The sequence below is a fragment of the Patella vulgata genome, chromosome 4 (assembly GCF_932274485.2).
Source record: "Patella vulgata chromosome 4, xgPatVulg1.2, whole genome shotgun sequence".
NCBI classification, from domain to species: domain Eukaryota; kingdom Metazoa; phylum Mollusca; class Gastropoda; family Patellidae; genus Patella; species Patella vulgata.
In genome coordinates, this window is record NC_065882.2 from 82,497,706 (window position 1) to 82,558,355 (window position 60,650).

The window sequence follows — 60,650 nt, forward strand, 5'->3', positions numbered from 1 at the left end:
CCTTGGCATGCTACAGATCGGCACAACACAGGCGGTTGTGGCGCGGACGATGAATGTTTCTCAGTCTGTCATAAGCAGGCTATGGTCCAGATACCGTGATACACAATCTGTACAGGACAGACCACGCTCAGGTCGACCAAGGGCGACAACTCAAGCCCAGGATCGATTTATCCGTACCTTGGCCTTGAGAAATCGTGTCATCACAGCAAATCAGATCAGCGCTCGTCTTCAAACAGACACTGGTGTGAGATTGAGTGGCCAGACGATTCGGAATCGACTGCATAGGGGTCACCTTCGCGCCCGACGTCCTCGCGTGATCCCTTGTTTGAGAGATCATCACATTCAGGCAAGACGTCCTTGGTGTAGGGATCGTCAACACTGGGATAATCGACGCTGGAGCAATGTGATGTTTTCAGATGAGTCAAGGTTCACTGTTGATTTTTTGGACAGACGTAGGAGGGTGTGGCGTCGTCGAAACGAGCGCTTCCAAGACGTTAACGTCATCAGACATGATCGATTTGGGGGTGGTTCTGTTATGGTGTGGGGAGGCATCACTGTTGCTGGAAGAACGGCTTTACATGTTGTTGCAGGGCGTGTTACAGGCCAGTACTACCGGGACGACATCTTGGCAGTCCATGTTGTGCCGTTCGCACGACGTCATGGCCGCCGTTTCATCTTCCAGGATGACAACGCAAGATGTCACAGGGCCAGGATCGTTACAGGTTACCTCCAACAACAGAACATCACCACATTACCTTGGCCAGCACTGAGTCCCGACCTCTCCCCCATCGAGCATGTCTGGGACATGCTTGGACAGAGGTTACGTCAACGTCAACAACGTCCTGCCAATGTCCAAGAACTTGCTGCTGCGTTGCAACAGGAATGGGACAATCTGGACCAAAATGACCTTAGACGTCTCATTAGGAGTATGCCACGTCGGATCAATGCTTGTTTGGCAAACAGAGGAGGATTTACCCGTTACTGACTTGGTTGTGATGCTGTGGTAACTTTGCTGTTTGACCCCGGGTATCATTTTACCCTTATAATGGTCAGTCTGTGCCTTACTTAGTCTAACGATCATTTGGAATAAATCGATGAATGTGAACTTCATTTCATTTTGTCATTTGTTTCTTCGTCAGTTTCATTAGGTGACTTTAATAACACTTAAAAATCAAATATCCCCTACTTTTTTTGAATAGTACATCATCTACAATATTTACTGGTATAAAATACAACATATAACATCCATCATCATCTTATAACATCGTGTCATTGATAAATAGAGAATCTCCTACGAGTCTTTTTTTATATAAAAAAATATCAACACAAGTCAATAAAGTCAAAAAACGAGGCTCTGTCGAGTCTTTTATTTTTACTTTATCGACGAGTGTTGATATGTTTTGATATAAAAAAAGACGAGTAGGAGATTTTATTTATCACCCAATCCTTCCTTACATGCACAAATAAATAAATATAATTCTTTGCTATAGATTTCTCTTTTACTGAACCTGATTACATTACGGCGTAGTGATACACCATTTTTTGACAGCAATTCAACCATTGCAAAGACCTTAATTTATATTGACCCAGTGTTTCCATCAAGGTCAATTAAATAAAAATAGTTCATTTTTAATAAGAAAGTGGTTACTTTTAATAAAAAAAAATTACCTGTTCTTTGAAAATAAAAAAGTAATTCCTTTTTGATTGACCAAGATTATGAAGTTTATCAGACAAGTGATATCTAGTGTAGAATGTATTATTAGGTGATGAAAAGTCGTTATATGGCTGTAAAAGAGCTGAATTGTGTGGAGCATGGATGCGTACATTTTAACACGCACAAGTGTTGATGAGTTAAGTTGTGACATCATCTCGACATCAAGACCAGAAAAACATTAAATCTCAACCTATGCTCACTGTTGGGGTATTTTTCTTCTTGGGGCCCTTAATCAATAACTAATAACATTTGGAGATTTGTTAACACGTGAATTAGGAAATCACGTCCTACTAACACACTATAAGGTTAGTCTCAACACATTGCCAGAGCCACCCGATAGATTTCACCTTGTAAGGACCCAACATTACATAATAAACGGCATCTATAGACCTTTAGGTTATACACAATAAGCAATCGTCTTATCTAAAATAATTATTCATAAACAAAAACATTATTATTTCCATCCAAAGTTCATAATTCTTTCTATTGATTTCATGTCGCCATCTTCTCATTAATCTTCTGTCGACGTCACGACCATTGTATCTGTGTTAATCGTCCAGGCTACTGTACATAGAACACGTTCATTCATTAGGTTTGGTCAATGTAAGTAAAGATACTCTACAGCTATATCCGTGTCGGCTGGCTAGTTTGTTTTAAATCCAGTGTTAAGATTAAATTAAGTTTATGTTATGGCAGTGTTTTATTAATGCTGGTTAACGATACTGTAATATTAGCATCAGGGTCAAGTGTCTGATTCAAAGAACAATGCCAATGATATTTAAATAAGGCTTCTATATGGAAACACGTAAAGGTTTAAAACTACTCCAAAAGCAACATTGCTTGAGGTTCCTTCAACATTTTCGCAAATGTAAATATGATTCCTTGATTAATTAAAGGAGCTAAATTTGAAAGGCCAAGGGTTCTTTTATGTGTTCGCATTATATACGTGGACTAACCTCGATTTAAAGGAGCTTAACCTCTATCAATAATATTTGAAATTAAACACACCCATTAAAATTCAATTTCGATTCATTTAAATTAATATTGATGATGTTACCTTATCAACTATTAGGACACAGTAATCATTTTAAAACCAGTACACGAGTCGTGTATTCTACGGATATAATTGTTGCGGGTGCAATTTGTAATAAAAAAAGGGAAACACGTTCCAAAAGACAGCACAGAAGTAATAACAAATGACTGATACACGGACGACAAAATAATAATTAAAAGAAGCCCGTGTAGAATGGACTAATCAGGCACAAACGACTGTCGTTGAATTACGACTGTTCGCCTAATTAATTATAAATTACAATAACAATGTTTAAAATAGGGTGTACACACTCATATTCTCGTTTATATTCAGAACACCTTTAATTTACAATCGTTCCTTGCATTTTCATTTTTGATATATATTAGCATGTTTGTTTTAACATGTATATATTCGAACCAAATTACACTTCCATAATATTGAAATACCAATTACATCTTTAGTAAATTTAATACATGTCTTTGATTGATAGTAAAATAAGATGTATGAAAAGAAGCCAGCTTTAATAGGCATTTGTGTTTTTTTTTTCAATTCAACATATCTTTTTAAATACTGAACGGATTTTGGTTTGATGTTACTTTTAGAGATTCAACTTTTACAAAATTGTTCATTGCAAGGGATTCCTCAATGACGTTGAAAGGATATAAACGTATAACTTTAATTTGGCATTGATTTCTTGATTGTTAAGTAAACAAATGTAATTTTGAAGTAGCTTCAAATCCCAAGACTGTCAGCATATTCCATAGTATCTTCACACCCAATTTTATACTTATATTACACAGTGAACAAAGTTTGGTGTTTTTAAAGGCATGTGGCTCTATTCTTTCTTTTTACCCTTACATAGACGAAATTGGGCATAAAAGGACATAGTAATGTAATAAAAATATTAGTTAGAATTTCTAAAACATTTATTATAATTTCTAATCAGTTATATTTGGTGAGATACGCAAGAAGTCCAAATTGAACGACAGTCATTTATGCCGAATTATTTCATTTTACACGTTTGTGAATCAGCCATTTTAAAACACTTCCGCATATGTTTTCTTTGTTTATTACAAATGACGCCCAGAGCCATAGAATACACGACTCGTGTACTGATTATAAAATATTCATTGTGTTTTAAATATTAGATATTAGGATCCCATATTTTTACGGTAACATAGCAATATCAATATTGATTTAAATGGATCAGTATTGAATTCTAATTCTTGTTTATGACTTGGAATATTATGATTAGCCCCTTTAACACATATCCACAGGATTGTTACTAACAGAATCTGTAAGAGAACCGCACCATACGAAACTAAATAGAAAACCCCCGGCAGTAGTTGGCCAGGAGTATAAATAGACCGATAAATAATGATACGATAATTGCAAGTTATCATCTAATTACAGCACAATGTAATGATGGATAATACAATACATCAAGTTCTACATGCCAACCTCGTAATGTATATTATAATAATAATATAAAATCTATTTTACAGATCCAATACAATGTAATACTGGTTACTACAGTACATCAAGTTCTACATGCCAACCTTGTAATACGTGCCTTAATGATAAATGTGATCCTGATACCGGTGTTTGTACTGATGGATGTGAAGCTACATATTATGGTGATAAATGTACATCACTGTGTAGTGACAAATGTACAAACAGTAGATGTTCTACCACTTCTCCATCTTCACAACTACAATGTACAGATGGTTGTGTTGATGGTAATACAGGTCCCTACTGTCAATCATCATGTCCTGCTAACTGTAGAACATGCCAGCAATACGGGTCATCATGTAATGAATGTAATCAAGGCTGGTATGGTACAAAATGTGAATCTCAGTGTAGCGATGGATGTGTAAACAATATGTGTAATAAACTGGCTGGGACATGTGTATGTATAGCTACATATTATGGTGATAAATGTACATCCCCGTGTAGTGATAAATGTACAAACAGTAGATGTTATAATCCTTCTTCACCTTCACAACGCCAATGTACAGATGGTTGTGTTGATGGTAATACAGGCCCCTACTGTCAATCATCATGTCCTGCTAACTGTAGATCCTGCCAACAAGACGGGTCATCATGTAATGAATGTAACGAAGGCTGGTATGGAACAAACTGTGAATCTCAGTGTCCTGGTAATTGTGTCGGCGGGTGTGGTAAGATCGATGGTAGATGTAATGACTGTAAACCTGATACAGCTGGTCCATACTGTAACATTACTTGTGGTACAGGGTGTCAACCAACAACAGACCTCACCGAATGTGATAGAAATGGTAAATGTAAAGACTGTATTATAGGAAGATATGGTAATGGATGTGATTTGAGCTGTAGTACAGGATGTGATGGTGGATGTGATAGAGATACTGGTAGATGTACTACTTGTATTGTAGGAAGATATGGTAATGGATGTGATTTGAAATGTAGTACAGGATGTGATGGTGGATGTGATAGAAATGATGGTAAATGTACGTCTTGTATTAAAGGTAAAACTGGAGACAGGTGTGATATCAACTGTAATAATAATTGTACTGTTTGTAATCAGGATAATGCCAACTCTTGTACTGAATGTAAAGATGGAAGATGGGGATCATCATGTAATAAACTATGTAATATTAACTGTAAACCAGTAGTTGGTACAACTGTTGGTAAATGTGATCAGATAACAGGAAATTGTATCAATGGATGTCTACCTGGTAAAATAGGATCTAACTGTATAACAGGTAATTATTAACAACACATTTTGTTTCACATAATATAACGACTTTATTTTTATGTCGTTATAGGTACAATCTCTAAATTAATTGGGGGTTGGATGACCGAATTGTTAGCACGTGCACGCTGTATCATAAGGTCTATCAATGAGTCAACTGGCGTGGTTTCGATTCCACAGTTGTATGGTGACAAGGAGTAGAATCGCCTGTCCAACCTCGTGGTTTTTCTCAGGGTCCTCCGTTTCCTTCCACTGCTAAAGAAAGAACCCAACGCGCAAGCAAATTATTGAACTAAATTGAACCATATGTTAGTCCCGAAATGACCTAGTTTGTGTCGAGTGGACGGTAAACCCCATCCCCATAGGTTTAAACTATACACGTGGAAATATTTGAACGTATTATCTCTTCTATAACACTTAGCTTTTGAACCATAATAGTCGTGACGTATAACACATAATATTATATAATACAAATATTTATAACAGGCCGATATAAATATCGGTATTCATTATTATCACACCAAATGGATTGAACTTCTAAAATAATTGTCTTGTATTTACAGATTGTGAAGCAGGGAAGTACGGTGAAAACTGTGAAAGTAAATGTGGTAACTGTGCTCAGAATACTGTATGTGATGGTGTTAGTGGTACTTGTGGACTTAATGGTTGTGCTGATGGTTTCCATGGCTCAAGATGTCAAGGTAAGCCACATTATTCACAAGATACATTTATAATATCGAGAAACTCACATCAATCTTGAAATATTTTAGTTTTAGTAAATGATGCTATGGTTAGGTATTAACTATTCCCTGGGAATTCCACTTCAAGTTAAAAATGGTCGATTGACTTTAAAATCTAATTCTGTTTCACTAATGAGATTAAAAAATCTTTTGATCGAATGACATCATATAGTCCAACCATGTAATACAGTGTGCTTAAATTACACTATTCACTGTGTTAGCTTGCACTTTATGATATATCCCCATCATACAAGATTTAAAGCTGGGCGAATATATTTCTGGATAAGCCAGATCCACATGAATACATGTATTTTAGTTGTTGAAAAGTCAGTGGTACTATTGTTTAGTGCTGGAATTAATACTTTAATGTTTTATAGAGGGAGTTGTTCTTTATTATATACTATTCAAAAAAAGTAGGGGATATTTGATTTTTAAGTGTTATTAAAGTCACCTAATGAAACTGACGAAGAAACAAATGACAAAATGAAATGAAGTTCACATTCATCGATTTATTCCAAATGATCGTTAGACTAAGTAAGGCACAGACTGGCCATTATAAGGGTAAAATGATACCCGGGGTCAAACAGCAAAGTTACCACAGCATCACAACCAAGTCAGTAACGGGTAAATCCTCCTCTGTTTGCCAAACAAGCATTGATTCCAAATGATCGTTAGACTAAGTAAGGCACAGACTGACCATTATAAGGGTAAAATGATACCCGGGGTCAAACAGCAAAGTTACCACAGCATCACAACCAAGTCAGTAACGGGTAAATCCTCCTCTGTTTGCCAAACAAGCATTGATCCGACGTGGCATACTCCTAATGAGACGTCTAAGGTCATTTTGGTCCAGATCGTCCCATTCCTGTTGCAACGCAGCAGCAAGTTCTTGGACATTGGCAGGACGTTGTTGACGTTGACGTAACCTCTGTCCAAGCATGTCCCAGACATGCTCGATGGGGGAGAGGTCGGGACTCAGTGCTGGCCAAGGTAATGTGGTGATGTTCTGTTGTTGGAGGTAACCTGTAACGATCCTGGCCCTGTGACATCTTGCGTTGTCATCCTGGAAGATGAAACGGCGGCCATGACGTCGTGCGAACGGCACAACATGGACTGCCAAGATGTTGTCCCGGTAGTACTGGCCTGTAACACGCCCTGCAACAACATGTAAAGCCGTTCTTCCAGCAACAGTGATGCCTCCCCACACCATAACAGAACCACCCCCAAATCGATCATGTCTGATGACGTTAACGTCTTGGAAGCGCTCGTTTCGACGACGCCACACCCTCCTACGTCTGTCCAAAAAATCAACAGTGAACCTTGACTCATCTGAAAACATCACATTGCTCCAGCGTCGATTATCCCAGTGTTGACGATCCCTACACCAACGACGCCTTGCCTGAATGTGATGATCTCTCAAACAAGGGATCACGCGAGGACGTCGGGCGCGAAGGTGACCCCTATGCAGTCGATTCCGAATCGTCTGGCCACTCACTCTCACACCAGTGTCTGTTTGAAGACGAGCGCTGATCTGATTTGCTGTGATGACACGATTTCTCAAGGCCAAGGTACGGATAAATCGATCCTGGGCTTGAGTTGTCGCCCTTGGTCGACCTGAGCGTGGTCTGTCCTGTACAGATTGTGTATCACGGTATCTGGACCATAGCCTGCTTATGACAGACTGAGAAACATTCATCGTCCGCGCCACAACCGCCTGTGTTGTGCCGATCTGTAGCATGCCAAGGGCACGTAACCTTTCATTTTGGGTAAGCCGACGCATATCAAAATTTGTTTTCTGGTCACTAAAACAATTAAACTGATGTTTCCACCCTGGAATTCAATGCCACAATGACTGTAACATTCAAAGTCAGAGTCGTGCAAATCTTGGGTTGGACCCCCATGATGATCCCAAGCATCACCTGCATTCCATGCGGTAGCTATTGGTGCGTTTGGGCGTCACATGTAACTGGGAATGTTTCTTCTGTTAGGTTCTATAGTGACTTTTTTCGTAGTCATTTGCATATTTTAGTATTATGCCCCCAAAATCAAATATCCCCTACTTTTTTTTAATAGTATATTACTGCGTATTATGCAGGAAAATCATATTGAATTTTACTATTCTATATAAACAGACATCTATAAACACGTGACTTCAATCCGGGTATTTACATTGTTGATTTTATAGTCCTACTTTGCTGCACCGACTGGTATCATAATATGTTCCTTCTTTTCTGTTCTTGATCATTCTTATCTAACGGGTCCCCGGGTCCATGCAGTTTGACTTCAAAACCAGACTGATGCTGTCAATCAAAACCATCATTAGCTAAGTCCTCGCAGCTCAAATTATGTCCAAACCATATTAATTGATAAATGCTAATATGACTTTATATGTCAACAGAAAAGATAGTGGAATGTACCAGTATAAGTCCTATTGTAATTGGAATTATTGGTGTTCTGTGTGGTATAGTAGGCACTGTAGCTGTTGGTGTATCATATCATTTCTACAAGAAAAGGTAATTTCTGTTAATTATCACATATATTATTGTGCTATCATATTTTTAATTAACTGTAAACGACAGTTAATAGTATATTGTATGTTCCTTAACAATGTTACTTAATCCTAATAACATATAAGTAATGTAACTTTATTTGCAATGTCATTATTATGTATTATTGTACAATATAAAAAATCATACCCATATTTTCAAATTACTCCTCCCTAATATCAATAAGATATAATTATTCAAACGTCATTATGATTTATTATTGTACCAGAAGAACAGTTATAACCATAGGTGTTTATTTCCGGTTTCATTTTATTGCACTCTAATGTGTCATTAACATATATTTCAGATGTCAATCAAGTCAGCCGAAAGCAGAAAATGATCCCAATTATGTTTACTGTAATACAGATTTAAATCCGACTACTTCTACAACAGATGATACATTAACCACTGGATATCAAAATGTTCCAACTAATACACGTAATGTAGACTATGTAAACCAGTCGTTTAATACAGAAGACAATACAAGAAATACGTATGATACATTAGATCCCACACCAGATAACACACAGCATACATACACTACTTTAGGTTCTAACAAAGTCAATAAAGCAAAACACTAACTCCTGATATAAGTACTTTATATGTCTACAGGACCATTCTGTTGATGCTATACTATATCAGTGTTCATGATATAATGATACAACCGGACAACGGATCCTAGTACATGATGACGATATTGGAGATAATTAAATTTAAAGAAGGTTGTTAAATGAGGCAACATGACAGACGATCAAATTAAAGGTCCATTATTCAAAGTAAATGAAAATGAGCACTTGGACTGTTTTTCTTAGATAGCAATATAGAAGATCAAAACAAACAAGTAGGTCAAATAATCTTTGGACTCGAGCTTAGCGGATACAAATCAAAAACGCTTATTTGTTTTCAAACTTCCGGTAATTGGCTTCAAAAGTTTGTCGTATAGCGGTATATTTATCTTAGCAATCTACAGAAATCCATCATTTATAAATATAACATGTATTTATAACTATATGCATAAAATGTTGCTTTGTCTCGAAATCAATATTAAGAAAATATTCTGCTATATGTTATGGCTGATATCAGATTATTATTTTTTTTTAAAAAATATATTTTGTATAATCAAATGTGACAACCATGGTGCAAATGGTAGCCCTGGGATATATGTATATATGAATGATTAAATAGAACTGTTTAATTTGTAACACGTGATATATTTGTATATTTACCTAATCAAAACGTATGATAATTACATCAATTACACCTAATTAAAACGAATAATAATTATATTAATTACACCTAATTTTATATACATTACAAATATTTACACCTAATTAAAACGTGTAATAATTATATTAATTACACCTAATTTCATATAAATATTATACCTAATTAAAACGTATGATAACTATATTAATTACATCTAATTTTATATAGATATTTAGATTGGAACATGCCATCATTATAAAAATATATATATATAACACGATGGCTAAATAAAATATTATAAAAAAAAAAAAGGCTGTTGTTGGTTTCTTAGTATCGACACGGATTGAAGAGTGTAGACCTGTGAAGTGGGTTTTTTTAGGTTAGGACGGGGTGTGGTGGGAGGGGGGGGGGGGTCGGTGTGGGGGGGGGATATGGTGTGTGGGATATAAACAGCCTTTGATAAACAATCACAACATGTTCAACTGTCAAGCTTAATAGCGGAGATCATTGTCCCTTAATGCAGGTATAGCTACACTTGGCGTGAACTCAATGTAACCTCTACACACCTGCCTATAAAGCGAAATATCTTCCCCCCCTACCCTCCAATAAACAATTCGTGGACCCCATACCCTCGTTACAAAAGTCAAACACGATCAAAGAATATAACACCTGCATACCTTTTTTATTATTCATAACCTCATTGTTCAGTCAACAATAACCATATTCAACCTATAAATAGAACACCTGTGGAATGCTCTGACGTCAGACCTTTGGAATGTGTGACGTCAGACCTTTGGAATGTCTGGAATTCCAAAATTGCTTCAAAGTACCCTTCCTACTACTTTAAAACGTATGATAACTATATTAATTACATCTAATTTTATATACATATTTAGATATTGTTATCAACATCAACTAATCATGATTTTTTATTTGTAAATTCTGTGTATTTGTTATTTCAAATGCGATAATGTATGTGAGTTTCAATTCCTGTCATTTCACCCTCATATATATATTAATAAAACATTTAATATCTTGGAGAAAACTCCACAATTTGTGAGTCTGATGAAGAGTTATACGTATAAGACACGTTTGCAAATTCTAAGTTGTTGCTAAATGATGATCTTGAACCATTTTTTGTAATACTATAGGGCCTATATACTGTAGAGGTTATTTAAGTTCTCTGGGAGATACTCAGGTTAATGTATTGAAGTAGTTAACTAGTACCAGTAACAAGGAGAACTAGGCTAACAAGGATATGTCCGGCAATGACATCATAGTCTGTTAATCAATGATTTAGACACGTGGACACCCGCCCTCCTCGGTGCCCATATAAGTTCACACTGTTGAAATTTAGGGTAGCTTCTGTGCAGCTGACCAATCAGATAACGGTGTACCGGGCCTCTTTGCCGGGGGTCAGTACATGACTTTGGCACCTATCCTCTTTATAATGAACGTGCGGGATTTAAGTTTCTTTAGGCATCATTTCGTAGTTTCAGAAGGACGCTCGCACAGCCTCCTCGAATGAGAGGCTGAGAAACATCAGCGTAAAACACAAGCTAGGGGTAGAAAACTTCTGTTTAGCATATTTTTAATATCATAGCTGTGTGTGTAGTTTCCTGTATATAACCGTTGTATTTTGGGTGTTACAGAGATATAAAAACATAGTTAACCAACAAAGTGTTTCGATGCCAATTGATCAGTGAAAATAGTTTTATACACAGCGTGAAAGTCCTGATTAGATAAGTGCCATCCTAGTATCACGGGCCGTTTTCTGGGAGTTCCTGATTTGATAGTCACATCTGGCCCCATATACTTTCCTGGTTTGTGGTGATGTAGTGGATGAAACGAATGTTAAATTCTGGTCCAGATATGCACTAAAAATCACCAATGACACATCGATTTTTCAAACACTAGGTCATTTCGGGACTAACATATGACTAACTTTTATTTCATTAATTCGCTTGCGCTTAGGGGTCTTTAGCAGTGGGAGGAAACCGGAGGACACGGAGAAAACCCACGAGGTTGGACAGGCGACCCTACTCCTTGTCACGTACAACCACGGAATCGAAACCACGCCAGTTGATTGAATGACAGACCTTATGATGCAACGCGCGCGCGTTAACCATTCGGCCACTCAACCCCCGCACCTGGAAAAAAACACGATTGTGGGTTTTACAGTTATTAAGACCAATGAGAAACTTTACAAGAAAAGATCTCCCTTTCACTCCATTTTATAAGTGACAATATAATATAGAATTAGGTGTACAATTTTATTATAATCTATAGAAACGAACCCTTTCACGTGTTAGATATTTCATATAACCTAACAATCGTTTAATAACAGTTACACACAATAAAAATACACAATAAAGAAATCAATCGATAGTTTCCATGGGTTGCTTATATAATGGAACAATGATAGTCTTACACCACGATTATAGATATTTACAAATCTGTAAATATGTTTTAAATAGTGGTGCTGTCCCCAGAGAGAGAGAGAGAGAGAGAGGGAGAGAGCGGGGGGGGATTAACGTCCATTTGACACAAACTAGGTCATTTCGGGACTAACGTCAAGACCGTATGGTTCAATTGTATTTCAATAATTCGCTTGCGCGTAGCGGTCGTTAGCAGTGAGGGCACGGGCGGATCCAGAGGGGGTGGGTGGGGGGTCCAAACCCCACCCTGCTCAGTTACATAAAAAAATTTAATGCCTTGCATCAATGAAATTAAATCACAATGTGTTCCTACATCATTACAAAAATGATTTGTCTCTTTAAAAAGCTCAATTTGTATGTATCCCTATGTAATTTAGAGACGATGATGACAGATTTCCTTAACAGGAACCTGGCAAACCCCCTCCTGCATAAATTCCTGGATCCCCCCCTGGGGGAGGGGGGGCGGAAGACCCGGAGAAAACCTACGAGGTTGGATAGGTGACCCTATCGGCCAGCCACCCCCCCCCCCCCCACACGTTTTGGGACACAATAACCCTCTTTCTAATTGAGCTAGAATGTTCAAACTTGGTGTAGGTGTTTATTAGGTGAATGCCTTGGGGGAGTTCGAAGATGATAATGTCTGCACTTCAAAACCTTGACTGAGTTCGATCAGAATAAGTATATAGATAATCAGTTTTGATAATCTTTTCCAAAAGATACATGTTCAATTCAACATGTATTATACAAGAGCCAAATCTGCCTGTTGTTATCTAAATTATGAATTAGACATTAATTAATTTATCCATACCATAATCAACCGTCGATGCCATCGTTATCCTGCGATATTTAGTGCATTTGAACACAAATTGTGATGGATAACTTAAAGTTAAATTGGATAATCGAGACTTTGTTATTATCGTACCAACGTTAGTAATGGCGATGGAGGCTGACCTAAAATTAAATCGTTGATATCTCTGTTCAGATTAAAGCAATTTGACTGAAATTTTCCAGCATATTTTTTTTCATGATCCATTTTGTAACTATTATAGCGAGAACTGTCAGTTCTTTATCTAATCTTACCTAATGCCTCTTTAATTAATATGTACCATCTATGTTATTTTGGGATGGCGTCGGGGAACATCAGCCTCATTGTTGACTTTTTAAAATAGGAGAAGAGCGGGCGATCGGAATATTTTATTCTGTCTCATTATTGGTTTATTTAAAATACAACCACTGGTAAATATCACTATATGAAAAACTGATCATATCGGGCACTGTATAAACTGTCGAAATATGGTCGTCACTGGTGACAGTTTTCTATTTTTGAATTGTGAGATTTCCTCTTATCGTTTCGTATAACAACTTTCCATCTTCAACGGAATAATCAGTGAAATGAAATTCGCCTGTGTGTCTATAATCGCTCGTTGCTTCAGTCAGTTATATAGAAGGACAACCCGTGTTTGTCATGTTTGTCGTCACTTCCCGTTTAATCAAGTGTTTTTTACACATCTCCCGCAGCAATGATCTCTGTTTTAAAATTATATTTGGAATGTATTTAAGCAGTTCTATGTAATAATGACTGACACCAATATTGTCCTTTAAGCATCTCAGTAACTGCACAGTATCTGTGACATTACTTGGTTAAACCTGTAACATGTCTTCTCTTAATTCATATTGTATACCCTGACAAGGAAAGCTGTATAGTCGTTCCGATGGGACGAAAAACGGAGGTTCCGTGTATACAATGGCATGCATGTAAAAGTTTCAATGGCTGTTGGAATTCGATATAAGAGTAGGCCATAGTGCGGCTGCCTGGGCAAAATGTCCTCCATAGCACACTAATTCGCAGAACAGCAGGACGTTAAAAATCATTTCATTTCATAGTGCATACGTTTTAATATTAATTTCTTCATTTTGCATACATTTCTTGTATTTTGTGTCCCGTCGTTCGTCTGCCTGTCAGTCACATATAATGTGGGTAAAACACCACTGGCAGCTCTACGATGAGAGCTTAAAACGTCATTGCAGTGGCTTAAAACGTCATTGCAGTGGCTTAAAGCGTCATTGCAGTGGCTTAAAACGTCATTGCAGTGGCTTAAAGAGAAGGTACTGTTATCGTCTTGTCCCAAATATTAACAATCTGATTAAAATACCGATCTATATTTCGTTTCGTTTTTTTTAATACTATATGAAGATCTGGGAGGTCGCCTCAGGGGTCATGCGAGCGACTTTTGACCATTGGATCGACTTCAGACATTGTTTAATCAATCAGCGGTGACGTTTCTAGGGGTTTACCTACAATTGCATTGGCTAATTCATCACATCAACTAGAACGCCTGTTATATAACAACTCTTCCAGATCCTAGTGTTTGTAGTAAAATGGATCGAGGATTTGTGCTAAAAAACACATATGTATAATAATTTTATGACCTTGATTGATTATTCTCCATTGTCATATTAACTATGGTATGTTTTTTTTTGAAACGCAAATTAAATTGTGTATAAAATATTGTGAGAATAACAGGAAAAGGGGTCTAAGTTCAAGGATAGATTCTATGTCTAAAAGCACGTGATCGGAAAGTTACCATTTCATATTTGGCATGAGTGACCAATCATATAATTAATTACATCATAATTAGCTAACAGATTAATTAATCTGAGAATATACTCATCAAAAAAACAGTAGTGGATATTGAAATGCAAATATCTATGCAGGGTGTTAAATGATAAATAGTCATGGACACTCAACACACTTTTGAGAGTATGTTCATACACGTAGCGCAATACACGTGGGAGGGGTTCATTGTCAAATTTGGAACTTCAAGGAAGGGTTGATGAAAACTGCCGCGTGCTGGTTTATCCTATCCATGTTTGCTTTCCTATCGGTTCTTGCATAATATTTAATGTTTAGCGTATCAACATGATGAACGTCTACGTGCTATTGGCATGGTTCAAATGGGTTCTACCCAGCGAGCAGTGGCCAACATACTTAATGTTTCACAGTCTGTGATCAGCAGACTGTGGAACTGGTACCAAAAACACACAATGTTGATGATAGACCTCGTTCAGGTCGTCTTAGAGCCACTACCCAATTCCAGGATCGAGGAAAAACGGCCAATCAGCTTTCTGTAAACTTGTACCCAGTTACTGGAATTCGAGTTACAGCCCAAACGATTAGAAATCGGCTACATGCAGCCACGAACGCGGGTTTTGCCTCCATTAACTCGCCAGAACATGGAAAACACCCGTCAATGGTGTAGGCAGTGTAGAAATTGGGGTAGTCGTCGATGGGCGCGTGTAATGTTCTCAGGTGAGTCCAAATTTACTCTGGATTTCACCGATAGGCGTGCTCGCGTTTGGAAGCGTGTAAATGAGCGTCATACGTTAACGTCAGACAGCATGACCGATTCGGGCGCCGGTCTGTTATGGTTTGGGGAGGAATCACCATGACTGGCAGATATCATTCAGCCCCTAACCCTAGTTCGAAGCAAAACAGTAACGACGTTAAACTCAATTTCATTTCATTTCATTTCATTTCAATCACAACGTGAAGGTGTTATTAATGTGGGATTTCAGAATGACATTTAAAGATACGTCCTAACTATTTAAGGAATTACATATACAATTCTAGACGATCAAGGGCCGTTCCAACATATGTTGTAAGAAACGATGCACGGGTGATACGTCGGATGTGGCGACCGGTTTAGCGTCTTCCGCTCTTCACGTCTGACAGGCGGCCCATGGTGCTACATGTTGTGAAGACAAGTAAAACGAAATTTTGAATTATAAAATCAGAAGAAAATATTACATCGCTGAAAATGGACGTATTCCACTGACACAAAGGCCTGAGAAAAATGCAGAGAGCAAGAATCAATAATTTTGCAACTAATCATATTGTTAAATCTCAAGGTTGGTATGTCATATACCCTGATTTAATTAATAACACAAAAAAACCGGCGGTGTGCATTTAAACTATTATGGAAGAACGACCAACTTTTTTATCTGAATCTTACATAATGTATCTTTAAAAAGTTGTAGGGGGGGGGGCGGTGGGGGTGGAATGCGCGTTGTATCATAAGGTCTGTCATTGAGTCAGTTTCGATTCCCCGGACGTGACAAGGAGTAGGTTCGTCTGTCCAACCTCGTGGGTCCTCCGGTTCCCCCCCCCCCCACTGCTAAAGACTCCTTATCTAAATAAAATTGCACATGAGTTAATATCGAAATGACTTAATTGTTTGTTTAGAGTGGACGTTAAACCCCATTTCTCGCTCTCTCTCTTGTATGGTATGTCGTGGTATTTAGATATCTGCAGGGATGTATGCCTTACTTTATGTCGGTCAACTTGTCATGTTTTGAATAATGAACTTATTGAGATGTATTCACATTTGTGTGTAGTTTGTACTCTGAAATCCAGGACTACATATATTGAATCAAATTGTTGACGTATGTAGTTCACACCCTGAAAGCCATGGTGTCAAATATTGAACTGAATTTGCAGCACAGAGACTCTGAAACCCAGAGCTACAATAATTGATATTGGTATAGTGAATAATATTGGTAATATTTGTTTGAAATAAAGTCGTGGACAAACCTGTAGATGTTTTTAGTTTTCCATCGTCTTCCAGAATTAAGTTTATTGTAATAACTCTACAATCAGGTGTTACTTTACTGTTTCAAACATCAAAGACTCGTCAAGTTTATTGTAATAAAAAAACACAAGACAATTTATATGGAATACAATCACTGGTTTATACACATATAGCACGACGTTTCGACAAGTATTCTCTTAACGATAAGAGAATACTTGTCGAAACGTCGTGCTATATGTGTATTCACCAATGATTGTATTCCAAATAAATTGTGTTCTGTTTTTTAATGATTTTCGAGGATTTTATTGTAATAGTTCTACAGTCAGGTGTTACTGTTAAAACATCAAAGACTCTACACTCAGGTGTTACTGTCTAAAACACCAAAGAATCATCAACATGAACCATATCGACATTCAGTGTTACATCAACAAAACCATGGCAACAATACTTTATTTTTGTGTTTTACAGGCTATACGGATAACAATACCTTGAGTAATAAGTTATTTGTGACCTGTAGGTAGGTCGTGTTATAGAAATATGTTTTATGATTGTCATGTTCATTGTAGCGTAAATCAAACTGAATGTTATTACATGTACTTGTAATAGAATGTTAAAGAAGACCCAATATCCTACAATATAGTTTAATATACTTCCTTCTTTAAGATTATATTTAGCTGAAATCACAGGCTTTCTCTATTACTAGTAAAGATCTAATCCCGCTTGGACATGTTTAATTTATTGAGCATTATTTTTATGCATAGTTACATAGATAATTGAAACAGTAGGTAAGTCGTAAAATTATATTATAGTATATCATAAAGGGGTATATAGAAATTAGCAAATGGAGGGAATATCGCAAATAAATCGCCACATAAGTTAATATTCAGCAAAACAATTATTCTGCCATCAATACCCATAAGGCCTATCGACGTTTACACCCACCGTGGGCTCTCTGCACGTAAGAGCCAGAGTAATATATCGTGTTTGACAGGGAGGTACGAGTTGTTAACTTGCTGTTATTGCTTACTATCTCATAAAATTAATATTAAAATACGAATCCCTATGGCGGATCCAGCTACTGCACTTCCCATATGACAATATTAATTATTCTGTGTCTATGAAATGAAATGGGGTTTAACGTCTTACTGTTCTGCTCTGATTTGGCTAATGAAGACGGATGTGTCGATGACGCCTGTACATTTGCCCTTTTCGTTTCGTTGGTGTGTGGTGATGTCGTGGATGAAACGAATGTTAAATTCTGGTCCAGATATGCACTAAAAATCACCAATGACACATCGATTTTTCAAACACTAGGTCATTTCGGGACTAACATATGACTAACTTTTATTTCATTAATTCGCTTGCGCTTAGGGGTCTTTAGCAGTGGGAGGAAACCGGAGGACACGGAGAAAACCCACGAGGTTGGACAGGCGACCCTACTCCTTGTCACGTACAACCAGGGAATCGAAACCACGCCAGTTGATTGAATGACAGACCTTATGATGCAACGCGCGCGCGTTAGCCATTCGGCCACCCAACCCCCGCACCTGGAAAAAAAACACGATTGTGGGTTTTACAGTTATTAAGACCAATGACGTGACACTTATCAGTCTTCTATTGTCATCTTTTTATAAACATGGGGTGGGGGGTGGATGGCCGAACGGTTAGCATGTGCGCGCTGTATCGTACGGTCTGTCATTGAGTCAACTAGCGGGGTTTCGATTCCCCCGTTGCACGTGACAAGGAGTAGGGTCACCTGTCCAACCTCGCGGGTTTTCTCCGGGTCCTCCGGTTTCCTCCTACTGCTAAAGACCCCTGCGCGCAATCGAATTATTGAAACAAAATTGAACCATGTGTTAGTCCCGAAATGACCTAGTTTGTGTCGAGTGGACGTTAAATCCCATTTCTTTCTCTCGCTTATAAACATGTTAATTAAAATGCAATTTGAATTCATTTTTGATATGTAATGATGTATTGAGATGACTGTCCATCACAGTGCAATTGTTTGTGAACCTTTATCAGCGATGTTTCATAAACTTAAACGACCTCTAAAAATAAACACACTTCTGAATTTTATTAACATGCTACGTTTCAATACACATACAGGTATCGTTATCAAGCAAATAATGATTAGTTAACAAAAATGGGGTGCAATATGTAGATGAACACTTTGGAAGCCATTTAGCAGATAAAACAATAACAACAAATGAATTATCGTGATGGAACATGTTAATAAAATTCAGAAGTAGTATATCCATGTAAGTGTGTTTATTTTTAGTGAAATCTATTTTTATATGTCTTATAAGGATTATTTAACGACCTCTTGTTGAATCTGTAATGTTCCACAAAGTGCAGTATGTCATCAACTTTTAATCACGCATGTAATGATCACGAATTGTTCCTATACATGGACAAATTGTACAGGAACTTGGCTGCCGTTTACGATGACCTGTGGATGATTTTGGTTCATGAAATTTGAGGACTTTTTCGTATCACAAAATTCGGCCTGGAAATAGCTAACTCACGTTTGCTTTACATTTGAATCCTTAAACAAATAAAAAAAAATCTGGTTTTATCTGCTCGTCTGAGTCAATTATAGGACTTTTTTCTTCTTGTGTTTATTTCCTGGTGAACTTTCTCGGCCAATGCAGGGATTGAACACCCGTGTAATACTATAGGACTTCTTCTTGTTGTGTTTATTTCCTGGTGATCTTAACAAGACTACATCATAAAGATAGTTTTACAACTTTATTGCTAAGCTGTAATGGCTTTGCAGGTTCCTCCTTCTCAATAAAAATGGCTGCTAGGAATTTCTGGGTGAGCTCTGATCCAACTCGCTTCTACACCCTAATTTATACCCCGTAATTTATACCACCTAATTTCTCCAGGTCTTCGATAACCTTGACGTTAATTTCCATCCTATATATGGAATAAACCTCTTTATTTCCCACAACTAAGATATGAGACATTACCTATTTTGGTCTACCAACCATGGGTCAATAAACAGCCCGAATTTGATGGATATTTTGACAATGATTATGATTTAACCAAAATATCACTGGTTTTTTTTTGTATATAACGATATATTCTCGTTCATTAAAGATACATTATGGGAGATTTTTATAGAGAGTTGGCCATTCTTGCTATAACAGTTCAAAAGTAGATGATGAAAGAAGAATATATTGAAAAATTTAGTCAAATTACTTTATGCTGAACATAGTTATCATCGTTGTAATATTTGCCTAGAAATGGTAGCGAATTGTGTCTTCACCTTCGCTGATCGTTTGATTGACAGGCGTTAACTCCACCTGCATATCTCGATTATCAAGTAAAGTTTTCAATGGCATACCGAAACGCTTTACAGCGGCCTCGCTAAGTACAGCCTATCATTTAGCCTCGATCTAACTGACGTATTTTCATCAGGTTACCCCTTATTTGATTTAATCAATTAGTGAAATCCTATTTAAATCCGAGCTGTAGCCGAGCCATCCGTGGTTGATTTTGGTATTGTTGTTTAAATAAAGATCTAATTTATAATTTCTATAACATCTGAAGCCTAAATTAAGACTTGCAATAATCAGATTTAGCTCTTGCATAATGCATGTTTAAGTACGTAAGACTTGACTCTATAGACAGAGTGAAGAAACAATTTTGCAAAGACCCCAAAAATTGTCTCAAGTACCAAAGTGTTACATCAACTGGCGCGGTTCCGATTCCCCGGTTGTACGTGACAAGGAGTAGGGTCGCCTGTCCAACCTCGTGGGTTTTCTCCGGTTACTCTCTCTCTCTCTCTCTCTCCCTCTCTCTTGAAAGCCCTTTTCCCCGCAAATGAGATATTCATTTGATATAATGCTTTATATTTGAATCCCGAATAGATTTTAAAAAAAAACAAAAAAATAAAAAAAGTACTGATTTTATCGCTTAAATCGGTCGTCTTTTGTAACTTGAAAAGTTTTATTTTTCAACTAAAATGATATATTCGTTTTATACAATGACGAAGAGATCCTGTTTAGTCAACAAGGATATATAAAGACAGACAGGTAATACCTGTAAGGTGTATTCAGTGGCGGCGCCAGCCGCCGGTAGTTGGAGGGGCAAAGCTGGGGCAAAGTTAAAGGTTAAGGGGGCAAAGGCACTAGGGGTAGGGGGCCTCCCCCAGAAATGTTTGAAAAACAGGCTGTCGTAAATGCAGCCTGGCAGTATTTCAGGCACTGATCGTTGAGAAAAAGTGTCAAACGAACGGACTTGCGAACCTCGACGAAATCCACTCACCAGCGCCAAAGTAGGGAGTCCTTACGGAGGACCTCCCCCAGAAAATTATGAAAAATAGACTGCCGGAAATGCTGTCTGACAGTATTCAGTAAGTCACCGATCGTCGAGATAAATAGATCTGACCAGAAAATTTTGAAAAATAGACTGCCTGAAATGCTGTCTGACAGTATTCAGTAAATCACCGATCGTCGAGATAAATAGATCTGACCAGAAAATTTTGAAAAATAGACTGCCTGAAATGCTGTCTGACAGTATTCAGTAAGTCACCGATCGTCGAGATAAATAGATCTGACCAGAAAATTTTGAAAAATAGACTGCCTGAAATGCTGTCTGACAGTATTCAGTAAGTCACCGATCGTCGAGATAAATAGATCTGACCAGAAAATTTTGAAAAATAGACTGCCGGAAATGCTGTCTGACGTATTCAGTCGGTCACCGATCGTCGAGATAAATAGAGCTGATCAAATACCGTCTGTCGCCTAATCACTAGTCTATCCGTCTAGATAAATAGAGCTTATCAGATACTGCCTGTCGCAAAATCACTGGTTTATCTGACCAGAGAGGAAAGTGACAAACGTACGGAGTGAGTGAAAGTAAATGAATATTTTCGCCACAGTATTTTGAGAAATAGACTGCCGGAAATGCAGTCTGGCAGTCTGGCAGTATTTTAGATACTGGTCGTCGAGATAAATAGAGCTGACCAGATACTGTTCGTCGCCAAATCACCAGCTTATCCAAACAGAGAGGGAGGTGTCAAACGAACGGAGTGAGTGTTTCAAGTGAATGCATATTCTCGCCGCGTTGAACCTATACCCAAAAACTTTGAGGAGGGTAAAAAGCACTTTTCAAGTGATTCACATTTTATTGATTATAGTAGGTTTACAGCAGGATGGGCTTGTAAGAAATCACTCAGCAGGCTTTACAACATGCAAGTCTATGAATGAGTGGGGATGTGGGATTTAATCACCGTAGGGTATTGATTACCGAAACGTATCACAAATACTTTTTTTTATTTTTCTAAAACTATGGGGGGGGGGGGGGCAAACAGAGGGCAGACCAGATTAATGGGGGGGGGGGGCAAATGCCCCCCTTGCCCCCCCCCCCCCCCCTTGGCGCCGCCACTGGGTGTATTATTTATAATATTATTGGGGGTTGGATGGTCGAATGGTTAGCACGTGCGCGCTGTATCATAAAGCCTGTCATTGAGTCAACTGGCGTGGTTTCGAATAACCGGTTGTACTTGACAAGGAGAAGGGTCGCCTGTCCAACCTCGTGGGTTTTCTCTGGGTTCTCCGGTTTCCTCCCACTGCTAAAGACCCCTACGCGCAAGCGAATTCTTAAAATAAAATTAAAAAAACATGTTAGTCCCGAAATGACCTAGTTTGTGTCGAGTGGACGTTAAACCTCATAACAGTGTTTATGAATACACTTTCCCTTGATGAGATAAATATTGTTCGATTATTGAGATCACTGGCGCGTGTAATAATGTACAAGGAAAACTGTGAAGGTGTGAAGTATGCAAGTCACATTCAACGTTATTACACGGCGCCGAACAAAGTTAGGGAGTGATATTTAAATGGTCTCAATCCGTGCGTCCGTCTGCCCGTGCGTCAATATTTGGTTTCCAGAGCATATCTTTTTGAAACTTTGTACAAACATTAACCTATTATACGCCCTTATTAGTTGTGCCTTTGCTAATTTGGATTTAAGAATTTTTGTGTTTCCATGGAAACGAATTTGAATTAATATTTGGTGTACAATTTTGTTTCCGAAGCATATCTCATAAACCATTCATGATACCTTTATGAAATTTTCTACAAACATCAACCTGTGATAATATAAGTTGTGCCCTTTGCTAATTAAACATTTCGCGGATTTAATTATTTTTGTGTTTCCATGGAAACAAAAGCCTCAGTTGAATGATTCTTGAATATTTACTACACCTTTGACTTAGTTTTTGGTATATTTCATTATCCGTTTAAGAAATCAACATCAACCTATTATAGTATTTTATTTTCTGATGTATAATCTCATTGTTTAACATACAGCAGCTGATTGAGGTAGGCAAAGGTTTGCCGAGCTACTGTGGTCAGAGTATGAATCTTCTGACTAGTCTCATTGATATTCCAAGAAGTTGTTTTTCCTTATGCCTTCTAAACCTTAAAGAGAGTATCGACCCTGACTTGCCGAGCTACTGTGATCAGAGTATGAATATTCTGTCTAGTCCCATTGATATTCCAAACAAATGCAAGCCATCTTGTTTCATTATTTGGCTTAGTAAAGTTTAATTAAAATTCTATACCAAATTGTTTTTACGACCGATTGAGTTTTGATATCGGATCTCAATATGAATGATGCTTGTAACAATGCATATTTAAGTTATTCTCAACTTTACGCAAGCAAACTGAACACCATAATTTTTAAAATATCTATTATATAAATTTGAGTTCAGCTACTCGGTGCCACGGTTTAAAGACCAAAAGACTTCTCTAGTCTATTGTTACAAGATAGTCCTTCGTATTCACTACACGCAGGAACACATTTTAATCCGTTTTCTACGACCAGGCGTTACTGTTACAACTAAGTTTACAGGTACATCTTATGAACTTTAGAATGTTATCATTTGCCACAGCGATGTTGGTCATAACTGGACTGAAAAACTGCCCCTAAATTGGACATCCCCAATGTAGAGAATCTAGATATGAATTGTCAAGTTTATCCCATAAAATAATTTGATAGTGGACACGTAACGAATGATAGTATGCTGCCCTCTCAGTCGGTGGTCATCCTTTAGGTTCAATCGTTTTGGCAATCGGTACCATCACTTGGTATTTCTTATAGCAAAGACTCACATAGGCGTACGGGCTCGATGAATGTTAGAGGGCAGAACCTACAATGCAGACGACGGTGCGGGTCGTCTAACAGGGACGAAGGCGCGGAGCTTATCGTACAGGACCCCCGCCCCTTTTCGAAGTAAAAAGGAGAAAATTTGGAAAGTTTGACGGCCGCAAACGCGTTCGTGATAGTGGGAACCTATCCTATTGCTATGCAACTATTGTAACACCTCACTGGTTTGCACGAATAAAATGAATAGACAGACCTTTTATGCTCCTTAACGCAGTCACATGTGTAAAAATAAAATAGATATTTGAGTAACGTCCTTGTTAAAGTATGTCAATATACATGTATAATATAAAGAAGACGATGTGTGAAATTGAATACGTATGTATAACATCAACGATAAATAAATTCATTTTTTATACATTTGGATTATGACGTGAGTTATAAATGTTTTGATGACCAAAAGCCTTTTTATGAAGGGTGTTTCACGTATCACCAGTGTCCTCTTACCAACATATCTAGAAATATCAGATAAATTTATATGTAAAATAGTCCCGTGATGCAAAGGCGTACGAGCTCAATAAATGTTTGAAAATTTATCTGCCGCAAATGCATTTTCCTGCTATTCCAGCCCGTGAATACAGCAACTTAAATGTATTCCAATGACTTACAATAATCCCAAACAACCATTCAATCGTCGGGAGTATGGGGGACTCGCGCTAACCGAGAAAATTTAACCTCCACAAATCCGTTTTTCTGCTATTCTAGCCCATGAAATAAGCAACCCCATAGTTTTGCAACCGAAACCTCACTCTATGCCGGTTGTACGTGACAAGGAGTAGGGTTGCCTGTCCAACCTCATGGGTTTTCTCCACGTATCCCGGTTTCTTCCCACTCCACTGCTAAAGATCCCTACGCGCAAGCGAATTGTTGAAATAAAATTGAACCCTATGTTAGTCCCGAAATGACCTAGTTTGTGTCGAGTGGACGTTAAACTCTCTCTCTCTCTCTCACCTCCCTAGATCAAACTGGTCGGAACGGGTTTCATTTCATGGGCGAAGAATGGAAAAGCATCCACATTGTGTCGTTCGGCAAGGATTGTACAATGTAAGAACAGAACGGTGAAACGGGTCATTGAACTCCATCTAGGAAGCCATTTTTCACGCGATCTTTGATCTTTCATCCGGCGGACTTTTCCAATTTCGGCATGTTGTAGGCTTGTGGAATAGTAGCGACCAGTTATAGTTGTCATTGCATCATGTATTGTCGCATCACTGTTAAAGACCCTAACGCACAAGCGAATTATTGAAATAAAATTGAACCATATGTTAGTTCCGGAATGGCCTAGTCTTTGGCGAGTGGACGTTAAGCCTTATTTCTCTCTCTCTCTCTCCCATTCAAATGATCCTTACCCAGATCAAAATTTCATAGGACTAGGTCCTGCTTCATCACAATGCATTGTTGCTTTCTGCTTTTTCGTCAGTTCTATTCGCTTGTCATTAATGTGTAGTCATTTCTACAGGTTGCATCAGCTGAAATGAGATGTATCATCACTTTACGTGTCCATTTTGTCCGGGGGATTAACGACAAATTGTTGTTACCTCTTTCTTCGCTCCATACAATTAAGTTTTTCAGACCTTTAGTACTTCTGTGAACTGTATATCCTCCTCTTTTGCGTTTGCGCCCCTTCTTAACCGATTTGTGGGCAATTTGTCGTGAGACAATGGGCCAAAATCTGACGATAATCGTATTGTTGATGGTCAAATAGAGTGGAAAAGCATTTGTGATACACAAATATATTGTCAGCGTACCGACAAATGTGAAGAAAAGTGTGAAGATTTGTACCAAAACTGCAACGTTACTTTTTGTGCCCAAGGCCAATTTTGGTGGATTGTTTCCCTGAAGTTGTATGCAAGTGTACCTTTCATAAAAAAACAAGAATCATTTGTTTCGGATTTTTTCCCGGTTCGCGTATTTTTGAATTTCTCTTACCAGCCTGATATGTAAGGGTTGACTTCCACGGAGTACCTGTTCGAATGAAATTATCAAAGACAGTGGAGTTGATGGATTTTGTGAATAATAGGAATAGAAGTTGTAATCACAAGCACGATTTTCTGATTATTACCAATTAACCTCAAAAAACGAAATCGCAAGATAAAATCGAAATTTTAAGAAATACTGCAATTCGAAGTTGCAGTATTTCTTAAAATTTCGACTTTATCTTAGTTTAAGTTTTCGTGAATAAGGGCCCAGTGTCTTAGTTTTCTATTCAGTCATTTCAGTCATTGCTATATATGCTAGAATATGTCACCATCCGTTAATAATAGTGAATATCTTTTGACTAAACTCACAATAACTCAATTAGACAAGCAATGAAATATAATATCCCATTAAAACTCCAAGCTTACAGCAGATAAAAAGCTTTATCATTGTGTAATATAATATTATTATATTACGTCGTCTTTTTGATTGATAACAAAGGTCCGAGATGCATTCAACTGAATAGTTGACAATGACAAAATATTTATAATGTAGCTAGATTTATCTTCAGATCAATGAATAAAAGCGATTAAATACACGTTACTAACTTAATAAGTAGAACGCGGTGGATTTGTTTTCCTATACATACCTCCTCACCCCCCCACCCAAAAAAAACCCCCAAAAATTGTTTGTTTCGGATTTTTTTCCCTAGGTTCGAGGGTCTCCTACCAGTTATTGAAAATTACTAAGAAATCCTATTTAGTCAATTAAAGAAATGATATCTAAATTTATCGAAAGTCAAAGTACATGTATCAGCGAAAAAGAACAAGATTATTGGAATAACTTTGAGCCAAGAACGTTATATTTTTTATGGGTTACCTAAAGTACATACAAGCACACAAATACAGAATGAAATAAAGAATAACAGATCAGGTCTAATTTATATAGAACACCCTACTGATTTAAAATTTAGATCAATTGTGGGAGTTTCTCACAGCCTTACACAATGCCTCAGTAATTTCTTTGATATCCTATTTAGTCAACATGTATAATTTATAATATTAGAGAAGACAGGTATAGTATTTGAGTCTATATTCTTGTTCACCTATTGAAATCAAAGCGGCACGTTTAATATCACTGGAGCGTGTATATTAAGTAGTGAAATATGCAAGTCACGTTAAAAGTTACTTTATATTTTGTATCATAAAGGCTTCTATTTGGTTAAGTAAAGTTTTTATTCTGTAACAGTGGGTTAAATACTGTTATTATCAAATTGTGTGTTTACTCATGTCAATACGTTCAACGTTCTTTTAATAATTCATTTGAAGCCATCTTGTGATTAGGGGAGAGAGAGAAAGCGAGAGCGAGAAATAGGGTTTAACGTTCACTCGACACAAACTAACTTATGGTTCAATTTTATTTCAATAATTCGCTTGAGCGTAGGGGTCTTTAGTATAGTAGTTGGATGAAACCGGAAGACCCGGAGAAAACCCACGAGGTTGGACAAGCGACCCTACTCATTCATTTGAATTCGGGACTAAGATATGCATCAATTTTATTTCAGTAATACGCTTGCGCGTATGGGTCTTTAGCAGTTGGAGGACCCGGAGGAAACCCACGAGGTTGGACAGGCGACCCTACTCCTTGTCACGTACAACCAGGGAATCGAAACCACACCAGTTGGCTTAACGATAGGTCCCCACCCCACCCTTCCCCTTTTGATTAGGAAGACGATGTATAATAATTTTTCATAAGAAAAAAAGCTCTGTATATGTAGTATCCTAGAAGCTGTAATACCCCAAAGGGAATATCTAGATCCGAATAATTAAAGATGCATTATGTAAGATTTAGATAAAGGGCTGATGGATCGCGCTATAACAACGGCCGATATGACTGAGGAGAAAATAAGGCCCTGATGTTTGTCTATGTTGTAACCACTACCTCATATGTTGAAATTTTTTAAATCAGCGTAGCAACCACAGTACCTTTATGATGAAAATCAGTTTAAAAAAAGGCTACAAAACATTTGCTTGATCTGTATATTAAAACTGTATTCACGTTGATGTTAGTGTATGTTTCGGGGATTTGGTCGATAGGTTATTTATCATAAGGTCTTTCATTGAATCAAGTGCCGTGTTTTCGATTCCCAGCTTGTAGGATCGCCTGTGCAGCCTTGTGGATTTTCCCAGGGTACTCCAGTTTCCTTCCACTGATAAAGACCCATACGCGGCAGCGAATTATTGAAATAAAATTGAACCATCTGTTAGTCCAAAAATGATATAGTTTGTGTCGAGTTGACGGTAAATCCCCCCCTCTCTCTCTCTCTCCCATGTTTTATTTCTAAATACACTAACATACTCAATTAATGAACGATAAATTATCTTATATGTAATAAAATGTAGAATTATTAGAAAATCTCGTCTGTTGGGGTGGATTGGTCATAAATGAATTATCGTACTATTCATCACAATTTCTAATCATACAGTCCAGTTGTAGCCCATTGCTTCCCTGTATCTCCACCAATTCATGTACGATCGACATAAAACTTGTCATGCTTGTTCCTTGGACAATTGCGCATCGACGTCACAATTTGAACGTATTTATAATTTTTTTTTAGGTTGAAGATGCAATATGATTTTCTCTTATTTGTCCAAAGTTATAATTTTAACGACTGTAATACACACTATATTAGGTAAGTATATGTATAGTATCACTATATTAGGTAAGTATGTGTATAGCATCACTATATTAGGTAAGTATATATATATATAGCATCACTATATTAGGTAAGTATATGTATAGCATCACTATATTAGGTAAGTATATGTATAGCATCACCGTATTATTAGGTAAGTATATGTATAGCATCACTAAATTAGGTAAGTATATGTATTGCAACACTATATTAGGTAAGTATGTAGCATCACGATATTAGGTAAGTATATGTATAGAATCATTGTATTAGGTAAGTATATGTATAGCATCACTATATTAGGTAAGTATATGTATTGAAAGATAGGCTTTATAATAGTTTGATATAAGTCTTATCAAAATCCAAGTTAATAACAACCATTTATTTATCATTGATTACAGTGTTTACATCATTAGATAGATACAGTAGAATCTGTACGAGCAGCCACTCCTACTCAACGCTACATCTCCTTGTAAGCGGTCACGATAAATTCTCCTAGTAGAAATTCTTTGGTTTAACCTCTTTCATAAACGATAACCCCTTTAACTCGCGCAGCGGTCACCATTTTAGTCATAATATAACGAGGCACCGCCTGTTCATCGGTCATTGTTGACATCACCCCATAGTTTCCCATTCGCGAATCCTGTGATTAACAATTAATTACCCCACCGTTGCATAAATGTTTACTGAGGATACATCGATGCGTAAAAGTTTCCTTGATATCAGCACTGACAAACACTGAGACTCATATTAAGCAGTCAAAATTCGCTTGGGTGGCTGCTGAATACAAATTCTAGAGATATTAATACATCCCTAAAAAATTACATAATTTATTCACACTTTTGTTGAACAGCATTAGATGTCTGTAAAGATATCAACAGCACCTGTCAATCATGTGATACCACCAAATATCCTATAGATGATGCAAATAGACAGACCTGTATGAGGTCATGTGGTGTTTGTTCAGGTATTATTTTTTGTTTTCTTTAAAGATACTTTATGTAAGATTTAGATAACGAGCTGGCAGTTCTCTGTATAATAATAATTTAAAAATAGGAAATTACTTCTGAGCGACATTATAGCCGTTTGAAGTTTTGGCAAGATTTGTGTATTGATTGTTTATTAGCGTAACAACGGTACTTGTTATTCGAGACTTAGCCTCGCTTCTCCATTTTTAACCCTTTGAACCCTGAAAATATTTTGGATGACACATACTCTACCCTGACTTTACAGCAATATTTTGCAAAAATGACGTCATTTTAATTGAAATGTTAGGTGTGAATTTAATATTATATAAATTAATTATAATTGTGTGAAATGATGGAATAAAGATATTTAATCAGAAAATTTAATTTAGTTTATCTTCGATCCATAACGTAGGAGTGCCAATCACACCAACAGTTTTGAACTCTGCTAATATCGCGACCATGCCCTATTCCAATATTTTTATCACCGACCATGTGGATCAATATTTTTACAGATTGATTGCAAGTACGAGTGTTATCATCCCCGTAATTTTCTTTGTTATTTTCGTCTGAATCTAAGGCATATTCACTTTCAAAATCGCTTCCATTGCCGTAATTCGACCCATAAATATCTTCGCCATAAGATCTAATGCATCCGTTGCATCTAGTCATCTAAAACACACAATTCGTCAAAATATTTGACAAAATTGAAATGTAAAGAAGTAAAAGCAAGTCGTTATTTACAACAGACCCGGGGCAAACGCTAAACGGCCACAAAACCGACATTTCGGGTAATGCACTACAACGTCAACGCCGGTTTTGCAACATTTCGGCTTCTAAGAGTAAAGTTAATTAATTAAATAGCGACCTTATAAGTATTGTTTAAACTAGGGGGTCCAGGTGATCGTTATGTAATATAATTGTGATTCCAGCGATAAAAGTATCACATTGGTCTGATTTTGGGCTATTGGCGCCCCCCCCCCCCCATTCCCCCGGCATTACCGAAACCCGTATGAAACTATTTTGCATATAAATAGGCTAGCCAGTTAAGATAGGATTTGTGCGTTTTACTAACTGTGTGGCTTGGAGACGGAGGTTTGATAATAATAAAACTGTAAGAAGAATACTGGCTGCACTTTTGATTTGACTGGTAAATATATATTGCTTTATTCAAAATAAGACACGTAGATATTCATTATTATAAATATGATATATTTACAGTTACTAACGTGGCTTATAATAAACCAACCAAACAAAGTTCAACCTATACTGAAGAAAATGTCAAGGACACTATATCTTTAGCATATCATGCTGTAGATGGTAATACTGATAATCATTGGGAGGATGGACACTGTACACATACAGCCGATAACACTGGTAGTGACTGGTGGTGTGTTGATCTACAACAGATTTATAATATTGACAGCATCAAATTATTTAACAGAGATAGATGTAAGTGTAGAGAAACATCCTGAAACAACCTAACTACAGCCCATGATTGTTATGCAATATTAACTTTTAACAAAAGGGCATGTTTCAGAACTTGTTTCCGTGAAACAATATTACCCCTCTGGGATGGAATGGATGATATGAATATATCCTTCGTATTTCCTGCGTGCCGTAAGAGGCGACTAAAAGGATCCCTGTAATGGGGCAACGTGTTTGTCGTGTCTGTGGAGAGTGGAATCCTGGTGATTGAGTGGGTATTTGGCTTGCGAGTCCTTCTTTGTACCACATTACTTTGTTCTTGTATCGTCAGTTTTATTAGGAATTATTGAATAACGTTGTATCATTATTTCATACAGTTAATATTTACCTTATTAATTGGAAACAAACATAACGGATTACTGCATTAGTGTCTTCTGGAATGCCCCATTAATAAAGACGTGACAATTTTAGTTTTTATCAGTTCATGCTGGAATAACGCGAAGAAGGATAAGTGTCCAAACCCGCTCTCTTACTGAAACGATAATTTAAACTAGTCCTCCACAGTCATAAAATGATTCTAAAAAAAAATTCAAAACTGTTTGTTCCATTGCTGGATTGACTTATGATATTTGAGTTATATGATATATGATATTTCAATACAGCAGCATGACAACCCTTCGTTTAGTCTGAGGTCTTCCCTAAAACTTCGGACAGTGATTTAAGGTATTAAAAACGGTGATAATAGTATTGTTTACAATGTAACCGTTGATAGTCTCGTTTTTCACGCAATTAGGTTTTTTTTTTGCAATATTCTGATATGCACTGGTTAATTATGCGTAAAAATTTCTTAAGTCATGACGTAACGTTATGTAAAAAGTGTGAAGCTCTGTTTAAACCCGAATGACATTGTTACGCAGTTAGTCATTGGTTGTTAATCGGACTATTGACCAGTCATAATTTGGAACAGAAATTGGCTTTCATTGCGGCAGTGGTTGGATGGGATTAGATCTATTGAAATGGAACGCTGCGAGAAGTGTGCTTGTTTCATTGACGCTCAAATATAGGCCCTACGATCAATTTGTTATGTTGTTTAACATGTACAAGATATTGCAATAATGTAAATTGTTATACAACATCCTATATAATTTTTTTAGCAATGGTTTTGATTTGGTATAGGTTTGAAGAGGGTAACAGAGGTTATAAAGAATATTTTATATTTTACAGTTCAAGAAAGATTGAGTGGATTTGAGATAAAGATAAGTCCTGGTGATCAGTGCAATGAGTCAGGATTTAATTCAGCTACATCATGTCATAATGATACATCACCAACAGCCCAGTCTATATATAATATAGAAAGCTGTGATCAACAACAATCTATATCAGCTAGAACTGTTTTTATCAGTGTTAATAATGAGGTGGTTACGCTGTGCGAAGTTCAAATATTTTCTGGTAAGATATGATATATAACATCACTGATAAAATACAACATATAACATCATCAACAATATTTACTGATAAAATATACAATATAACATATACTATTCAAAAAAAGTAGGGGATATTTGATTTTGGGGGCATAATACTAAAATATGCAAATGACTACGAAAAAAGTCACTATAGAACCTAACAGAAGAAACATTTCCAGTTACATGTGACGCCCAAACGCACCAATAGCTACCGCATGGAATGCAGGTGATGCTTGGGATCATCATGGGGGTCCAACCCAAGATTTGCACGACTCTGACTTTGAATGTTACAGTCATTGTGGTATTGAATTCCAGGGTGGAAACATCAGTTTAATTGTTTTAGTGACCAGAAAACAAATTTTGATATGCGTCGGCTTACCCAAAATGAAAGGTTACGTGCCCTTGGCATACTACAGATCGGCACAACACAGGCGGTTGTGGCGCGGACGATGAATGTTTCTCAGTCTGTCATAAGCAGGCTATGGTCCAGATACCGTGATACACAATCTGTACAGGACAGACCACGCTCAGGTCGACCAAGGGCGACAACTCAAGCCCAGGATCGATTTATCCGTACCTTGGCCTTGAGAAATCGTGTCATCACAGCAAATCAGATCAGCGCTCGTCTTCAAACAGACACTGGTGTGAGAGTGAGTGGCCAGACGATTCGGAATCGACTGCATAGGGGTCACCTTCGCGCCCGACGTCCTCGCGTGATCCCTTGTTTGAGAAATCATCACATTCAGGCAAGACGTCGTTGGTGTAGGGATCGTCAACACTGGGATAATCGACGCTGGAGCAATGTGATGTTTTCAGATGAGTCAAGGTTCACTGTTGATTTTTTGGACAGACGTAGGAGGGTGTGGCGTCAGACATGATCGATTTGGGGGTGGTTCTGTTATGGTGTGGGGAGGCATCACTGTTGCTGGAAGAACGGCTTTACATGTTGTTGCAGGGCGTGTTACAGGCCAGTACTGCCGGGACAACATCTTGGCAGTCCATGTTGTGCCGTTCGCACGACGTCATGGCCGCCGTTTCATCTTCCAGGATGACAACGCAAGATGTCACAGGGCCAGGATCGTTACAGGTTACCTCCAACAACAGAACATCACCACATTACCTTGGCCAGCACTGAGTCCCGACCTCTCCCCCATCGAGCATGTCTGGGACATGCTTGGACAGAGGTTACGTCAACGTCAACAACGTCCTGCCAATGTCCAAGAACTTGCTGCTGCGTTGCAACAGGAATGGGACAATCTGGACCAAAATGACCTTAGACGTCTCATTAGGAGTATGCCACGTCGGATCAATGCTTGTTTGGCAAACAGAGGAGGATTTACCCGTTACTGACTTGGTTGTGATGCTGTGGTAACTTTGCTGTTTGACCCCGGGTATCATTTTACCCTTATAATGGTCAGTCTGTGCCTTACTTAGTCTAACGATCATTTGGAATAAATCGATGAATGTGAACTTCATTTCATTTTGTCATTTGTTTCTTCGTCAGTTTCATTAGGTGACTTTAATAACACTTAAAAATCAAATATCCCCTACTTTTTTGAATAGTATATATAACATCATCTACAATATTTACTGGTATAAAATACAACATATAACATCATCATCTTATAATATCGTGTCATTGATAAATAGAGAATCTCCTACGAGTCTTTTTTTATATAAAAAAATATCAACACAAGTCAATAAAGTAAAAAAACGAGGCTCTGCCGAGTCTTTTATTTTTACTTTATCGACGAGTGTTGATATGTTTTGATATAAAAAAAGACGAGTAGGAGATTTTATTTATCACCCAATCCTTCCTTACATTCACAAATAAATAAATATAATTCTTTGCTATAGATTTCTCTTTTACTGAACCTGATTACATTACGGCGTAGTGATACACCATTTTTTGACAGCAATTCAACCATTGCAAAGACCTTAATTTATATTGACCCAGTGTTTCCATCAAGGTCAATTAAATAAAAATAGTTCATTTTTAATAAGAAAGTAGTTACTTTTAATAAAAAAAATTACCTGTTCTTTGAAAATAAAAAAAGTAATTCCTTTTTGAATGACCAAGATTATGAAGTTTATCAGACAAGTGATATCTAGTGTAGAATGTATTATTAGGTGATGAAAAGTCGTTATATGGCTGTAAAAGAGCTGAATTGTGTGGAGCATGGATGCGTACATTTTAACACGCACAAGTGTTGATGAGTTAAGTTGTGACATCATCTCGACATCAAGACCAGAAAAACATTAAATCTCAACCTATGCTCACTGTTGGGGTATTTTTCTTCTTGGGGCCCTTAATCAATAACTAATAACATTTGGAGATTTGTTAACACGTGAATTAGGAAATCACGTCCTACTAAAACACTATAAGGTTAGTCTCAACACATTACCAGAGCCACCCGATAGATTTCACCTTGTAAGGACCCAACATTACATAATAAACGGCATCTATAGACCTTTAGGTTATACACAATAAGCAATCGTCTTATCTAAAATAATTATTCATAAACAAAAACATTATTATTTCCATCCAAAGTTCATAATTCTTTCTATTGATTTCATGTCGCCATCTTCTCATTAATCTTCTGTCGACGTCACGACCATTGTATCTGTGTTAATCGTCCAGGCTACTGTACATAGAACACGTTCATTCATTAGGTTTGGTCAATGTAAGTAAAGATACTCTACTGCTATATCCGTGTCGACTGGCTGGTTTGTTTTAAATCCAGTGTTAAGATTAAAGTTTTTATGTTATGGTAGTATTTTATTAGTGTTATATCTTAGTATGCTGGTTAACGTTACTGTAATATTAGCACCCAGGTCAAATGTCACAATTCAAAGAACAGTGCCAATGAAATTTAAATAAGGCTTCTATATGGAAACACATGTAGGTTTTAAAATCTACTCCAAAAGCAACATTGCTTGAGGTTCCTTCAACATTTTCGCAAATGTAAATATGATTCCTTGATTAATTAAAGGAGCTAAATTTGAAAGGCAAAGGGTTCTTTTATGTGTTCGCATTATAAACGTGGACTAGCCTCGATTTATATGAACTAAAGCTCCATCAATAATATTTGAAATTAAAAACACGCATTAAAATTCAATTTCGATCCATTTAAATAAATATTGATGCTGTTACCTTGTCAACTATTAGGACACGGTAGGCATTTTAAAATACGTACACGAGTCGTGTATTCTACGGATATAATTGTTTTGGGAGCAATTTGTAATGAAAAAAGGAAAATATGTCCCAAAAGAAAACACAGCAGTAATTACAAATGGCTGATACACGAACGACAAAAAAATAATTAAAAGAATCCCGTGTAAAATGGACTAATCAGACGTAAATGACTGTCGTTGAATTAGGACTGTTCGTGTAAATAATTATAAATTACAATAACAATGTTTAAAATAGGGTGTAAATAACTCAGAACACCTTTAATTTACAATCGTTGCTTGCATTTTTATTTTTGATATATATTAGCATGTTTGTTTTAAGATGTATATATTCGAACCAAATTACACTCTCATAATATTGAAATACCAATTTTATTACATCTTTAGTAAATTTAATATATGTCTTTGATTGATAGCTCCTTTGTGTTTTTTTTATTATTATTTACTATTTAGCAATTTACTGTATTGGTTTGTCGTTTAGTGTCAATATCAAATGCTGATCATTAGTTGCTTTGGACTTGGTTTCCTCAATTAATTTCTGGAGATTTGTTTCTTTCATTGTCTTGAAGCGGTTGCTATGGGACGCTTCGACATTCGTCTCTGCTATTTTAACGTTGATTTTTAATGAAATAAAAAGAAATATGTATTTTTTATTGATAAATATGTAGGAAGTCTAATGAAGTTAGGATCTTTGTTATCAAAATAGTTTTTGAGTATTTAAATCTAAAATTATGCCGAGTCATATCATCAGTGCATGAATTCTTAAAGTGTCATGTTACCATGGTAAAATTAGGAGGCTCTTTTCCCCAATACAGCTACGAAAATTTGATTAACTGATATTTACATTTTTTAAAAACAATTTATCATATCTTTTTAAATACTGAATGGAATTGAACGGTTTTTAGTTTGATATTACTTTTACAATATTGTTGATTGCAAGGGATTCATCAATGACATTTAATGATTTTAAACGTTTACTGTAATTTGGCATTGAATTCCTGGCATTGTTAAGTAAACACATGTAATTTTGAAGTAGCTCCAAATCTTAAGACTGTCAGCATATTCCATAGTATTCCATTTCATACTTATATCATAAAGTGAATTTGGGGATTTTTAAAGGCGTATGGCTCTATTCTTTGTTGCCTTATATAGACGAAATTGGGGCTAAAAGGACATATTAATGTAATGAAAATATTAGTTAGAATTTCTGAAATATATATTGTAATTTCTAATCCATTATATTTGGTGAGATACGCAAGAAGTCCAAATTGAACGATATTGTCGGATTAGTCCATTTTTATACGTCCACATTCATAATGTGAACGTATTATGCCGTCGCCCCTGTCTGTGTGTGTGTGTGTGTGTATGTATGTATGTGTGTGTGTGTGTGTGTGTGTGTGTGTGTGTGTGTGTGTGTGTGTGTGTCTGTGGTTCGCCTACAGGGCGCAATTCTTCATGGATTTTCTTCAAACTTGGTATACTTATTCCTTATACCCCAAGGAAGATCCCTATTGTTTTTGGTGCATGCCCGACCCCCCGGGGCAGAGCCACGCCCATTTCTAGTATTTGTTTGTTTGTCGTCTACAGGCCACATTTCTTAACTAATAATCTTGAAACTTTGCATACACATTCTTTGTACCCTAAGGAACATCCCTATCGTTTGGGGTGCATGCCCAACCCCCAGGGGCAGAGCCACGCCCATTTTCTTTTCGTGTGTCTTTGTGTCGCCTACAGGGCGCAATTCTTACTGTATTTTCTTCAAACTTGGTATACTTATTCCTTATACCCCAAGGAAGATCCCTATTGTTTTTGGTGCATGCCCGACCCCCAGGGGCAGAGCCACGCCCATTTCTAGTATTTGTTTGTTTGTCGTCTACAGGCCACATTTCTTAACTTATAATCTTGCATACACATTCTTTGTACCCTAAGGAACATCCCTATCGTTTGGGGTACATGCCCAACCCCCAGGGGCAGAGCCACGCCCATTTCCCATTTTCTTTTCGTGTGTCTTTGTGTCGCCTACAGGGCGCAATTCTTACTGGATTTTCTTCAAACTTGGTATACTTATTCCTTATACCCCAAGGAAGATCCCTATTGTTTTTGGTGCATGCCCGACCCCCAGGGGCAGAGCCACGCCCATTTCTAGTTATACGTGAGCATTCATAATGTGAAGTATTATGCCGTCGCCCCTGCCTGTGTATGTATGTATGTGTGTCTGTCTGTGGTTCGCCTACAGGGTGCAATTCTTACTCGATTTTCTTTAAACTTTGTATACTTATTCCTTATACCCTAAGGATGATCCCTATTGTTTTTGGTGCATTTTTTGTATTTGTTTGTTTGTCGTCTGCAGACCGCATTTCTTAACATACCATTTTGAAACTTTGCATACTTATTCTTTGTACCCTAAGGAACATCCCTATCATTTTGGGGTGCATACCCAACCCCCAGGGGCAGAGTCATGCCCATTTTCTTTTTTTTTGTGTCTGTGTGTCGCCTACAGGCCACAATTCTGAGAGATCATCTTGAATCTTTACATACTTATTCCTTATACCCTAAGGATGCCTCCAATTGTTTTTGGTGCATGCCCGATCCCTAGGGGGCAGAGCCACGCCCCTTTCTTGTATTTGTTTGTTTGTCGTCTACAGGCCGCATTTCTTAACTTATCATCTCGAAACTTTGCATACTTCTTTGTACCCTAAGGAACATCCCTATCATTTGGGGTGCATGCCCAACCCCCAGGGGCAGAGCCACACCCATTTTCTTTTTTTGTGTCTGTGTGTCGCCTACAGGCCACAATTCTTAATTAATAGTCTTGAAAAAATTTCATATGAATTCCTTATACCCTAAGGATGATCCCTATTGTTTTTGGTGCATGCCCGACCCCCAGTGGCAGAGCCACGCCCATTTCTTGTATTCATTGTTTGTCATCTACAGACCGCATTTCTTAACGTATCACCTTGAAACTTTGCATACTTACTCCTTCTATCCTAAGGAACATCCCTGTGGTGAATGCCAAGCCCCGGGGACAGAGCCGCTCCCATTTTTTTTTTGTGTGTCTGTATGTCACAGCCTGCAATGCTTAATCATCTTGAAAACTTTTTTATACTTATTCCTTATACCCTAAGGCTGACCTCTATTATTTTTTGTACATGCCCGACCCCCTGGGACAGAGCCACGCCCAATGTTTGTGTGCCTTTTGTGTCGCCTACAGGCCGCAATTCTTAACAGATCCTTTTGAAACTTTGCATACCTATTCCTTATACCCTAAGGATGCCCCCTGTTGTTTTTCGGTGATTGCCCAACCCCCAGGGTCAGAGCCATGCACAATTTTTGCCTCGAGAGCCCAAAGGCCACAATTCTGAATGGATTATCTTGGAACTTGGTATCCTTATTCCTTATACCCTAAGGACGGCAACTATTGATGTTGTCATTTCAATAACAGGGTGGTACCTATTTATATTGTTTCCATATCCAACCCCCAAGGGCAGAGCCATGGAACTTGGTATACCTATTCCTTATACCCTAAGGACGGTAACTATTGATGTTGACATTTTGATAACAGGGTGGTACCTATTTATATTGTTTCCATATCCAACCCCCATACGGGCAGAGCCGCGCCCATTTTTTGTATTTATCGTCTACAGGCTGCAATTCTGAATGGATCATCTTGGAACTTTGCATATTTATTCCTTATACCGTAAAGACGGCAAATATTTATTTTGATGCTTGCCCCGACCTCCTGGGGCAGTGTCACACCCACTTTCTTGTAGTATTTTGTCTGTAAATTTGGCAAAACAACCCCAACGCCTAGCCTTCTTTGCCTCTGGTCATATTACAGCCATTTCATATTTCATTCTCTTAATTTTAAAAAGTACCATATCAATCAAAGCTGGAATGTGGACGTATATTGCAGCGTTAGCGATGCTCTTGTTCACGTTTTATTATTATTATTTTGTCGTTTGTGAATCAGCCATTTACTAATTACTTCCGCATATGTTTCCTTTGTTTATTACAAATGACTCCCGAAACCATAGAATACACGACTCGTGTACTGATTATGAAATATTCATTGTGTCTTAAATATAAATTATTCCATATTTTTACGGTAAGATAGCAATATCAATATTGATTGAAATGGATCTGTATTGAATTCTAATTCGTGTTTATGACTTGGAATATTATGAGTTAGATGTTTAGCCCCTTTAACACATATCCATAGGACTGTTACCAATAGAATCTGTAGGAGAACCGCACCATATTTAACTAAATAGAGTATTATAAATAGACAGATAAATAATGATAAAATAATAGACCTATAAATAATGATAAGATAATTGCAAGTTATCTAATTAAAGTACAATATAATGATGGATATTACAATACATCAACTTTTACATGTCAACCTTGTAATACATATTATAATAATACATGTATAATCTATATTACAGATCCAATACAATGTAATACTGGTTACTACAGTACATCAAGTTCTACATGTCAACCTTGTGATAAATGTCTTAATGATAAATGTGATCCTGATACTGGTGTTTGTACTGATGGATGTAAAGACGGTTATTATGGTGAAAAATGTCAACCTTGTAATACGTGCCTTAATGATAAATGTAATCACACTACTGGTGTTTGTACTGATGGGTGTAAGAACGGTTATTATGGTGATAAATGTATATCACTATGTAGTGATAAATGTACAAACAGTACATGTTCTATCACTTCTCCATCTTCACAACCACAATGTACAGATGGCTGTGTTGATGATAAAACAGGCTCCTACTGTCAATCATCATGTCCTGCTAACTGTAAATCATGCCAACAAGACGGGTCATCATGTAATGAATGTAACCAAGGCGGCTGGTATGGTACAAACTGTGAATCTCAGTGTAGTGATGGTTGTCAAAACAAAATGTGTAATAAAATGGACGGGAAATGTGTATGTATAGCTACATATTATGGTGATAAATGTACATCACCGTGTAGTAATAACTGTAGAGGCAGTAAATGTTATACCAATCCTTCATTTTCACAACCACAATGTACAGATGGTTGTGTTGGTGGTTATAAAGGTTCTTACTGTCAAACATCATGTCCAGGTAACTGTAGATCATGCCAACAAGACGGTTCATCATGTATTGAATGTAACCAAGGCTGGTATGGTACAAACTGTGAATCTCAGTGTCCTGATAATTGTGTCGGAGGGTGTGGTAAGATGGATGGTAGATGTACTGACTGTAAACCTAATACAGCTGGTTCATACTGTAACATTACTTGTGGTACAGGGTGTCAACCAACAACAGACCACACAACATGTGATAGAACTGGTAAATGTACTGAATGTATTGTTGGAAAACATGGTGATGGATGTGATAAGAACTGCAGTACAGGATGTGATGGTGGATGTAATAGGAGTTCCGGTGCATGCACTAACTGTATTGTAGGAAGACATGGTAATGATTGTGATATGAACTGTAGTACAGGATGTGATGGTGGATGTGATAGAAATGGTGAATGTACTGACTGTATTATAGGAAGATATGGTTATACATGTGATATGAACTGTAGTACAAGATGTGATGGTGGATGTAATAGGAGTTCTGGTGCATGCACTAACTGTATTGTAGGAAGACATGGTAATGATTGTGATATGAACTGTAGTACAGGATGTGATGGTGGATGTGATAGAAATGGTGAATGTACTGACTGTATTATAGGAAGATATGGTTATACATGTGATATGAACTGTAGTACAGGATGTGATGGTGGATGTAATAGGAGTTCTGGTGCATGCACTAACTGTATTGTAGGAAGACATGGTAATGATTGTGATATGAACTGTAGTACAGGATGTGATGGTGGATGTGATAGAAATGGTGAATGTACTGACTGTATTATAGGAAGATATGGTTATACATGTGATATGAACTGTAGTACAGGATGTGATGGTGGATGTGATAGGAGTTCTGGTGCATGCACTAACTGTATTAAAGGTAAAACTGGAGAAAGGTGTGATATCAACTGTACTAATAATTGTACTGTTTGTAATCAGGATGACTCTAGCTCCTGTACTGAATGTAAAGATGGAAGATGGGGATCATCATGTAGTAAACTATGTAATACTAACTGTAAACCAGTAGTAGGTACAACTGTTGGTAAATGTAATATAACAATTGGATCATGTACTGAAGGATGTAAAACAAGATTTTATGGTATGGATTGTAATAAAGATTGCCCGTCTAACTGTAAGGATGGTTTATGTGGTCAGCAGTCAGGAAATTGTATCAATGGATGCCTACCTGGTAAAATAGGACCTAACTGTACAACAGGTAAATTAATGTATATACTACATCACCCGATTTTCTATCAATGAATATATTTGTCGATTAGTCCAAGGAACCTGAAAATTTCTTCTCGATACATAAATTTATTGGCAAATATTCTTCAGTTACAGTTATTTGTTTACTCTTCCGTCGTTATTTAAAATACATATCCTGCTAAACAATATTTTATATCATATTGTTTAAACATCTCGTCTTTTAGATGTGCATTACAACATATAATTATGGTTGGTCAGACTTTTGTTATTTTTATTTTGAATAGACGTGACAAATATAATGATTTTAAATATTTTTAATTGGACGATTTTTTTTAACTAACTGAATGAATCTGTATTTTTGTATGAATGACTTTGAACACTCGGTAACATCGAGGACAATTTATAGCAATATTTCTACAATAATTCGACACTGTTGATCGTGTATTTATAGATTGTGAACCGGGGATGTATGGTGACAATTGTACAAAGGAATGTGGTAACTGTGTCAAGAATAGACCATGTAATATATCGGATGGTACATGTGAAGGTGGCTGTGCAGATGGCTTTCAAGGACCAACTTGCCATGAGAAAGAGGAAGCAGGTAGTAATGTTTACAGCAGTTAAGGAACGTAGACATAGTGTTAGAGTTTTATTTGATAAGATGTGTTTTTGGTGCTTATTCCTCACTGATTGCCCCTACAGGATTTAGCTAAGGTCTCTACTGCATGTACAGCAGCAATTTGTAAATATTAAATAGTAATAGGGATGAATGCTAGTGGGAGTAGGTTTCTTTTCCTAACAGGATATATATGTCATCTGTATTCTATAATTGCAGTACAAGCTACTATAATAGTATCTGTTGTTGCTGCGTTGGTTGTTATCGCGATTATTGGTGTTGTTATTATTTTGGTTGTAAGACACAGAAGGTAGGTTCTACATGTCAATCAGCACCCCAACAAATTTGTTATTGTTCTTATTTATTTAAGGCCAAGAAAGTTCATCGGGATTTTCCGACGTGGTTTCCCCTTGTCAGTAGTGCAGGACGGTGAGCCTGACAAGGACAATTGTTTAGTCATTCGGATGTTACGAAAAACCGAGTTCCCGTGTATACATTGGCGTGCACGTAAAAGATCCCTTTGCAGTTGGAATTCGATATAAGAGTAGGCCATAGTGCCGCTTCCCGGGCAGAATTTCTCTCATAGCACACTGTATGGCGTATGCCAGTCTTCGTGGGCCCAGTAGGAGCAGAACAGTGGGACGTTAAATCACATTTCATTTTATAGATTTTGTATACTAACATTTAATCGAACACACGTACGTTGTTTTCTGTTTCCTAAGCTACATGTTTTACTAAAACGAATTATCGAAGGCATTAATATTTTCTAATGTATTTTCAGACGACAGAAATATGTGGAATCTAACCAACTTGAAGTCACCCATTTGCCTCTAGATTCAAGTCTAACCAAAAGCGATTCGTTTTCTAAAGGTTGGTTATCTTGTTTATAACTATAACAGCAATTATGGTTGTCCGTAATGTGAATTCGCTTGAGGCTTCAAAACACAGAAAGCACTGAAAAGATTTCGGGAAAGATTAATATAATAAGATAAGTGAACCAATATTAAGGCTCGAATGTTTATTTGCCATAATAAAACTAATTATAATTAAAGATAATACTCTGATATATTTACGTTTACTTATAATTAATGTAAACAATAACTCATTGTCTGCTGGGGCAAAAGTCAACAATTTTTCTCGAATTTTGTTTATACAAACAAGGGGGGGGGGGGGGTCATGGTGGCTAAGTAGGTAAGACGCTAGCTGGCCAGACTGGAGGTCGGGTGTTCGATCCCTGCATTGGCCTAGTTCATTCAGATTTTCCGGCGTCGTTCGGATGGGACGAAAAAACGAGGTCCCGTGTACACATTGGCGTGCACGTAAAAGATCCCTTGACAGTTGGAATTCGATATAAGAGTAGTGTCGGTGTCCGGGCAAAATTTCCCATTGAGCACACTATATGGCATATGCCCATCTTCATAAACCCAGTTCGGAGCAGAACAGTACAGTAGGATGTTAAAGTATATTTCATTTCATTTCATTTTATACAAACATTTATATCAACAGTAGGCCAAAAACCTAAAATCGAAGTTAATACATATGCCAATCTACTAGCAGAAGAGGACAATGAGGCAGCACAAGTTTATGTCAATGATGATGAACCCACTGCTGCTTCTACACGTATTCAGCTACAAAATCTGCTTCAATATATCAAACAACGAAAGGCTGAGGAAGAATCGCTGAAAGCTGAATTTGAGGTGCGTGTTATTTTACGTATTTTAGTATTCTCTGTTTTCCGTATGTATAGAGAGAGAGAGAGAGAGAGAGAGAGAGAGTGAGGGGATTTATCATCCAATCGACAGAAACTAGGTCATATCGGGAGTGGTTTAATTTTATTTCAATAATTCGCTTGCGCGTAGGGGTCTTAAGCAGTGGGAGGTAACCGGAGAAAACCCACGAGATTGGACAGGCGAGCCCACTCCTTGTCACGTACAAGCGGGGTATCAAAAGCACACCACTTGACTCATTGGCAGCGCGCCATTCTGCCATCCAATCCCGCCTCCGTATAAAAAAGTAACTTCTATAATTATTACAAATTGATAATAGATCAGATAAAACACCCGATTAGATTTTATTACATACTTCGAGAAGGTATTTGTTGAGTAATAAAACCTTCTAGTAGTTTATCGAGGTTCGGGTGTTTCCGGAGTCCAAAATGGCCGCTTTATATAAATGAGAATTTTGGAAATAACTAACCCGAACCTTAACCCTAACCCTTTTTAAAAGACTGAACTTGGGTCTAATTTAGTTTTTACTTCTCTTTATAGGGTTAGGGTTAGGGTTCGGGTTAGTATTCCCCTAAATACTCAGTTGTATAAAGCGGCCATTTTGGTATGAGTTCTGGCTTGTTCTGGAATTTGTTGCTTCTAGTATTTGTACCGTGCGGTAAGGACGGCCAACCCTCGATAAACTACTAGAAGGTTTTATTACTCAACAAATACCTTCTCGAAGTATGTAATAAAATCTAATCGGGTGGATAAAAATAGTATTCTTTCGTTTTACAGACCCTTCCAAGTGGACTATGTGCAGCATATGATTATTGTATGAATGTTGTTAATAAGCCGAAGAACAGATACAAGAACATATGTGCTTGTAAGTAATTTTCAGCAAAGATTCGTTGCAACTAAATTTGACTTAAACATGCATTATACAAGAGGGCAATCCGCCATTTTGCAGATCTTCCTTTAGGTCTGAAATGTTATCAAAACTATTAATTAGACATTTATTAACATGGAAACGCCATAATCAACTCTCGATGCCATCTTATGTGTCCGATTTTCATTGGATTTGAATCCGATCTGCTGTTGAACGCCCATTGATGATTAACCGCAAAAATGGATGATCGAGACATTGTTAATTATCGTGACAGCAGTAACAATGACAATTGAGGCTAAAGCGATTTTAAAATAAGGTTCAATTTGACTGAAATTTTCAGCATATTCCCTTTACATTATCTAGTCTTTAACTATTATAGTTAGAACTGCTAACTCTTTACCTAATCTTCCATAATGTATCTTTAATTATTCAAAGGCAGTGTAACTGGTCGTTCCTGAAAAGCGAAATGAAACCACGGTCGTCGCCATTCGTAGCGATATGTTCACCTCGTGAAACTGGTCATTGGTTCTAATGCATGTAATGAGTTCATAATGACACCACTTTAAATTCGAAAACAGAAAGAAAGTGTACATCTCCTAACTGTTTTTTATTTCCATACAAATGTTACGTTATATGTTGATATGGTTTGTTATAGTTGATCATTCACGAGTTAAACTGGACGTAGAAAACGATGACCCTAATTCTGATTACATCAATGCTTGCTATATAACTGTAAGTTATTAGTTATTTACTGAACAGTTTTATAGAACATGCTTTGGGTTTACCTTCTCAAATTTTCATCAAGAACACGATTTTACCAGCTATTAAATAACTTTTATCAATATTGTGATTCTCCCCTTGTCAGTGGTGCAGGACGGGGGGCCTTACTGGAGCGGCTGTCAAGTTTTTCGAATTGAACGAAAAAAAAAGCGAGGTCCCGTGCATACATTGGTGTGTACGTAAAAAAACGCCTTGGCAGTTGAAATTGGATATAAGAGGAGTTCTTAGTGCCGCAAAATGTCCCTCATAGCTAATTGTGTGCCGTATGCCTGTCTTCATTAGCCGAGTCACAGCAGAATATAGGAAATTTCATTTTTCTATCAACAATTGTGCAGCGGAATTCTGCTAATAAGATCAGTTGATGGTGGGCGGGGTTCTTGTTACTTAAGTGGCCCGATATTTATCATATATCGTTTTTTTTTATCTAGGGATATGGCGACATAGCAAACAAATATATCGCTTCACAGGGTAAGTTTTTTCGTGATTATTTTAATTAAACTAATTAAGGTGTTTTTAACTGAGATCACATTACAAAAGAAAAATAAAAGTAGCGACGAATTCCAGGATCTTTTATTACTACAAGTTTCCAAATATACTGTTATTTCACTTATTTAGTCTTATTCATACCGCGGGCAAGTGGGTAAGACGCTGGCTCGCCTGGGCGACCTACGGATGTAAACTGTGGTCGAGACTTAAACATGGCAAGTTCTATGGGCGTTTGGAAAAGTGTACAATGAAATATTTATGAAACATTTTCTTTTTATTTCGTCGGAACAATAATAGTTTATCCTATCATCTTGCAATTTTATATTTTTCAGACAAATCTGCACACGCATCAGCCTTTTCAGCTATTCTAACTATCCCGACCGTGCTCTATCGCATGAAGATAGTTCCGACTAGAGTTCGGGAATCACTGCAACCGAAGTTCGCTCTGGAGGTGGCGTGTTCGACCCGTGCATTGGCCGAGAAAGTTCATCTGGATTTTCCGACGTGGTTTCCCCCTTGTCAGTGATGCAAGACGGAGGGGCTGACAAGGACAGCTGTCTAGTCATTCGGATGGTACGAAAACCCCGAGGCCCCGTGTATACATTGGCAAACGCATAAAAGATCCCATGACAGTTGTAATTTGATAGTGCCGCTGCCCTGGCAAAGCACACTGTATGGCGTATGCCCGTCTTCATTAGCCCAGCCATAGCAGAACCGTAGGACGTTAAACATGTACATATATAGAAGCAGAACATTAAACCGCATTTCATTTCTTTTCGTTGCATATCACTTATTCATACCAGAACTTTCTAATAGTGGAATTTAATTTTACAGGCCCTGTTGATGTTATTGTTAAGGACTTCTTACGGTTACTATGGGTTTCGGAGACAGGACAGATAGTAATGTTAACTAACTTGGTAGAGATGGGAAACGTATGTTGATCTTTGTATTTAATCTGTCGAAGCATCGTTTAAACGGAAATAGACTGATCATTGTGCTGAAACACCAGACAAACCTTTTAAAGCGATAATTTCATATTTTCTAAGAAAGTCAAAACATAATTATTTCTGTGTCTTTTGCTCAATAGGTTTTCAACTCACTATTATACGATCATAGGTATTATTCTCCCTCTTAAAAATCCTTTGACCCCGAAAATAATAACACAATTACCTCCCTTGTCTTTCTATTTCCCCCCCCCCCCCCCCCCCGTGGAATAGCTATCTTCAAATGTTTAAATTTAAAGTTGAAAATGATATTTTTGCCAATTTGTCAACTGGCAATAGATAATTGTAGGATTAATAGGATTATTCTTTAACAAGGTAGGACTGTTTATAGATACCATCTATTTTAAGGCTTTATTTTAATAAATTTTAAAAATATGAAATTGCAGCTTTAAAGTATTTGGTGATGCACAAAGCTCGCAATCATTTTTATTAGTATTTTTTGAATAACAATGTCTCTTTTGTCATGAAATTATTAATATCTGTATTTGATATCTTGATGTAGATATAATTTGAAAATATTTAATTATATCTTATAGTTATTTGTCAAGAATCTATGTTATAATATTTGTTTCAGAAAAAATGTTTCAAGTATTGGCCAAACAGTGGCAAGCAAATGAAGTTTGGTCAAATCTCCATGACATTGATAAATGAGGATATATTTTCTCACTTTACTGTCAGGACTTTCAAAATCACAAAAGTAAGTTTTATTCTGGATACCTTATTTGCTTGATAAAATTAATCATTAAGTTTTGTTTTAAAAAAATAATACTTTCTGTGCGATAAAGTCAGTTTTAAGCTTGATACTTTATTTGCTTAATAAAATTGATCATTTTTAGAAATGTTAAGTTTTATTTAAATAAATAATAATTTATGTGCGATATACGGCAGTAAACAATGTCGATTTTATGTTTCAGGACGAATGTGGATCCAGGACCATCAAGCAGTATCATTATACATCATGGCCTGATAAAGGTGTCCCTATTGATACTGCGTCATTGGTAGAATTCAGAAACAAGGTGATAAAAGCCACATCTCCACAACCAGGACCAATGGTGGTACACTGCAGGTATATAGATATACGTTTGTGTAAAGAGAGAAAGAGGAATGGGGTTTAACGGCCCACTCGACACAAACGCAGTCATTGTGGGACTAACATATGCGTAGGGGTATTTAGCAGTGGAAGAACCCGGAGAAAACACGCGGTTGGACAGACCACCCTACTCCTTGTCACGTACGACCGCGGAATTGAAACCACACCAGTTGACTCAATGACAGACCTTATGATACAACGCGCACACGCTATCCATTCTTCCATCCAACCCCCTTAAAGTGTTCAGAAGACATTGCCCCAGACTATACTTACACTTAAATTGCCTTGAATCTTGCGTTTCAGTGCTGGTATTGGAAGAACGGGGACTTTTATAGCTTTAGATTATTCAATAGATAAAGCTAGAGCAGAAGGTTCTGTAGATATTTATGAGTGTGTTAAACAGCTGCGATATGAACGAGTTAACATGGTCCAGACTTCGGTATGTATGTTAATTATTATATTTGGTTGATCCACAATAATTTTACTTGTGACCAATAGATATTTGTGAACTATGTCTTAAAGATATATTATGGGAGAATCGATAACGAGTTGGCAGTTCTCACCATAATTGTTAAAAACTAGATAATCTAAAGGCAATTTGCTGAAAATTTCATTCAAATTGATCACTATGAACCCAGAACTAAGCGATTGAAATTTCCACCTAGCCTCGATCATCATTAGTCTCGATTATCCATTTAAAGGTTAAATCGTGAGGAAAGTTATGCAGTAAATCGGCTCATAATCAACTAAAGATCGCAGGCTAGCGATGCGAGAGAGAGAGAGAGAAATGGGGTTTAACGTCCACTCGACACAGACTAGGTCATTTCGGGACTAACATGGTTTTAATTTTATTTCAATAATTCGCTTGCGCGTAGGGGTCTTTAGCAGTGAGAGGAAACCGGAGAACCCGGAGAAAACCCACGAGATTGGACAGGCAACCCTACTCCTTGTCACGTACAACCGGGGATTCGAAACCACGCCAGTTGACTCAATGACATGCCTTGTGATACAGCGCGCGCGTGCTAACCATTCGGCCATCCAACCCCCCTGGCTAGCGATGCCTTCTAGAGTTGATTATAGTCTGGATAAGTTAATTAATGTCTAATTAATAATTGAGATAACATTTCAGGCCTAAAGAAAGACCTGCAGTAGGCAGATTTAACTCTTGCATAATGTATGTTTAAATGTAATGGGTTGAACTATTTCAGGAACAATATGTATTTATACATGATGCTTTAGCCGAATGGTATATAGCTGGAGATATTACATTTCCTGTCACGTCTTATCAAAAGGACTATCAGACGTTACTGAAGGTCAATAATTCATCTGGTAAATCACAGCTTCAAGAAAGATTTGAGGTAATATTTATAAACGATAATGTTAGTCTAATTAGGCTAATTTCAAGCAAAATAAAAATTTAAACACCTTAATATGCAACCATATTTTGTTTTGATTATTCGTGATTTGTTTTTTGTTTTCTTATACAGATGCTTGATAGTATATGTCCGTCACAAAGAACAGCTGATTGTTTGGTAGCTTTATCAGAAGAAAACAAAGAGAAGAATAGAGATCTATCCATTTTAGCATGTTAGTTTTATGTAACTTTTGATTGACCCGCATGTCAGCTTGGTGTATTGTTTCACCAAACCCATCCGTCCGCCCGTCAAGAATTGGTTTGTGAACAGTCACCAATTGGCAGAGGTTATCATATGCAATGTGACAGATGATTCTATACACATTTGCCGGGAAACATTGGGTTTTATGAAATATTTAACTTTCTCTGATATTCAGTTCCACCCCCACCCACCTCCACCACTGAAAAAGTCTTGTTAGCGCAAAAGAGGCTATATATTTTCAAGGGACTCTCCTCCAGTTTGGCGTATAGCATTGTAGTCGGGTGCCAACTCCCAATTAACTTACATGTCCTCTCTCCGGTCTTAACTAACTTTCTATCAATTAGACTTCTGCTTATAATCCCTTTCTATACAAAGGATGACGGAAGAGATTGTGCAGCTTGCTATATTGCATCATATACCAGATTTGACGTTCAGTAAGGACTGTTTTACAAGACAAATGACATTACATAACATAGGCCAGCTACAAGTTTATATTATGGTAATGACTAATGAATGCCATCTGGACAACCATGAGTGTCAATAGCCGAGATAAGGTTATTTTATTCAATTCCACTTTCATGTGTCAAGATGGCACGATGACGTATTCATAACATCTGTTATTATGTTAAAGTATACCTGTTAAAATATCTGTTCTCTCTGGGTAGGGATTGGGTAGATAATATATGAACCTAATAAATGATGAAATTATATAAATATTAAAAATTATATATTTCAGCTGATAAAACGAGGCTGTGTTTATCTAAGCCACAGATGACAGATTATATTAATGCTCTGTTTTTATCGGTAAGCAGTAAAAATACTTCTAGCTATGGTGTATTACGGTGCATTCCATAAAAACTTGGAAAATCTGTTTAAATACTTCGAGCTATGGTCTATTATGGTACATACCATAAAAACTTTGGAAATCTGTTTAAATGCTTTGAGCTATGGTCTATTACGGTGCAAACCATAAAAACTTAGGAGATCTGTTTCCATCAGATGAAACTGTTAATTATTTACGATATTTTGTTTTCCCATGTATATTGTGCTGCAATGAATGACTACCGCTAAACCAAATACATCTTGTTTAAGAATCGATGTCATTGTTTTTACAGATCTACAATTTAGTAGTTTAACTTTCAGTATGTTATAAAATTCGGTATATTACATTTGAATGTTATAAAATTCAGTATTATGCAGTACGAATTCGTTTTAAGGTAAATGTTTTACCCAGTAAGCTATCATTTAGACATATCTCCGTAAGCTGCTGAATATTTGCGTTTTTTATAAGATTTTGGTTTTACAGAGCTACAGAAAGAAACGTGCCTACATATTGACCCAAATACAGTGATAGATTTGTTTTTACAGATCTACAATTTAGTAGTTTAACTTTCAGTATGTTATAAAATTCGGTATATTACATTTGAATGTTATAAAATTCAGTATTATGCAGTACGAATTCGTTTTAAGGTAAATGTTTACCCAGTAAGCTATCATTTAGACATATTTCCGTAAGCTGCTGAATATTTGCGTTTTTTATAAGATTTTGGTTTTACAGAGCTACAGAAAGAAACGTGCCTACATATTGACCCAGACACCCTTACCAAATACAGTGATAGATTTCTGGACGATGGTTGTGGAACAAGATGTTACCACAATAATTAATATGGATATCACAGAAACAGCACAGGTTAAATTCAATTTATATTTGCTTATGATTTCAAACTATGTTTATGCATTCTAGAATTTCTGTCTGTATATACATGATAGCAGACACATTTTTGGCTTTTACATTCTTTTTAGAAGATTTTTTGGCGGTGTTGAGCAGTTATTTCAGTTTGCTGCTGTTTAGTTGAAACGGTTATGTTAGAGATGTGTTATTTTAATTCTAGGCAAGCGATTTAAAATTATGCACCAATAGCAGACAGTTTTCCGTTAAAGAAAACATGTTACTCGCAGCTCTTTACATTGTATAGTCCAATGGTTCTCAACCGTTTTTTGCCAACGGCGCACCTTGGAAACATGAACAAGTAGCGGCACACCTGGCTAAATATATATGAAAAATATTTGAATTTTGCAAAATAAAAACATGTTAAGTTAGAGGGTATACATCCGTAGACAGAGACTAGTCATAGACACATAGAATGACTCAAATAAAATAAAGAAAAACACAGCTATGAATTTATCAGTAGACACCAGTGAATACTCAATTGGTTTTTCGCATTTTTTTAATGTGCATACTGGTTGAGAATCACTAGTAAAGTCTTATTGCTATAGCTAGGTTGTGCCCAATCTGCATACGCTTTCTGCCTCCAGCAAATTCGACACACTTTGACACTATTATACTCCATGTGAAAGTGGGTTGATCCTTAAGTTTTATAAATCTGTATTAGTTGTATTGTGATCATGTATTTACTTTAATGAACAATATTGATTCATATATTTGAATTTTACAAAGGATATTGGACAATATGTACAAACTGATGTTGATCTGAACTGTGGACCATTTAATATCAGCAAAACAGATGAAACAAAACATGAGAATGGTATTTATACAGTTGTTACCTGTTTAATTAACAGTGAACTTGATGTAAGTATTGTTTATTCAATGTCTGAAGACATAATTATAATGCTTCACACTTCTCAAGTATTGCTGATAAACGAGAACTGGGAAAGGAAGTAGCGTTTAATTTCGAAACCTTCGAATAATGGAACTATGAAAACTTAGAATCTTTGTCATTTTCGTTGTGCTTCGGCTTCTGGAATTCAAGTTAAAACCAGATAGAGTATACCAGCATGATCAAAACTCCCGGTAGCAATTTTCGTTTCGTTAAAAAATCAGATATCCGGACGAAAAAAACACAAACAAACAAAATGAAAGAAAATAGCCAATTAATGTACCGATATGCTAACAAGATCAAAACTTCTCATAACTATATTGTCTTTTTGTTGAAAATGCGATATCAGGGAGAAAAACAATCGAAAAACAAAATGCAATTCTAAAATTACGTCCATATTTGAATGTTTATCTGCTACATACAATTTATTTTGAAATAGGAAAGCTTACACAGAAGTATCAGAATATATCAGTGTAATTTCTGGAATCCAAAGAAAGGGGTGCCAAAATCTGCTGGTCCAATATTTACTATCTTAGAAGATACAAAGTCATGGTCTGACCAAGATGAAGATGGACCCATAGTTGTTCACTGTCTGTAAGTTGATTTGATTTTTTTAAAAGAGAGAGAGAGAGAGATGGAGAGAGAGAGCGGAGAGAGAGAGCGGAGAGAGAGAGAGGGGGAGAGAGAGAAAAGGGTTTAACGTCCACTGGACACAAACTAGGTCATTTCACGACTAACACATTGTTCAATTTGCTTTCAATAATTCGCTTGCGCATAGGGATCTATAGCAGGTGGTGGGTGAAAACCGGAGGACACACGGAGACAACCCACTAGGTGGAAAATGCGACCCTACTCCTTGTCACGTACAACCGGGAAATCGCAACCACGCCACTGACTCAATGATATATACCCATAGTTTTAAATTTGTGTGGACAACTTGTCTAAAACACTGTTCTTTAGAATATTTAGGATAATATCTGGCAAAATTAGACTTATTTTCAGATTTTTAATAATTATTCTAGGAATGGTGTAGAGAAATCGGGTGTATTCTGTGTTCTAGCAGCTATATTAGAAAGATTAACTATAGAACAAGATGTCAGTATTTTACAGACTTTAGTTCAACTAAGAGTTTCTAGACCTCAGATTATCACGTCTTTTGTGAGTATAATATAAGTCCGTAAAACCCATAATATACTTGCCATTATTAATTAATTCAACAAACCACTTATATAAATAAAGTTTCGACATTAATCTCAATCTGATTAAAACAGAGATTCTATTGCATTTCGTTTTGTATACGCCCACATTGAAATGTGGTCGTATATTGTCGTCGCCCACGTCCGTCCGTCCGTCTGTCCGTCGGTCCGTCGGTCCGGCGTCCACAATTGCTTGTGGACGCTCTAGAGGCCAAAGTTAATATCTAATTGACTTTAAATTTATACACAGTGTTTAAGATCTTGGGACGAAGAAGACTATTGATTTTCAGCAATTTCCGATAATTATTGCCAGAGTTATGACCCTTTGTCACTTTGAAAAATCTTGTGGACGCTCTAGAGGCCAAATTTAATATCCGATTGACCTAAAATTTATACACAGTGTTTAAGGTCATGAGACAAAGAATCCTATGGATTTTCAATGATTTCTGATAATTACTGCCAAAGTTCTGGCCCTTGATCACTTTGTGACGCTCTAAAGGCTAAAGTTATCATCCGATTGACTTCAGACATAAGACCTTGAGACGAACAAGTATATTGATTTTCAATGAATTTTTATCTCTTGAACAGCTAAATCCATGATATTAAAAGTTTTGTATACAAAACGTTAGCATGGGGCAGAACTTTATAAAAACAAACAAATACTTAGTAATGGTTTTCTGATAATTACTTCATGAGTTGCTGCTTTTAATCAGATTTTAGTGTATTATAAATGTTTCATTACCGAAAAAAGTAAAAATATGCAACAACTCTTGTTGACTGCCCGGACGATTTAGCTGGTTGGGGCGTATGTTTCGTGTTGCCTGGCAACCTATCTTTATAGTTCAAAATTACGTTTTATTTGCTTTATTATACTAGGATCTGGAAGAGTTATTATATAACAGACGTTCTGGATGGCGTAAGGGATTAGCCAATAAAACCATCCGTCACGGCGGCGACTTCTTGACGTATACCGTCCACGGAACTGAGGGTAAACCACTAGAAACGTCAAGACTGATAGATTAATCAATGTCTGACGCCATAGGGCCAAAGGTCGCTCGTACGACCCCTGACGCGACATTACACTACAACTGGTCAGATTTTCATGTAGTGTAGGCCATCGAAAGTACAAAAAACGAAACGAAATATAGATCTGCATTTTAAGCAGATTGTCATTAATATGTACCATTAATCTAAAAAGCACTCAATGGGTAGTTAATTACAATGGAGGTTGGTGAAAATGAAATGAAATGAAATGGGGTTGAACATCCGACTGGACTAATGAAGACGAGCATACGCCATACAGTGTGCTATGAGGAAAATTTTGCCTGGACAGCGGCACCATGGCCCAGTGTTATATCGAATTCCAACTGCCAAGGGATCTTTTACGTGCATACCAATGTATACACGGGACCTCGTTTTTTCGTCCCATCCGAACGACTAGACAGCTGTCCTTGTCAGGCCCTCCGTCCTGCACCTTTGACAAGGCGAAACCACGTCGGAAAATCTGGATGAACTTTCACGGACAATGCGGTAATCGAACACCTGACCTCCAGGCCTTTGAGCCAGCGCCTTATCCACTTAGCCGCCGTGACTCCCATGGTGGTTGTTAGTAATGGGTGTATTCGACTGATCTATATATTAATCTTTCTAATTTCAGGAGCAGTTAAGATTTTGTTTCGATGCTGTTGGTGAATATCTGGACGAGTTCTCTGTTTATGCAAATTCTTGCTAAATGATGATATATCAGATGTAAATATTGTTGTTAAGGATGTATTAATTTTATATCAAATATAAATACATAATACATGACAAATTATATTTATTACTTAATACAAAATATCTTACTAGTGATGGTCGAGAAGCTCTGTTCTACATCAAATTATATTTATTACTTAATACAAAATATCTTACTAGTGATGGTCAAGAAGCTCTCCTCTACTTCAATTCTTAACATACCTACATAACCAGTAGTGTGTCAGATAAGGACAGGTGAATGAGCTAACTTGAAACCATTGTATTGCCCTTAAAACAAAAGTCTTTCATAATCTAGTGATGAAAATATCTTTCAAGTTATTTATCATTTTAAAAATTATTTGAAAAAAATGTCGGAAATTTAGTACATGGTCATTTTTTGCTTAATTCGTCTTATCAATCTCTCTTGCGTTTAATTTTTGTTTTTGATAATGTGCTTCGACATCACTAGTCCAACGAAGACAATTTTGTGAAGACGTACGCAATGTATCAAATATGTGGTTAAAAAGATAGGATTCTAACATAATTTGTTTTTTTTTTTATTTTCATACGAAATGTCAAACTTCCAATATATATTTTTGAGTATGTAACAGATTTTCATTATATTCGAGCAAACAAAAGACAAATAATTGTATCAATGAATGTGACAATATATCATATATTTTAAAAATAACTACTTTAACCTCAAATATATTTCACAATAGCAAATAAATAGTATATAGTGACAGTATAATAATAAACGTTAATATAAATAGTATATAGTGACAGTATTATATTAAACGTTAATATAAATAGTATCTAGTGACAGTATAATAATACACGTTAATATAAATAGTATATGGTGACAGTATAATAATAAACGTTAATATAAATAGTATATAGTGACAGTATAATAATAAACGTTAATATAAATAGTATATAGTGACACTATAATAATAAACGTTAATATAAATAGTATATAGTGACAGTATAATAATACACGTTAATATAAATAGTATATAGTGACAGTATAATAATACACGTTAATATAAATAGTATATAGTGACAGTATAATAATACACGTTAATATAAATAGTATATAGTGACACCATAATAATACACGTTAATATAAATAGTATATAGTGACACTATAATAATACACGTTAATATAAATAGTATATAGTGACAGTATAATAATAAACGTCAATATAAATAGTATATAGTGACAGTATAATAATACACGTTAATATAAATAGTATATAGTGACAGTACAATAATAAACGTTAATATAAATAGTATCTAGTGACACTAATAAACGTTAATATAAATAATATATAGTGACAGTATAATAATAAACGTTAATATAAATATCTAACAAGTTAAATTTATGTTTAATAATCCATTTTATAATCCACATTTTAATCTTTGAGTATACAAAGTAAAATATATATAGTGTACAAACTAATGTCAACAAATCAGATATAGAAACACTTATATGTGCTTAGATACCGTTGCCAGAGTATGATACTCGCAAGCAGTTATATTTTATTTTGTGATTACTAAACATTTGCCACTTGCTTCCTTCTCTCGGTAGTATGAAACATTGTTACAATCACCGTTTTTACTGAATATTCTTTCGTAAAAATGCTGATTATGTCAAACGAGTAAAATAAAATGAAATATTGGTATAACAAAGTAATTAAAATTAGAAAAAACGGGAAAATATCAGAATGTGACATCTATATTTAAAAAAATAACAAGAAAAACGAGGAACGGGAATTAAGTACATTGTCATATTTGCCAATGACCCCACCACACACTTCCTTCACAGATTTTCTATGGACTTTTCACACACGATGATATATCTGTTTGTAATGACCTTTTGTATAAATCTGAACGGTAACTGCCACAGTTCAGAATACTTGTTGTAAAATAGAACTAAATATATATAAAATATAATCAAACAATATCTATTACATTAAAAATATATCCACATTTCATTATTATCATTCTTAATGTATTCTTTCTATAAATTTCATTATTATCATTCTTTTAAAGTCTTTTAACAATGTCTTATACACATGTACAGTGAAACCGGTAGAATTATAGTTATAGTTATATTTGATTTGCAGAATTATAAATGTAATATGCTAATATAGAAATATACAAATAAGAACAGGGAAATATAAATGTAAACATCAGAAAGCGGAAAAATAAATGTAAATATCAGAATAGGGAAATATAGATGTAAACATCAGAATTGGGAAATATAGATGTAAACATCAGAATAGGGAAAAATAAATGTAAATATCAGATAAATGTAAATATCAGAATAGGGAAATATAAATGTAAACATCAGAATAGGGAAATATAAATGTAAATATCAGAATAGGGAAATATAAATGTAAACATCAGAATAGGGAAATATAAATGTAAATATCAGAATAGGGAAATATAAATGTGAACATCAGAATAGCGAAATATAAATGTAAACATAGTAGGGAAATATAAAAGTAAGTATCAGAATAGGGAAATATAAATGTAAACATCAGAATAGGAAAATATAAATGTAAACATAGTAGGGAAATATAAATGAATGTAAACATCAGAATAGGGAAATATAAATGAAAATATCAGAATAGGGAAATGTAAATATATGTAAATATACTTTCTAATTTGTATTAAGTGACTGAAGGGGGCCCATTTTTAATTTAAATATTACGCTTTTATAAATAAAGATTTTTAATACAGAATGAAATAGTTCTGTTATATTTATATTGTTCAGATAGTATTGGCATCAAGAAATGGCATATTTTGTAACTGAAATGCCCATCTCTATGCCCACCAAATGGAGCAGTCCATCAACGACTTCATCCTACAATGTGTTCACATACATGCAAGATGGCCAGAGAACAGGCTAAAAAAGCGATTTCCGTACAATAAGGGGCATAATCCAGGATGTGACGGTCCGACATGTGTCAATATCAAAAGGAACCGAGGTCTTTGGGATATAAACATACATCTAAAGTTTCATCAAAATTGGATAAAATTTGTGACCTCCAGACTAGAGAGTAAACACATTGGTATTACATGCTTTAACACTATTTGCATAAAGGGGAGCTGCCATTTTGACGGGAAGTGTCGGTCCGATTTTCACGAAATTCGAACTCAACTGTAATTTCGGTGTAACGGGGATATATATTAAAGTTTTATAAAATCAAATTAAAATTTTGACATCAAGAGGGTTCATTAGCTAAAAACGTGATTCTTCCGTGAAGTTACGACCTGACATGCTCGAATACCGAAAGGAACCGGGGTCTTTGGAATATAAAGATATCTTTTAAGTTAAAGATATCAAAATCGTGACCTCTAGAGAGTCCACAAACTTAAGTATTACAACCTTTGTCACTATTTGCGTACAGGGAGCGGCTATTTTCGCTCCGATTTTCACGAAATTCAATCTCAATCGCCCTCATGGTGTAACTGTGATATATAATTGAACGGCTTTTGACATCGGTTAAAAATTGTGACCTCCAGAGGATCCACAAGCTAATTACGCGGTTGTTCATATAATCAGGGATCATAGTCTATGAAGTGAGGTTTTGATATGCCCGAAAGGCGACAGGAACAGGGATTTTTGGGATATTAACATATATTTTAAGTTTTATCAAAATCGGATAAGAATTGTGACCTGTAAAGGGTCCACAAACTTGGTATTACATACGGTTACACTAAGAGCGGCCATTTATTGGGCAATTTCGGTCAGATACACATTGTGACCTATAGAGTATCCACAAGCTAAAGACAGATTTTTCGTACAATCAGGGGCCATAATCCATGACGTTACCGACTGATATGCCAATATCGATAGGAACCAAAATCTTTGGGATTTAAAACTTTCGTCAAAATCGGATAAATATTGTCCACACACAAAATGTGAACGAACGGGCGTAAAAAAATCAATATGACAATCAGGTCTTCACAACCATCAATCCCACCTATTCACACTAGGATGTTAGTGTTCTCAAGTCAATTGATGCTACACGCCATCGTCCGAATATCTAAGGCCATTCAATACTTATATTATAGGCTGGGTATGATGTAAGGGGGTGCTCGATTGAACATTCCGGAATTGAATTCTGAAAATCCCAAGGATAGTGACAATCGAGTAAAAATGGGATTTGGGACTGGAACGCATGTGCTGACTGCATAAGAAAATATCTTCCCCAAACAAGATAGCCTAAACATATTCATTAGGTTTAATTACGTCACGATTCTACTCACACCACCCCTGTTGTCGGGACTGGCAGAACTCTGACAAGACTGAATTAGGTGTCACTCGATTGCAATTCCGTCAATTCGGAACGTTCCGGGATGACAATCGAGCACCGCCTTTTTGTCAATCATTACGGAACCGTTGTGATACGGACATTCCGATTAAGTGTTATTGAGTCCGAATTATCTCGACTCATGAATAATTGTATGTTTTAGAACGAAATCGAATCAAATGGACACTATACTACTCTCCCATCATAGCGTTCTACAGTTAGAGCTGCTGAACATTTGAACAAACAAGCCAACATTGAGACTAATGTCCCCTTCGCTCAGTCCCACAATAAATAGATGACACATATTAATTGCATCTGAAAATGACCATGACCTTAGTCGAGATTTTGGTGTAGTGAAACTTTATCATTCGTTTTCAATTATATCAACTAAATGGCAGGATACCCGGCTTCTGACGGGCCCTTGTC

At 36.6% G+C, this 60,650-nt stretch overlaps 3 protein-coding genes across 3 annotated transcripts in view; all 3 read left to right on the forward strand.

Moving 5' to 3' along the window:
• Window positions 1-10,166, forward strand: part of LOC130012473 (multiple epidermal growth factor-like domains protein 10) — a gene marked incomplete at its 5' end in the record, with an annotated part of 12,242 nt that extends 2,076 nt beyond the window's left edge. Inside the window, 4 exons of the mRNA XM_056100498.1 lie at window positions 4,253-5,491; window positions 6,045-6,182; window positions 8,620-8,734; window positions 9,075-10,166. Coding sequence (XP_055956473.1) covers window positions 4,253-5,491; window positions 6,045-6,182; window positions 8,620-8,734; window positions 9,075-9,348 — 1,766 coding nt within the window. The remainder of the gene's footprint in view (window positions 1-4,252; window positions 5,492-6,044; window positions 6,183-8,619; window positions 8,735-9,074) is intronic.
• Window positions 10,167-17,664: 7,498 nt separating this feature from the next.
• LOC130012453 (multiple epidermal growth factor-like domains protein 10) lies at window positions 17,665-42,003 on the forward strand. The gene is made up of 7 exons (XM_056100432.1): window positions 17,665-17,785; window positions 28,711-28,785; window positions 29,639-29,752; window positions 30,972-31,202; window positions 32,403-32,627; window positions 40,285-41,172; window positions 41,898-42,003. Exons 2-7 carry the CDS (start codon window positions 28,725-28,727, stop codon window positions 41,900-41,902), a joined length of 1,524 nt encoding a protein of 507 aa, XP_055956407.1. The 5' UTR covers window positions 17,665-17,785; window positions 28,711-28,724; the 3' UTR covers window positions 41,903-42,003.
• Window positions 41,489-51,717, forward strand: LOC130012452 (receptor-type tyrosine-protein phosphatase mu-like). The gene is made up of 16 exons (XM_056100431.1): window positions 41,489-42,174; window positions 42,616-42,765; window positions 43,000-43,090; window positions 43,562-43,650; window positions 44,287-44,477; window positions 45,285-45,372; window positions 46,031-46,107; window positions 46,584-46,623; window positions 47,476-47,573; window positions 48,220-48,342; window positions 48,560-48,711; window positions 49,039-49,174; window positions 49,944-50,093; window positions 50,223-50,322; window positions 51,088-51,155; window positions 51,658-51,717. The coding sequence occupies exons 1-16, from the start codon at window positions 41,496-41,498 to the stop codon at window positions 51,700-51,702; spliced, it is 2,277 nt and encodes a 758-aa protein (XP_055956406.1). The 5' UTR covers window positions 41,489-41,495; the 3' UTR covers window positions 51,703-51,717.
• Window positions 51,718-60,650: the final 8,933 nt, after the last annotated feature.

Excerpts from the sequence above, each read along its gene's own strand:
- LOC130012453 (XM_056100432.1), top strand. The coding sequence starts at position 28,725 with ATGATTTTCTCTTATTTGTCCAAAGTTATAATTTTAACGACTGTAATA. Across the intron at positions 28,786-29,638 it reads TGTAATACACACTATATTAG|CATTAGATGTCTGTAAAGAT; the intron begins GTAAGTATATGT and ends TTTGTTGAACAG. Across the intron at positions 29,753-30,971 it reads GTCATGTGGTGTTTGTTCAG|TTACTAACGTGGCTTATAAT; the intron begins GTATTATTTTTT and ends ATATATTTACAG.
- LOC130012452 (XM_056100431.1), top strand. The coding sequence starts at position 41,496 with ATGAACTGTAGTACAGGATGTGATGGTGGATGTGATAGAAATGGTGAA. Across the intron at positions 42,766-42,999 it reads CCATGAGAAAGAGGAAGCAG|TACAAGCTACTATAATAGTA; the intron begins GTAGTAATGTTT and ends CTATAATTGCAG. Across the intron at positions 45,373-46,030 it reads ATACAAGAACATATGTGCTT|TTGATCATTCACGAGTTAAA; the intron begins GTAAGTAATTTT and ends GGTTTGTTATAG.